This window comes from Phocoena sinus, chromosome 18, assembly GCF_008692025.1.
Source record: "Phocoena sinus isolate mPhoSin1 chromosome 18, mPhoSin1.pri, whole genome shotgun sequence".
Lineage (NCBI taxonomy): Eukaryota > Metazoa > Chordata > Mammalia > Artiodactyla > Phocoenidae > Phocoena > Phocoena sinus.
In genome coordinates, this window is record NC_045780.1 from 24,171,186 (window position 1) to 24,243,274 (window position 72,089).

General features: G+C 41.6%; 1 protein-coding gene and 1 non-coding gene across 2 annotated transcripts; one reads left to right on the forward strand and one right to left on the reverse strand.

Moving 5' to 3' along the window:
• Positions 1-15,481: 15,481 nt before the first annotated feature.
• LOC116743360 lies at positions 15,482-15,588 on the forward strand. The gene has a single exon (XR_004346748.1). It is a non-coding gene; the product is annotated as a U6 spliceosomal RNA (small nuclear RNA).
• A 10,069-nt stretch (positions 15,589-25,657) lies between these two features.
• On the reverse strand, positions 25,658-59,689 carry TNFSF11 (TNF superfamily member 11). Its single transcript, XM_032611541.1, has 5 exons — positions 59,453-59,689; positions 52,321-52,488; positions 31,764-31,809; positions 31,585-31,683; positions 25,658-26,140 (listed from the first exon to the last, which is right to left on the reverse strand). The coding sequence occupies exons 1-5, from the start codon at positions 59,687-59,689 to the stop codon at positions 25,719-25,721; spliced, it is 972 nt and encodes a 323-aa protein (XP_032467432.1). The 3' UTR covers positions 25,658-25,718.
• Positions 59,690-72,089: the final 12,400 nt, after the last annotated feature.

Consider the following 72,089-nt stretch of genomic DNA (forward strand, 5'->3'; position numbering starts at 1 on the left):
AGAACATCTCTGGGTTTCGGGTGGTAATCAGAGACAATAAAAACATTCACTGGATGAAATACTCTGAGGAAGAGCAAATATTCAGGGTTATTTTTGTATAAAGAAATGAAAAGATACCAAACCCTTGGTTAGTCAGAAACATTGAATCCCTGTTGTGTTCCAAGGCTCTGGATTTAGGATGGAAGAAAAATAAAAGAAGTAAAGAGCATGATGATTTCGGAACAGTTATGAAACAAAATCAAATACTCGGATTTTATATTTATACTTAATACTCCTATGTATGTTATATAGTATTATATATGTTACTCCTCTATATAATGCTCATATATGAACATTATAACATATATTAATATACATACTATATTACTATAATACATATAATTATATATGAAGTACTGTAAATAATATATAATTATAAATCATAATCATTGAGTATTAGATAGGGTGTGTTTGCTGGGGCAGAGGGGGTGGGGAATCATATCTGGGGTGGAGACTGGAGATGTAAGCACAGCTTGGATCATGAAGGACCTGTGAGTCATTAGACTTGACCTTAAAAGCAATAGAAACAATTAAGTTCAGCAGTGATGGAATCAGATATGTCTTTTAAAAGGACAGCTCTGATTGCGGTGTAGAGTCTGCACTAAAAAGAGGAAAGATTAAAAAAAATTAAAAATAAATAAATATAAAAGAATAAATAAAAAATAAAATAAATTTTTTTAAAAAGAGGAAAGACTCGAGGCAGGGAAGCTAGTTGCTGGTGCAGTCATCAGTGAGAGATACCTACACTAGAATCATGACAGTAAAGACACAAGGAAGGGAATGGGGTAAAGAGATTTTTTAACCTGCAATAGTTATATCTATTGGATGGTTGGATGGACGAAGAGAGAAAGAGGATTTTGAGCAGATCATGAAAATGCTTTTCAAAAACAATCATAGCAACCATGTGTAAAGCATGAGAAACATGTTTGCCAAATAGGCTTCTGGAGAGAGAGAAAACGTAGGCAAGTTTTCAGTAGGCCATTTGTCTTCCCTGTCACTGCCCACTCTGTTAGTGCTCTAGCAGCTGTCTGAGGGCCATTTTTTAGCTGTGGCAATCAGCTGGTGATTATTCTTCTAGTTTTTCCATGAAATCTGAAGTCTTCTGATAGATGTCAACCAAGCATTGAACAGGTCTTATGGCATTAAAAAATAAGAAAAAGCGCTTAGAGCTTCCAATTGGGGCTTTTTTTTTGGTCTAGTGCTTCCAGCTTTGAAAAAGCTGTGGCCATTGGAGAAAATATGAGTAGTTAAGAGTGAGGGAAAGAAACGTGTGATTGTGGTCTTTTATCTTTAAAAAAATAGCTGATATTGATGCCTGTTTAATTATAAAAGTAATATTTATGCAAAGTGGAAAGTCACAAGGAAGAAAATATAGTTATTCATACTATCACTATCCAGAAATAAATGTTTTGATACTTAGCTTTTCAGGTTTCTTCTATGCCTACATAAATTTGTTTTAAAAATGTGAGATCATAATGCATATCTTGGTTTGGGGTTCCTTTTGTACCCTGAGTTTTTAGGGTAGATTGAAACTATTATTACAAAGAGATCCCAAAATACAGTGGTTCCATCAAGATACAAGCTTTCTTGTTTTACATGGATAGCCGCAGAGGTGGACAGGGTTCCCAGGGGGGCTTAGGTAGCTCTGCACCTGTGGTTGCCCAGGGACCCAGGTCTGTGCCCACATCCTCGGAGCATTGCTCTGGTCCACATAACTGAAGCAGGTCCAACAGCACCACATAATGTTGCAACTAAAGGGAAAGAGATACAGTGGAGATGGAAGACAAGCAGCTTCCTCTTTTAAGGACGTGCCTAGGTAGTGGCTTAATTCTTTTCTGCCCACTTGCCATTTGCCAAAATTCAACCCCACGGCTATACTTACTTATATGAGGGAAGCTGGGAAAGGTTAGCGCCCCATTGCCCAGCCATGTGTCTTGCAAAACCCCAGCATGGAAGAGCTTGTTACTAAACGTAAGGAGAAAATGGATACTGGGAACAATCGCCAGCCTCAAACTTAGGTCCCCCAATCGCTCATCTGTGCCCTGCTAACCACATATAGAACATACTCCCTCCTTCACCAAGGGGACTGCCTCGAAAACCATCCAATTACTACATCCAACTCAGAGTTCAAGATTTCTGGGTGACATCAACTCTTCTCCATCAGGGCTGGAGGTACCCAGATCTGGGAAATTTTTTAACTAATGGGCATGATTTCTGCCACCTTCCCCATACTTAGTGTTCAACAGTGGAGTCAAACAGGATAGCTGCAATAAAAAAATTTTTTTTGGGAAAAGGGTGAATGGGAGAAAAAAATCGTTATGGTTCTTAAGAATGATGAAATCTTACTGGGCAGGAACTGTGACACATCTCCAAGGAAGAAAATTTCTTCATCTACAGACACTAGCCCTCTTCTCTGGGAGACAGTCCTTTTGTCCACTGACCTCTCAGAGACTCTGCTTGTCCATTAAATTCCGCGGCCACAACTAAAGTGAGCGTGGAGGAGCATGCCTTACTTGGGGATGCACAACTCTCCTGGGGGTTGCTCTAGGGGCCAGAAAATTACAGCTTTTGCAGGCCAGGTTTGTGGTTTCTTTGATCACATAATTCTTTCAGAGTTCTTAGCAGTTTTCTAGACTATTTGCCACTGGTCATTTCCATGAACATGTAAGGTTAGCCAGCAATCTCGTCTGCATCAATCTTAAGTTCATGAACACATTTGTTTACCGATCTCTAAACTTGGGCCAGTTTCTCTCCAGTTCAGTAACAACTCTGAGGCCATTTAAAATAACAGGCGTGGGTGAGACAACAATACGCTTAATTCTACATTTGCCATTGGATTGGCTCCTCTGGTCGCATTAACAGCAGGCCCTGGAGAAAGGCTCTGAGACACAGTTTATCTCTTTCTGTTTACGGTGCTGAAACTGTTCAAATTTCCAGCTCCATGAGGCCTAAATTACAAGACTGCTGGTCAATTCAGATGGCAGCCCCAAGCACAGGGGACATCCCTATCCGGGCTGTATTTCCTTCTATCTCGACTGGCAAACTGATAAAGCTTGCCAAACTTCATCGCTCTCTACTAAAAGCAGCAAGAAGCAGCCAATAGAAACCAACATTCCGGTTTTGTCTCACTGTTTACCCCAGAGCTTCAGGCCTAGTAAGCATGTAACCTGTCTTCAGAGTTATCATAGGAACCAGTTTTACCAATGTTTTGCCACGGTTTGACAAAGGTCATCAGCCTTTCAGCCTGCAATATCTGTTTCCTTGCTGCCCATCCCACAATTGTTGAAGGATCCATTTTAACACAATTGTTAAAAGATCACACAATTGTGAAAGTGATATAGTGTACATTTTTTTTACCCCTGCAGGATACTATTTCTGGTCCCAATTTATATTTTTTTTATGATTCCCACTAAGCTACTGTTACAAAAGACCCCCAAATACAGTATTGCAAAATAGATTGAATTTTCTCTCACAAAATAAGGAGTATGGGACATGAAAGTGTCTCTGTTTATAACATCATCCAGGGACCCAGGTCTCTTCTGTATTTTGTTCCATCACCTGCTAGACCCCGGCCCTAGACACATGGTCTCTATTTGCTCATGAGCACCACATCTGCACCCCAGCTCAGGGTGAGTAGAGAGCAAGCGATTCCTTTCTTTTGATGAGTGTGACTCTCAAGTTGCTCACATCATTTCTATTCACATCTCAATTGTGAGGCTGGCAGTGAGACAGGCCTGGGACCTGGGACCCTTTGCTGCAGTCCTGCAAAGCTGGCACCTGGACACACCTCTTCTTGAGCTACAAAACACAAAGAAACTATATGGGACTAAAATTAACTGTGTGCAGACAGTTGGGGAAGATTCTGGACCAAAAGATACAAAAGACTAAAGACAAAACAAAACTGCCACTTCTGAAGAGCCAGGAGCAAAAACAGGGTGTTGGGAGCAAAAGCAGGATACTGAGCATGACCCCTGCACTCAACACCACCTAAAGGGTGGGCAAAACACCCTCCAATTGGATCCCTGGACACACCCCTACCCTAACCGCATATAAGGAGCAAGCTTGCCCCCCTCAATGAGCCAGCAAGCCTCAGAACCTGTTGTTTGTTCTCATTCCCCCCTGCTGCAGCAGGGGCCCCAATAAAGCCTTGCCTGAATTTCTTGTCTGGCCTTTAGTCAATTTCTATTGATTGAGGAAGGCCAAGAACCATGGTTGGTATCAGTTGGAGACCCACTAGCCTGGGTAAAACTTAGTGTGGTAGGGGTCTGTTGCTAAATGCAAGATGGATACAAGGATGCAAACAGCTATTCCACACCCATGAATGATGAATCATTGAACATTGCTTCCCAATTTGGGCTGTAATACATAATGCTTTGCTGATCATCTTTTTTTTTTTTTAACATCTTTATTGGAGTATAATTGCTTTATGTTGTTGTGTTGATCATCTTTATTTAACAGTTTTTACATACATCTCTGGATGATTTACTTAAGAGAGGTATACTTATAATGGAAATGTTACCTATGAACACTGTAAAGAATTGACTAGTTTCCTACTAGAAAAAGTGTGGCCATTTGTAATTCCAGACTAAGTATGTAAATCTGCCTCCCTATATAATCTCCAGTACTTAATATATTTTTTTTAATTACTGACATGTTTTGGCAGCACGTATTTTGTAGAATATTTTCCATTTAAAAAAATATGTATTTATTTATTTGGCTGTGCCAGGTCTTTGTTGTGGCACGCAGGATCTTTAGTTGTGGCATGTGGGATCTAGTTCCCCAACCAGGGATCGAACCTGGGCCTCCTGCATTGGGAGCACAAAGTCCTAACCACTGGACCATGAGGGAAGTCTCCTTAACATTTTTATATTTAAAAAATTCCCCCAGAGGAGCACAATCAAGATAGCAGAATAGGGGCTTCCCTGGTGGCGCAGTGGTTGAGAGTCCACCTGCTGATGCAGGGGACACGGGTTCGTGCCCCGGTCCGGGAAGATCCCACATGCCACAGAGCAGCTGGGCCCGTAAGCCATGGCCGCTAAGCCTGCAGGTCCAGAGCCTGTGCTCCGCAACGGGAGAGGCCACAACAGTGAGAGGCCCGCATACTGGAAAAAAAAAAAAAAAGCAGAGTAGGAAGATCCTTGCATACCCTCTCCCACAGACACACCAAAACCACAATTACATATAGAACAACTCTCTGAGAACATGAGGACTAGCAGAACAGCTCTTCTACAACTAAGGATATAGAGGAAAAACCACATCAAGATGGGTAGGAGGGGCAGAGGTCCAGTCTAGTCTGGATGCTCACTCCAAGCAGTGGAGGATATTACAAACTCAGAGGTCCTCCCTAAGGAGCAAGGGGTTGGAGTCCCACATTAGCAACCCCACTCCAGGGGACCTGCTCAGGGAAGATAAGCTCCCATAACATTTTACTTAGAAAACCAGCAGGGCCAATGTCTGGAAGAGCCAGAGGGCTGTGGGAAACCAAGACTCCACTCTTGAAGGGGCTCATGCACAAAATCATTCACTCCAAGTGCCAGCACAGGGGCAGCAGTTTGAAAAATGCCTGGGCTATAGTGATGGAGATCCATTGGCTAACTTTAGAATGAGTGTGGAGGAGCAGGAATCTGTTGGAACTTTCTCCAGGAACTGAAGCACTAGCAGGCACCATTTTTAAAAATTCTACCTCGACCTAGTTGGTCTGCTGCTGGCAAGTGCAATTTCTGACGTTTGCCATCTACCTTGCCAGCACTGCTCACCCTGCACTGGCTTTCCCCTGCAGACCTGCCCCTGCTGATGCCCCTACATGGTGACTACCACTCACTACACCTGGCGGGAGGTCTCAACCAGTTATGGCACCTCCTTCAAAGTGTCTCCTATTCTGGGGGGCCTGCACTGGTTGTAGCTGGGCCCCGCAGCCAGCCACACCCAGGCTAGCCAAGCCCAACAGGGCACCTGCAGCAACTGTGGCCAAGCCAGCCTGCCAGCCTGGGAGCCAGCCCCACCTATCGGTGCACCCACTGATGCCCAACTGTGGCATCTCCACAACAGGAGGGTGTATGCAGCCCATGCAGGGAACACCCCTGGAGTCCTTGGCTCTGATGACCAGAGGGGATTGCTCTTCTGGAGCCCACAGGAAACCTTCTACATAAGGCCACTCCTTCAGGATTGGGAGACTGAGCTGATATATCTAATACATAGAAACAAACACACAGAGTTAGGCAAAATAAGAAGACAGAGGAATATGTTCCAAACAAAATAACCATGGGTGGGTGGGGGGGAACTAGATGAAGTGGAGATAAGCAATCTACCTGATAAAGAGTTCAAAGTCATGCTCATAAAGATGCTTATCAAACTCAGGAGAAGAATGAATGAACACAGTGAGAATTTCAAAAAAGGGAAGGAAAATATAAGAAAAGAATAAATCAGAGGTGAAAAATGCAGTAACTGAAATGAAAAATATGCTAGATAAAGTCAATAGCAGATTAGATGATGCAGAAAAACAGGTCAGCAATCTTGAAGTCAGGGTAGTGGAAATCACCCAATCAGAAGAGCAAAAAGAAAAAAAGAATTTTTAAAGAATGAGGATAGTTTAAGGGATCTCTGGGACAATATCAAGTATAGTAATATTTGCATTTTAGGGTCCCAGAAGGAGAAGAGAGAGAGAGAAAAGGACAGAAAGTCTACTTGAGGAAATCATGGCTGAAAAGTTCCCTAACTTAGCAAAGGAAACAGATATCCAAGTCCAAGAAGCACAGAGACCTAAACAAGATAAATTCAAAGAGGTTCACACCAACACACATTATAATTAAAATGTCAAAAGTTAAAGAGAAAGAGGAAAATCTTAAAGGCAGCAAGAGAAAAATAACTAGTTATGTACAAAGGAGCCCCGAAAGGCTGTCAGCTGATTTTTCTGCAGCAACTTTCAAGCCAGAAGGGAGTGGCATTATATATTTAAAATGCTGAAAGGAAAAATCTTACAACCAAAACTTTTCTTCCCAGCAAGGTTATCATTCAGAATTGAAGGAAAGATAAAGAGTTTCCCAGAAAAGCAAAAGCTAAAGGAGTTCATCACCACTGAACAGGCTGTACAAGAAATATTAAATGGACTTCTTAAAGTGGAAAGGAAAAGACTGTAACCAGAAATGAGAAAACATATGAAAGGAAAAAATCTCCCTTGTAAAATAAACCATATAGTAAAGGTAATGGATCAACCACTTACAAAGCTACTATAAAGGTTAAATAACAAAAATAGTAAAATCAATTTCAACTACAATAACTAGTCAAGGGATACTAGTTATAAATAGTATAAAATAAAAAGATGTAAAATATGACATCAAATACATAAAATGTGGAGAGGTGAGTAAAAATATAGTGCTTTTGAAGTGCACTCAAACTTAAGTGACCATCAACTTAAAATAAATGGTTATATACATATTGTTACACTTGAACCTCATGATAACCACAAACCAAAACCTATAATAGATACATGAAAAATAAAGAAAAGGGACTCCAAACATAACACTAAAGTCATCAAATCACAAAGGAAGAGAGCAAGAGAAGAAGAAAGAACAGAAAAGAACTACAAAAACAAGTAGAAAACAATGAACAAATTGGCAATAAGTACACACCGATCAATAATACTTTAAATGTAAATGGACTAAATGTTCCAATCAAAAGACATAGGGTGGCTGAATGTATTAAAAGAAGAAGAAAAAAACAAAAAAACAAAAAACCCAAGACCCATCTATATGCTCACTTCAGAGCTAAAGACAAGAAGAACAAAACTGAAGGTATCATGCTTCCTGAGTTCAAACTATACTACAAAGCTATAGTATTCAAAACAGTATGGTACTGACACAAAAACAGACACAGAGGTCAGTGGAAAAGAATAGAGAGCCCAGAAATGAATCCACACACATATGGTTAAATAATCTATACAAAGGAGGCAAGAATATACAATGGGGAAAAGACAGTCTCTTCAATAAATGCTGTTGGGAAAACTGGACAGCTACATACAAAAGAATGGATCTGGACCATTATCTTATACCATATGCAAAAATAAACTCAAAATGGATTAAAGACTTGAATGTAAAACTGAAACCATAAAACTCCTAGAAGAAAACATAGGCAGTACGCTCTCGGACATCTGTCTTAGTGATACTTTTTCAGATCTGTCTCTTCAGGCAAGGGCAAGAAAAGCAAAAATAAACAAACAGGATTAAATCAAACGTAAAAGTTTTGCACAGCAAAGGAAACCAGCAACAAAATAAAAAGACAACGTACTGAATGGGAGAAGATATTTATGAATCATATAACCAATAAGGGGTTAATATCCAAAATATATAAAGAACTCATACAACTTAATATCAAAACCACAATGAGATATCACCTTACACCTGTCAGAATGGCTATTATCAAAAAGACAACAAATAACGAGTGTTGGTGAGGATATGGAGAAAAGGGAACCCTCATGAACTGTTGGTGGGAATGTAAATTGGTGCAGCCACTAAGGGAAACAGGAGATTCCTCAAAAAATTAAAAATTGAACTACCATACAGTCCAGCAATTCCACTTCTGACTATCCCCCCCAATAAAAAACCAAAAACACTAATTCAAAAAGATATATGCACTCCTTTGTTCATTGCAGCATTATTTACAATAGCCAATATATGAAAGTAACAGGTGTGTTCATTAATAGATGAATGGATAAAGAAGATGCGGTATGTGGACTTTCCTGGTAGTCCAGTGGATAATACTTCACCTTCTAATGCAGGTGGTGTGGGTTCAATCCCTGGTCAGGGATCTAGGACCCCATATGCCTCATGGCCAAAAAACCAAAACATAAAACAGAAGAAATATTGTAATAAATTCAATAAAGACTTTAAAAATGGTCCACGTCAAAAAAATCTTAAAAAAAAAAGATGTGGTATATATATGTGCAATGGAATATTATTCAGCCATAAAAATCAATGAGATCTTGCCATTTGCAACAACATGGATGGACCTAAAGGGTATTACGCTAAATGAAATAACCAGAGAAAGAAAGGCAAATACCATATAATTTCATTTATATGTGGAATCTAAAAAACAAAACAAACAAACAAAACAAAACAGAAACAGCTTCATAAATACATAGAACAAATTCATGGTTGCCAGACAGGAGGGGAGTGGGGGATGGACGAAATAGGTGAAGAGGATTAAGAGGCACAAACTTCCATTTATAAAATAAATAAGTCATGGTGATGCAATACAAAGAATAGGGAACATAATAATATTATAACAAATTTAAATGGTGACAGATGGTAACTAGACTTATCGTGATCATCTCAAAATGTATATAAATGTTGAGTCATTTATTTTGTATACTTGAAATTAATATAATATTATACTTCAATTGAAGTCAATTATAATTCAGTTTTAAAAAAATAACCAAGCTGAAAAAAATCTCCCCCAATTTGATATATTCTTGCCTTTAGAAGTGGTTTTTCCTGCAAGAAATGAAATCATCAACCACAAATATTTACCGACCACCTATAACAATACATTTGCCAGAGAAACAAGGTAAATAGAATGATTTTTTAAAGGTCCCTTTGTATTTTAGCAGAATATTTAGGGAGGAGAGAAGAGTCAGGTTGGAGCACCTTAAACAAGTTTTAAACTATGTGTGTTTGCTTATAAAACTCATTTTCTAATTTAAAAAATACGATCTCATTGGGAGATACTGGGGGAAAAAACAGAAAAATGTAAAGAAAATGAGAGTCACCCCTAATCACACCACAATAGAAAAGCACCTTTTAACAGTTTATTGTATATTTACCTATTCTTTTTCTAACTACTTATATTTCCATTTATCTTTATATTATTTACAAATTTGTTCTCTTAATTTATATATAATTTCACATCTTTTTTTGTTCATTTAAAAACATATTTACACATTTTCCTACAATATTAGAACTCCTTCAAAAATCTAATTTTTAGTGGCTACATTTTATAATGACTATGTTATATGGCTATATTTAATTATATATTATATTGCTATTAGATTATGCTATGGCTACATAATAGAAGCCAGCATTTATTCAACATACTAAAATAGCAGCAATTGAATTTTTTCTCATGAGGAATTCCTTCTACTAGGATGTTGGGCCTTGTGGATGGATCATTTGATTCTGTTTTTTATTTCTTTTTTAAAAAATTTATTTTATTGACTTACAATGTTGTGTTAATTTCTGCTGTACAGCAAAGTGATTCAGTTACATACATATATACATTCTTTTTCATGTTCTTTTCCATTATGGTTTATCACAAGATACTGAATATAGTTCCCTGTGCTATACAGTAGGACCTTGTTGTTTACCCATTCTATATATAATAGTTTGCATCTGCTAGTCCCAAATTCCCAATCCAACCCTCCCCTGCTTCCCCCTTCCCCTTGGCAAACCACAAGTCTGTTCTATATGTCTGTGAATCTGTTTCTGTTTCATAGATAAGTTCATTTGTGTCATATTTTAGATTCCACATATAAGTGATATCACATGGTATTTGTCTTTCTCTTTCTGACTTACTTCACTTAGTATGATAATCTCTAGGTCCATCCATGTTGCTGCAAATGGCATTATTTCATTCTTTTTTATGGCCAAGTAGTATTCCATCTACACATCTTCTTTATCCATTCATCTGTCAGTGGACATTTAGGTAGTTTCCATGTCTTGACCATTGTGAACAGTGAGCAGCAGTTGAATTTAATCCTCTGAAATCAGTATAAGTTCAATAATATTATTATCCTCACAGGAGCAGATCTCATTACTGTACCTAACTCTTCACCTCTCCCTACAGACTAATGGTTCTCAACCAGGACCAGTTTTGCCCTCTAGGGAACATTTGTTGATGTCTGGAGACATTTTGATTGTCACAATTTTGAAGGGGCTTCTAGTGTGTAGAGGCCAGGGATGCTGCTGAACATTAAATGATTCATAGGACAGCCTCCCACAAGGAAGGATCATCTGATCCCAAAGGCCAAGAGTGCCAAGATTGAGAATTCCTGCCATGGAGTCATAACCTTCACTGTGTGATTTGTTTTACTACTTGACTTGAGGTTTTGTCTACGTGACTTGCTTTTGCCAGTAGAACAAGGTGACGTTGTCTTACGCCTCTTCGCGTTTTCTTCTTGTGGCTCTTCTAGCACCACGTGAAGAGCATGCTTGTCAATCCCACTAGGATCAGAGAGAAGGATGTAGGACACAAGCAGCAGGGCGTCCACAAGACACATTGACCTGCGGGGAGCTGAGGTGCCCAGCCCAGCCTCCATCAGGCCAACCCCAGCCAACCTGCACATGTGGAAGCTACGATAATTAATGATTGTTGTCTTAAGCCACTGAGCTTGGGGGCAGTTTTTAATTTAGCAGTAGCTAATTAATACATTAGGTGAAAAAACTAATTTGCTCTGGCTCACAAAGTTGGTAAGTCAAAGAGCTGTGTTTCAAACTCAGTCCTGGCCAACTGCAAAGTCCATTCGTAATGTTGAGACTATACTGTTTTTCTGATACCATCATTTATGTAATCATTCTTATGTTAGATAACTAAGTAATTTTCTGTATTTTGCAGTTGTAAAGAATATTTCTTTGGTTAACATCTTTTTACATATATGTGTCCCTCCCATTCTGGTTTCTCTAGGATAAAATTTCTCTGTCAAAGTATATGGATTTTTTAAGGAACTTGATGCATTTTGACTGCCTATTTTTAAGAAATTTGAATCATCCAAAGAATAATACTAATTTTAAAAATTCTAGTAATAAATTTGCAATACATACATGTGTGAAATCATTATCTTGTACACTTTAAGCTTACATGTTATGTCAACATCTCAATAAACCTGGAAATAATAAAATAAAATGACACCTCCTCAAATTCTAATAATTAATTAAGAATTTAACATGTCCCAGAGCCAACATTAATTTTAGATAAAATATACAATGCATAAGGAATGCACTCTTAGGCAATGTTTGTAAAATTTAAACTGTATGAGGAATGCTTCTATTACAGACAGCCATGGGGTTTTAGGCAAGATGCAATATATCTTTGCTCTTATATTATTATATATCATTGGCTGCATCTTATAGTCAGATATAAGTTGATTCTTATATCTGGAAATATTGCAACCCATTTCTATAGCAATTTATTTTGAGGGGTCATTTTTAACAATGAATCAGTTCCCCCCCAAAAAAGTGGCCCTGTCTAAACAAGGCACTCCCTGAAGGTGAAGTTAGCAACTGTGTGGCAGCAGAGGAGTTAAAGCTAGCTGAAGGGTGATGTTTTACAGCGGTCCTACGTCTAGTAAAATGCATGTCGAACTGTGACATGTGAATAATGTTACTTCTCCACTGTAAGCCTCGGTTAAAAAAAAAATAGATGGATGTAAATGGCTCCCTAAAGCCAGCATGTGACCCCAGTGCGGAAGGCAGGATTTATTAGTGTTTATTTTCACTTAGTATAACCACTTCAGCCCTAGAACATCAGTGTCCAAACCCTCCTCCTAATAGATGGTAGTCAGCAAAAACTAAGGCAAACAAAGACCATCCTTGGTCTCCCTAAAAGGAGGACGGACGAGGCTGAGCCTGTAGATCTGAGGCAGGGAACCTAATAAAACGACCCTTTGTGTTTTCACAGTCGTGAATTGACGTTGCCTTTAGAAGACCTCCAGGCAGAACCGACCCCACCTCCTCCGCCAAGCCCACCTGGCTTTGCTGAAGAGTCTAGCACCCAAGTGCGGCTGCTCAGAGCCCAAGACCATTGTGGTCTTCGCGGCCCTGCAACCTAGGGGTTTAAGGCTCTGCCAGCACTGGCTTAAAGTTCTTAGTAATTTTATCTTTTAATTACTTGCTTTACAACTGAAGTCTGATAGAACAATGGAGCATGAGCTGGGATCTTGGAGTGTCAGCTCGCTGTCAGTCCCACCTGCCACTGCCTCTCCCATCCCTGTTCCCATCCCCTCCCCACTCCCAACGGCTCTCCATCCTCCCCAGAGGCAACTGTACCCCCATCCTATGGCGACCAGGTCAGGGGGGTATTGGGAGGAGGAGAAGCTCACTCTCAGCCCTTGGCCTCTGCCCCCAGCAAACACAGGGAAGGGAGAGAGGAGATTAACTTCCCCATTGTCATTGTGTCCTGTCCCCTCGTGCACCTTCTTCTCACACACTCCACCGCATTGTTTACTAATTCAGTATTGTGCTCAGAGGGGTCTATGTCTGAATGCTGTCTCCCTCTGGCTGGTTGCTACCACTCTCCGCGCCTCTCCCAGCAGTGGGGGTGTGCCTGTTCACTCTTTCTTTCTCTCCTCCAATTCCATAGTCATGAAGATAATAGTCATCATTTACAGCCTTAGTATCTTCATCTTAGTAATGCGGAAACTTTACACTGAGAGGTCACATGGCTTATTCAGTGTCACAGAACTAGCAAATGGCAGAGCCTAGACTAGAGCTGGATCTTGTGACTAAATCCAAATTCCAGATCCAGCCTCCCCCCACTGTGGTCACTGGGGGCCTTGATTAGAGGACCTAATGAACGATGGTGAAGCCCAATTCCTGCCCGACCTCTCCGGTCTAAAGGTAATGGCTGCACTGAGCTCTCAGTGTTTAGACAGGATGTGGATAGAAGATGGAAGACAGTGTGTACCTGGCCCATTGTATTGTGTATAATACCATGTTGCCTAGTGGCCTATGGAATATAACTGCCTGGATTTGAAGTTGGGCTCTGCCACTTACTGTGTGCCCTTGGCCAAGTTGCTGACCTTTCTTGCCTCATTTCCAAATCTATACAGTGAGGATAATAATAGCAATTTTTTAAACATCTTTATTGGAGTATAATTGCTTTACAATGGTGTGTTAGTTTCTGCTTTATAACAAAGTGAATCAGTTATACATATATCCCCATATCCCCTCCCTCTTGAGTCTCCCTCCCACCCTCCCTATCCCACCCCTCTAAGTGGTCACAAAGCACCGAGCTGATCTCCCTGTGCTATGCGGCCGCTTCCCACTAGCTATCTATTTTACATTTGGTAGTGTGTATATGTCCATGCCTCTCTCTCACTTTGTCACAGCTTACCCTTCCCCCTCCCCGTATCCTCAAGTCCATTCTCTAGTAGGTCTGCGTCTTTATTCCCGTCTTGCCCCTAAGTTCTTCATGACCATTTTTGTTTGTTTATTTTTAGATTCCATATATATGTGTTAGCATACGGTATTTGTTTTTCTCTTTCTGACTTACTTCACTCTGTAAGACAGACTCTAGGTCCATCCACCCCACTACAAATAACTCAATTTCGTTTCTTTTTATGGCTGAGTAATATTCCATTGTATATATGTGCCACATCTTCTTTATCCATTCATCTGTTGGTGACAATTATTTTGTGGGGATGTTAGGCTTGATGGTACCTGGTAATCTCTCAATAAATGTTAATTATCATAATGTGATAATATATAATTCTTGTTACAATACAATCTTTCACTTTTTTTTTGGCAGCTTGGCATGGGGGTGGAATGAGGTGTGTGCCCATGTGTCCTTACCGTCTTTGAACATCAGTATTTTGGATGCTGAAATCTGACCCTGTAGCAATAACCTTCTGACTGTTCTCCCCACACTCTTACTTTCCCACCCCTCGTCCCCATAATCTCTATTTAGCTTCTAAAGTGACACCATGTAGGAGATTCAACCACCCTGAGGCAGCCGTGGGAGAAAGCACCTCTAGCCAACAGCATCAGCTGCCAGCCATGAGGGAAGACGGTCTCTAAATGATTCCAGCCAAATGGCTGCTTTATGCAGCCATTAAGTTTTGGGGTGGTTTGTTATGTAGCAATAATAGTTAGAACAATGACACAAATATTGAAGTTATCAAACATATCAAACACAGATTAATCAGTTTAAAAGTAGATGACAGGGGCTTCCCTGGTGGCGCAGTGGTTAAAAATCTGCCTGCCAATGCAGGGAACACGGGTTTGAGCCCTGGTCCGGGAAGATCCCACATGCTGCGGAGCAACTAAGCCCGTGCACCACAACTACTGAGCCTGTGCTCTAGAGCCCGCATTCTGCAACTACTGAGCCCACACGCTGCAGTTACTGAGGCCCACTCACCTTGAGCCCACACTCTGCAACAAGAGAAGCCACCACAATCAGAAGCCCATGCACCACAATGAAGAGTAGCCCCTGCTCACAGCAACTAGAGAAAGCCCACACGCAACAACGAAGACCCAACACAGCCAAAAATAAATAAAATAAAATAAATTTATATAAAAATAGAAATTCTAGAACTAAAGAATACAATAATTCAAATCTATACATTAAAAGGAATTAGCAGCAATAAGACACAGTAAAGGCTAGGATTAGTGAGCTGGAAAACAGATCAGTAGAAAATACCCAGACTGAAGCATGGAGATCAAAAATGATGGAAAGTGTGCTCGCTTTGGCAGCACATATACTAAAATTGGAATGATACAGAGAAGATTAGCATGGCCCCTCCGTAAGGATGACATGCAAATTCGTGAAGCGTTCCATATTTTTAAAAAAAAATGATGGGAAGTGTAGAAGAGAATGTGGGATGCACATGGAAAGAGTGAAAGGTCTAATATATGTGAAATTGGAGTCGTAGAAAGAGAGGAGAGAGAGAATACTGTGAAAAGGAGATTTGCAAAGGAAAGCCCAGAGAAACAAAGAAGAGGCTGATCATCTGACTTGTGCATTCAGGTTCAGTGAGATGTGAAAATAGGGGCATTCTCAAGACCTTGTGCAGTGACATCCAAGGTTTAGAAACAACAGAGAACTAAAGAGCAGGGAAAGTTTATGAGGTGAGACAAGAGGATGATGAAATCTGAGGTACCCAGAAGAGAAGACTGAGATAACTAAATTGTAGACCACTGAAGGCCATGTCTAATTCTTTTCTTTTTTTAATGGCACTTGGCACATGACTGGCACAGAAAAGACTCTCAGTATAACATTTGCTGAGTGAGGAGCATCTGTTCCACAGAGAGAAGGCTGTTGCTCGCGCTGTTTAGGCTGGCTATTGAAGAGCTGCCTGGGGCAGCTAGACATCCTCCAGATGCTACCTTCAGATCTTTTCATTACCTTCAGTCTTCATGTGTATTCTTGGCCAGGGATAAGACTTGAGGGGGGGATGAGGAGTACTAGGATTTAGGACAGCAGGTTGACCAGCTTCCTTCATTCCTGCTCCCTCCCTCCCTCCCTCCCTTCCTCCCTCCCTCCCTCCCTTCCTCCCTCCTTCCCTCCCTCCCTTCCTCCCTCCCTCCCTCCCTTCCTCCCTCCTTCCCTCCCTCCCTTCCTCCCTCCCTCCCTTCCTTCCTCCCTCCCTCCCTTCTTTCCTCCCTCCCTCCCTCCCTCCCTCCCTTCCTCCCTCCCTCCCTCCCTCCCTCCCTTCCTCCCTCCCTCCCTCCCTTCCTCCCTCCTTCCCTCCCTCCCTTCCTCCCTCCCTCCCTCCCTTCCTCCCTCCTTCCCTCCCTCCCTTCCTCCCTCCCTCCCTTCCTTCCTCCCTCCCTCCCTTCTTTCCTCCCTCCCTCCCTCCCTCCCTCCCTCCCTTCCTCCCTCCCTTCCTCCCTCCCTCCCTCCCTCCCTCCCTCCCTTCCTCCCTCCCTTCCTCCCTCCCTCCCTCCCTCCCTTCCTTCCTCACTTCCTCCCTCCCTCCCTCCCTTACTTCCTCCCTCCCTCCCTCCCTCCCTCCCTCCCTCCCTTCCTTCCTCCCTCCCTCCCTCCCTTACTTCCTCCCTCCCTCCCTCCCTTCCTTCCTCCCTCTCTCCCTCCCTCCCTCCCTCCCTTCCTTCCTCCCTCCCTCCCTCCCTCCCTTCCTCCCTCCCTCCCTTCTTTCCTCCCTCCCTTCCTTCCTCCCTCCCTCCCTCCCTCCCTCCCTCCCTTCCTTCCTCCCTCCCTCCCTCCCTCCCTCCCTCCCTTACTTCCTCCCTCCCTCCCTTACTTCCTCCCTCCCTCCCTCCCTCCCTCCCTCCCTCCCTCCCTCCCTTACTTCCTCCCTCCCTCCCTTCCTCCCTCCCTTACTTCCTCCCTCCCTCCCTCCCTTCCTTCCTCCCTTCCTTTCCTCATTAAATATTCCTTGGGCAGCCCCTAGTTTCTGGTCATTGGGCTGAGTACCATGCCCACAAAGATGAATAAAAAAAAAAAAAGTCCCTGCTCTAGTGAGGGGAACAAACAGTAAGTAAATAATTACAATTTAACCTTTGAGCACTAAACCAAAGCACCACAGGGGCCCAAAGAAAGGATCAACTGGCTGATGGTCATGAGAATAAAGAAAGTTTCATGCAAAAGATGATGTTGGAGCTGTACATTCAAGGATAAGGGACAGATATGAGAAAGAGAGGGGGAAAGCCCACCCAGAGCAGCGGGCACAGTCTCAGAGGTGTGAAGGGCATGTGTGGCCAATGAGGTAATAGGTGGTATTTTGGTTTTTTTGTTTTTTGGCCACACCACGCAGCTTGTGGGATCTTAGTTCCCCGACCAGGAATTGAACACGGGCCTTCAGCAGTGAGAGCACAGAGTCCTAACCACTGGACCGCCAGGGAATTCCCAACAGGTGGTATTTTGGTGTGACTGGAGCATAGCCTGTAGAGGCCAGGGGATAGAGATTTCAGGAGAAAAGCTTGCAAAAAGAGGTTGATGCCAGTAGATGTTTTGCACTTAGTCTGTTGGCATTGAGAAATGATGTACGGCTCCAGTGACTGTCATGACTGTGACTGTGTTTTAGAAAATCATCCTGTCAAGAGAGGACCGTGAAGGGGGATTGGGAGCCAGCAGAGGTGGGGGTCGGGTAGGAAGAGCAGACTGGGCTTTGGCCACATCAGCTGGCTGACACCAATTCGACTGCTGTTCAGTTGAAACGTGTTTCTCCATCATCTGAACGACCAATTTTTGCAGTCATTTGGGCCAGTCGTGCAGTTGATCCAAAGCAATTGTTCGGTCATCTCAGAACTCAGAATGACTACTGATCTCATGTTCTGAGCAGCCAAACAAGTTTGGAACAACAAGCCTCTAGCAAGCCAGGAAGGGCTCACGTTAAAAGAACAGCAAGCTTCCATATTACATCCTTCGTGTATTGGCTAGAGCAGGACATTTAAGGGGTATTTCAGATTTCAGAAAAAATGTGTGCGTGCTGGAAATCCAGCCCCAAAGCATTACTTTTAAGCCAAGTGAGCATGGAGGGAAAGGTTCAGGTGAAGGTCACACAGCTGTGAGTGGATTAGTGCTCAATGGGGTTTTGCTGCAGGGAAATCCTCCAGTTTGCCTTCTGTACACAAAAGTGGTATAAAAAATCCTTATCAATATGGCTTTCCAGAAGCTGTGCATACAGCTTCCTCTGCTCTCATCTGGCTTCTAGCTAGAAGCCTGTTTGTGGGAATTGCAAAACTTACTCCCTTCACTGCTGGGAGCCCCTCAAGGGTACTGGCTGAGACTGGGCTAGCCGTGCTTATTATTTTTTCCTCTGAACATTGTTGTATCCGGATTTGATGCCTGGAACTGCTGCGACCATTTTGCTAACACCAAGAGAGTGAAGCCAACACGTGAAGGAGAACAGATCAAAGGGAACAGTAAGAAGCAGACCTGGAGCCTTGACATATTATACCTGTAGCCTGAACGTCCGCTGGATTTCTTGTTATGCAAAAAAAAAATTTCCTAATTCCCCCATTGTTTGTTTAAGTCACTTTGAGGGTGACTCTCTTACTTACAGATAAAAGCATCCTGAGTTATACTTTCCAAATACACATGGACGCAACACGCATATGCACACCCCCCAAAATATCTCTTTTCTAACCAACCCTTGCTGTCTGAAATGCTTCTCCTTATGAGCCATTCTTTTTATTGGAGAATTTTCCTTCTACTGTAACACACATATCTCTCGGAGATCCTCTCTAAGACTTTTTATTTTTCTAAAAATTGGCTCAAATTTTGTTCTGTATTTTATTGAGTCCTTATTAAGTGCTAGACACTCTAGGCTGTGAGGATTTTAGATGGAGGTGGTCTTTAAATGCTCTATTTTTTTTTTTTTGGCCATGCCACGCACACCATGCGGGATCTTAGTTCCATGACCAGGGATTGAACCTGCAGTGGAAGCACAGAGTCTTAACCACTGGACTGCCAGGGAGGTCCCTAAAGAATCATTTTTTTAAGAAATGAAGAATTATCTCAGATGCCATCTCCATGGACTCCCCTCATTTTTACCACAAGGCTGATCAGCTCTCCCAGGCTGAGAGTGAGAAGTATAGAAGTGCTCGGTGGACGGGGAGAAGAAGATGGATTTGGTCCTGAGACTCTGATTCATTGCTACTTCAAGGACATTTTTACTTTGCCTGCAGGAAAGAGAAAGTGATCCATAGTAACTGTGATGAAAATGCACTCCCTTTCTGCCTTTCCTCCTTTCTCTTCTTTCCTTTAGAAAAAGGAAAGTTGGAAAGAGATGAGCTCAGCCTATGGGATGTGAAACCAGAGCTCAACAGGAGAAAAACCACTTGAAATGTCAAATCAAAATAGAGTTCATTTGAAGATCCAGGTCAACATAGAGACCAGCACATGAATTGATCCCATGGACCCCTAAAATCTTCCCCAGAAATGATTTCTGGTTGGGAGATGGTACCAAAGGGGGTGGGAATGAGCTGGACTTCAGGACAGCTCCTAGATGCCAATCAGGTCCAATTGAGTAACTGGTCAGACTGCCTTCAAGGATTATGACACGATTCAACCCATAGTATAATTTATTCCCTTTGACACGTTTGCACATTTGTTTTACTTGAACTCTCAAAAACGCAAGGCAGGTGAAGTGGCTATTATTATTCGTTGGCCAAAAGGTTGTTTCGGTTTGTTCTGTAAGATGGCACTTAGTTATTTTTAACTTAATTTGAAACAATTTTGTTAGATTGTATGTGACAGCTGTCATATCAGCATGCATTTTAAAAAAGACATCAAAATTGGTGAAATCTGTGTAGCCTTTTTAATATTGAAGATGAAAGAAAAAAAAAACATTTTCAGCATATTATGCTCTATTACTTCAAGAAAGGTAAAAACGCAACTGAAACGCACAAAAAGATTTGTGCAGTGTATGGAGAAAGTGCTGTGACTGATTGAATGTGTCAAAGTGGTTTGCTAAATTTTGTGCTGGAGATTTCTCGCTGGACGATGCTCCACGGTCGGGTAGACTAGTTGAAGTTGATAGAGGTCAAATTGAGACATTAATTGAGAACGGTCAATGTTATACCACGCAGGAGATAGCTGACATACTCAAAATATCCAAATCGAGCGTGGAAAATCATTTGCACCAGCTTGATTATGTCATTCGCTTTGATGTTTGGGTTCCACATAAGTTAAGTGAAGAAAACCTTCTTGACCATATTTCCTCATGCGATTCTCTACTTAAACGTGATGAAAACGTTCCGTTTTTAAAACAAATTGTGACACGCGATGAAAACTGGATACTGTACAATAATGTGGAATGGAAGAGATCATGGGGCAAGCGAAATGAGCCACCACCAATCACATCAAAGGCCAGTCTTCATCCAAAGAAGGTGATGTTGTGTATATGGTGGGATTGGAAGGGAGTCCTCAATATGAGCTCCTTCCAGAAAACCAAATAATTAATTCCAACAAGTACTGCTCTCAGTTAGACCTACTGAAAGCAGCACTTGATGAAAAGCATCCAGAATTAGTCAACAGAAAACGCATAACCTTCCACCAGGATAACGCAAGACCGCACGTTTCTTTGATGACCAGGCAAACACTGTTACAGCTTGGCTGGGAAGTCTTCATTCATCTGCTGTATTCACCAGACATTGCACCTTCGGATTTCCATTTGTTTCGGTCTTTACAAAATTCTCTTAGTGGAAAAAATGTCAATTCCCTGGAAGACTGTAAAAGGCATCTGGAACAGTTCTTTGCTCAAAAAGATAAAAAGTTTTGGGAAGATGGAATTATGAAGTTGCCTGAAAAATGGCAGAAGGTAGTGGGACAAAAGGGTGAATACGTTGTTCAATAAAGTTCTTGGTGAAAATGAAAAATGTGTCTTTTATTTTTACTAAAAAACCTAAGGCACTTTTTGGCCAACCCAAATATTTTAATCTTGTTAATGTAGAAGGTAAGCTACAGAAAGATTAAGTGTCTGATCCAAAATTTGAGACAGTTATTGCAGGGGCAAGACCAGCTCTCTGATCTCAAAACATGAAATTTGCTCTGCTTTCCACTCTGTTGTATCTCCTTGCCATGGAATTTGATGTAAGGCACTACACCTGAAAAAAAACGCATAAACGTGGCCCCATTGGTTCTATTCCCCCTCCCACCACCCACCCCATTCAGCAGGAAGTTGGGGCCAAAATTCAAGGGACTCTTAAGAGCTACACACACAAGTTGGGCTGTGGATGCTTACGACTGACAGAGGACACAGGTGAATTCATCAATCGTGTACTCAACAAGCCTGTATCAAGTTCTTTTCACCTGCCCCCCTCCCTTATCTGCTTGGCACATTTGGGAGTACAAGAGAAGCACAGAGAACAGCCTCCCTGGCACTGAAGCAGCTCACACCCCTCTTGGAAGGCATGACCACGACTTAGGAGACAATCAAAAGTGGTAGGATACAAGAGACAACTGAGTCTCAGATTTGGTTAAAACACAAAGAACAGTGCTAAATAACTCTTGGTTAAATGAATGAATTATTAGACTGGATACTCACGTTAGTTGACTTGGAGAGTATGTATATCAGTCAAGGTTAAAGGAGAGAAGCAGAATCACTAGAATAGACACACATACCACACACACACACAACCACAGAGAACAATAGGAATTCACAAGGAAAAGATGACTGATGGATTCATGGGGAATGTGGGGCTTACACAAGGTCTTGAAGGATGGTGAGAATCTGGTCAGGGGAGAAGTGGCAGGACATTTCAGGTAGAAGGAATGACAGCAGTCACATTGTCTGTGACTGCAGGAGTGCCAAAAAAAGCCTACTACATTTTCACATTCAAATCCCAGACACACAGACACACACACACACACACGCACTCCAGATGTCACTTATTATTTACGAGTCTATAAAATGGGATCATAACAGTCATTACATTGAATTGTAGTGAGGATTATAATATATCATGTATGAAAATAGCCTAGCATAGGGTTCAATATATAGGAGGCTCTCAAAACCTGAAAAGAAGCATGTCTTACTATTGCCCGATTCGCAATTTTTAACCATGGGACTAATGCTGGCATGGATTTGGTAAAAGAGAAGAAACAAATGCAGGTATTTCTTAATCATTGATCAAGGCAAAGAAAAGTGCATGAAAATGCATGAATAGACTTGATTTTTGACAACTGGATGTACTATAGTTCATAAGCCCTCTTCTGGGATAAGAAGGGAATTTTTTATTTTTTTTGAAAGACTGGTGACTGCAGTGTACATTTTACAGAGCCAAATTGGGTGGGCTGGAGGGGCTCATGGCTGGGGCACTTGAAATGTAAGAAGATAGAGATGAAAAGAGTATATTTACTGCTCTGTGTGCCAGGAAGGAATTCATGTTTGTCCCCTGGGGCATCCGTAGAGATTTGGGTCCTAAGGGGTGTCTTTCTCTAATGAAAGGGAGCTGCTGTGCTATTTACGGGGTTTCTGATGAACTTCAGGAGTCCTTTTACTGAGTGATATGCAAGTTTGGGCCAGATCTGAACTGTTCAAGACAGCCAAAAGGAGGCTTAATATTGCCACCAGCAGCTCCCTTCTCTGCCTTTACATATTCATCACTCTTCTCTCTTAAAAATAATATTTTAAAATATCTGTTCAAGATTTATTTAAGTGGACTAAATTGGTCTACCACTTCTGGGTCAGGACCTGTATTCTGGTAGACCCAGGACATTAAATGACTCATTCTTTCCAGGGGTACCAATAACCACAGAAATCTCCCTAAGCCCCCTATAGAAACAAGATTATGTCATATCATGGTTTTTTAAAAATAATTTAAAGGCTATGATATTAACAGTGCACAACAAATTTCAAAGGATTTTATTGTGCAGCACAGATAAGAAAGGTTTTCTGGGACTTCCCTGGTGGCACAGTGGTTAAGAATCTACCTGACAATGCAGGGGACAAGGGTTCGATCCCTGGTCCAGGAAGATCTCACATGTCACGGAGCAACTAAGCCCATGTGCCACAACTATTGAAGCCCGTGTGCCTAGAGCCCGTGCTCAGGCACAAGAGGATCCACCGCAATGAGAAGCCCGTGCGCTGCAATGAAGAGTAGCCCCCATTCGCTGCAACTAGAGAAACCCTGTGCTCAGCAACGAAGTGCCACCATATATTGTCTTACTAGATTCCAGGTTTTTTTCCATCCCTAGGCCTTGTGTTTTAGCTCATTTTCGAGAGACTGCAAGTTAGTTGCCTCTGAGTTAAAACGTGGGAATGGATATTCAGCCCACCTCCTATCCAGTTTTGATTTCATTTCTAGACCTTCTGTGATCCCCATTATTGGGTTCAATGGCCTCCTTTCTGTTCCTACAGCATTCTGTAGATGCCCAAGACTTGGAGATTACCACACTCTTACTAGGCTGGCTCCCCACTGAAATGAAGTTTCCTGCAGGGCAAGAGGAGTGCCATAGTATCCCCAGTGCCTGGTACAGTGCCTAGCACATAGTTGATGCTCAATAAAGAATGTGCAGCAAACAAGCAAATGAATGAATGAATGTTATTCACCTTTGGAAATGATAGAGTCATATTCTAGAAGCCAGGGTAGCTAATAAGGCTCTCTATGTAACAAGATTTTGTGTCAGTGGAGAGTAGAGAAATTCTCCAGTGGCCCCTCAAAGTTAATTTTTCCTTAAACAAAGAATATTTGGGACCAACAATTGGGATATGTAACAGACATTTTGTACGAATCCACCTCAGATTTACTGATAGTTTGAAAACAACAGGTGTATTTTGGTCAATGATCAAGTCCCACCCCCAAAAAGAATTGACAATGTTTTTCTTTGTAACCTCTGCCATTTTTCTCCTTTTATCCTGTTCCAACCATCAAGGAACATTTATCCACAAATGGCAAGTGCCTTGAATTATAGCTTCCTGTGTCTTCCCAAGCTGTTCATTTCCTTCTGTCTCATGTGGAGTAATCAACATGGGCTAGATGGCTCCCTCACATAAATTTCCATGAGGACAAGCATCCAGCCACTATTAATGCTTCTTCACTAGTAAGAGATACAACGTTCAGGGTTTCCTCCAGGTCAGATGATTGTTCTGCTGGGCCTTATGAACTTGCGCAAAGCACTATTTTTTCTCACGATATAAGCATAACAAACTTTTCTTTTTTGAGCGGTGGAGCCTCTGTGTTCTATCAGCTACATTCTTGCATACAAATCCCTTGTAAGTTATTTTTCAAATTCCAAGGTTCAGCAATTTAATTGAATCGGTTCCTAATTTTTAATTAAATCTGCATTTCTCCCGGTAACCTTTGGAAAGATAGAAGCCACATTACCATATTGGAGAGAAAGGATCACAGAGCACGACAGACATAAAAGAGAAGCACAAAATCACAAGGCAGACTTTCCTATAAATTTATTTTCATACCAAAAAAAAAAAAAAAAATTCTAAGGCGATGTTTTTATTGTATAGTATAAAATAACTTCCACTAAATTAAAAATGGAATTTTTTTTTTTTGCTATAAGCCACTGATAACTTTTCCATGAAAAAAATTTACAATTTGCAGCACCTGTAGAAAAAACCACCTGTTCAATAATTATATAAATACTGTTGACAGATCCCAGTAGCCCATTATGTATCCTTTTTGGCAATGTCAGCTTCCTAAAGTCAATTAGCTTCTAAATTTGAAAGGCACCTGGTGGCCAACATTCAAGGCATCCATTTAAATTTTTTTGGAAACAGACTTGAGAAGTCTGAAAAAATCTATTAAGTTAAAAAGAATGAAGAAGTATCATACAGTTGATATTAGCAAACAACATTTTTCCCCTTAGCTGCAGGTTTTCCCCAGGGGATTTACAAAGTGCACCAGTTAAATACGTCTGTACATTTGAAACATTAAATATGTCAACAGCAAGACACTTTTAAATATTTTGAATCAAATACTATAGCACAAATATAATTTACAATACTTTGCACAGAAAACATTACATCTGAAATATAACTTTAGATATTATATAAAAATACATATATTTTTTTCTCCTCATTAGAAAAAAGTATTTATTTGCAGGTTCCAGCATGGTGTAACAATTCAAAAGAATCTCACCCTTCAGATGGTCATCAGTTTGCAATTAGATGACCCCCTTTCCACTTCAGCCGCATCGTGGCATCTAACCATGGATTAGAGACAGAGAATTAACCCCTCCCATAGCCCAAAGGCAGTTTTTCATAAAGGCACCCATAATTGCTCCAATCTGCTTTAATTCTAGGAATTCATCACAAAATTTAAAAACCACTGTGTAAGAAAACCCTTAGATTGTAACACACCTTGAGTCCAACATCTCCCATTGGCTGTAAATACATTCGCTCCCTACAGAGTCAAAGGCATGGGTCTTCTTGTACCCTGTGGGTCATAGCTCTTAGTAGTCTCACACACCTACATATATCTTTCTTGGCTTGTTTTTAAAGTTTTCTATACATCCTAGGGAATACGTGAAAACGCTTCATAAAATGGGGCTCAATCTATATCTCGAACTTTAAAAGCCCCAAAGTACGTTGCATCTTGATCTGGATCCAGTAGTGAAGGGTTGGATACCTCAATGCTTATTTCCTCACCAGACCGTAGCTTAAAAAATCCCCCAACGTTTATGGAGTAAAAATGGAATTCAGAGTTCCCCGACCAGTATTTGGTGCTTCCTCCTTTCATGAGGGTATGAGAACTCGGGATTTTGATGCTGGTCTTGGTGACATACACCATCAGCTGAAGGTAATTCGCAGTGAGGTTTCCCGAAGTTTCATGATGTCGAAAGCAAATGTTGGCATACAGGTAATAAAAGCCATCTTGGTTAACTATTAGTTTTCCGTTGCTGAAAGTCATGTTGGAGATCTTGGCCCAACCTCGGTCATGGTACCAGCAGGACAGACTCACTTTATGGGAACCTGAGGAAAAGAGAGGCACGTGATTTAAAACCCACCCCTTCAAGGAGAAGGACATCCTCACAATTCTATGAGGTTGGAGAAAGACCTACTGGAACAGTCATTGTTCCAATGGGAGAATAATTTCTCAGAATTTATTTTCTAAAAGGGGAGTACCAGTACATTAAGAAGTACTTGCGCTCTCTTGCTAGGCACCCGAGAGGGGTCAAATACAAGATCTCACTTTTCCTGCCCTCAAGGAGCCTATAGTACACAAGGGATAAGTATGATATACGTTCAGACAGGAAGCAAGGCTCGGGCCCTGATAAGAAAGGTGTGGATATTGCAATGGGAATTCAAAGGAAAGAGATTACTTCCTCCCAGAGGGCTCAAGAACGATTTTGCTGTGCTACTGAACCTAATGACTTAAAGGAGGAATTCAGCCAACAGAAGCATAAAGGTCATTCAAGGTTGAAGGAAGAGAATCAGCCAGAGACAGTTGAAACAAGAAAGCAAGAAACAAGTATAGGAAGAGAATATCCACACTCCACGTGACTCCACTTTCTCTTTTAATTCATGGAGAGAGGTATATAGAAGGAGCTGAAAATCTGGGTCACAGCAACTTGGACCAAAAAGTCAAACTCTTAAACTCTATATTCTCATCACCATTGATTTTCCCCTCCTCCAATAGCCCAAATGCCTCCCAAGGTCACACGACTGAAAAGCTGCCCCCAGAGAAGTTCACAAGGAACATATCCTTGGCATTGTACTCCCCAGCTTCACAACTTCATGCAATCCTTTGTGCCCAAAGGATGGTAAAATCTCTTCTAATTATTAGACCAGAACTCTCCTTTAGCTCCTTCTCACGCCTGAAATGTGACAACCGATCTTCATGTCACTGTTTCTGGAGCAGCAGAAGTTTCTAGAAAATCTTCTAAGTCAGCAAAGTGTCCAACGCTTTGAATATTTCAGGTCTTTAGTGTACTTTACTAGGTCTTAAAAAATTGGGACTACCTCCATGATAAACTTCAATAATCAAATATTTATATATATACGGATACCTATTAGCCAACTGGAAAAGATGTCAGCTAGTGGGAAAAAAAGCTGTTATACTGTGGAAAGTCCAGAGTTTTCCTCCAGAGGATTTTGTAAACACTTATGCTAAGTTAAGCTTGTCATCTGCTAGGATTTCAACAAGGCAAAACAGAGCTGGGGAGTCTCAGAATGGGGTGGGGAGTAGTTTCTGCAGCCAGGGAGAAGTTCTTTGCCGCCTGTCACCCAAGAGAAATTCCCCACAGAATTTAGACTTCAACTGGATTCCACGGATCCATCAGAGCTGACAACACTTTGGCTAGAGTGGGTCCTTGGGAGATCTTTGTAGAACCAGAAACCCACACTGGCTAACTTTCAAGACTGGCCTGAATCCTGGGAAAACTTGAACACCTGCATCTTACTCTGGAGAGCCACAAAAAGGATAATGTCCTATTGTCCCTGGAGGGCTACTGGGCAGCTGGGATATGGTCTGGGGACCTCAATACCAGGCTGTTCCAGAACCAACTAGATGGTAGGGTAAGTGGAAGAAAAAAAGTGCAGCGGGGTCCAAGCTATGGTGGGGCAACCCCCCATCCTTAGACATGCCTGCAAAGGCAAAGAAGCCAATGGTTTCAATCCCTGTGCTCAGGGACAGGACAGATTTCCTGAACTGCACATCGTATCCACAAGAGGGCGCCCCAGCGAGCCTGAGAAGCCATCACAGGCACTGCTGCCTCCAGAACCCAGCACAGCGCCCTGCCCTTTTGCATCTGAGGTCCTACCTCAGATCATCCTAAATTAAAGCATCCCAGATGTAAATATCATTCCATGGTCCCAAGTGAGTCAAAATGAGACTGTAAGACTCTATGCATCACACCCTCATGAACACTAGCAAAGTAACTTCTCCAGGCTGGTAAACAGCCACCTAGTCCATTGACAGAGCTAAAAAAAACTCAAGGTGTTTCCTATCTCAAACCATCCCATGGTTACCTCCTTCTTCCCCTACTCTTGTATTCAATCCTTTAGGCAATCAATTATCGGTCTTATAGTTTATCTCCTATGACGGCCCTTAACAGATAGCAGCAGAATGACTAAGGTGACGTCTACCCTCTCGACAGGCTGGATCAGCTAGCGTTAGACCAAGGGCTCAGAGATACAGTCCAGGAAAGGCAGGGAAGGATGAAAGAGAGAGGAGAACACAGAAACCCTGACCGCATAGCACTCCTGTTGTTAGCTCAAGTCAAGTGGAAGGAGTGTCCTTATATCCTTCTAAACATGCCTATATTTATCCATTCGCTGATCAATTTCATCATTTAGTAAATATCTGAATGGTGCTTTCTACGGGCATTCACTCTATCCACAGTTAAGAAATGCATCAAGCAGTATACCCTCAAGGCACTCTGTAGTGGAGAAAAGAAGAAATGGGCACACCAAATGAAAAATATAACATTTTCATTTCTGCAGGTCACACAGCCCATGGCTGAAGTTCAGTTAAAGCACCTGCCAAGTGGAAGCTGCAGAAATTAGTGGCGACCACGTGAACTCAGCCCAGTGACAGAGGGCAGGGAGGGCTTGGGTCAAATGTGGACGGGCTGAGAAAAGGGAGAGGATTGCGATCGAGGGAAACTGTTCTAGCAAAGAACGGAATGCACACAGCACGCAGAGGAAAAGGGAGAAGAACCGTCAGTGTGAACTGGAGAGCTCATGAAGAGCGATAGTGGGAGAAAAGATGAGAACAGCCCCCCATCAGGTTGGAGGACCTCGCACAGCAAGCCTGGGCTTCCATCACTAGACGACCTTCAGCCTCCCCAGCCGCCCCAGCCCCTAGGGTCACTGCTATTAGACATTAGAGAAGAAGTCTCTCCAGATATTTAGCCTGAGCTGCCCTTAAGAAAGCCATGAATCCTGACCTCACAAAATACTCCCCAATGCATTTTATTCGAGAAGCTTTGAAATACAGTCAGTATAAGGCAGATTCTGATTTCTTTCTTATGTGTAAATAAGTACAAATAAGTATGGAACAGAGGCCCCGAATGAACGTGCAAAATTAAAGCCATCTTCCTCTGAAGTATCCAAACTGGGAGATAAATGGACTCAAGGAGTCATTGGCCAAGCCAGAGGAGCAAATTCTATCTTCTTAAACAGAAGCATACACTAACTCATTTCACTCTGTCTCAAGCTCAATAACCATCATAAAATAACCAGGAGTTTTGCCTTCTTTTTGGCAATGATTTGATGCAAGGTGCCTGGAGGGAGAGCTATGTAACTAAAACATGCTTGCTATTGATTGCCAAATAGACTTTGGCACACAGTCTAATGCAATATTTATCATATGCCATTTAAAATGAACTGAAAAGATAAATGCAGACTACAGCACACACAGCTGACAGATCAGTATTAATTTGATTGGCTTTGCTAACATGCAAAATAGTTTTCCACTCAGAAAATTAGTGTAGTTCCACGATAAGGCACACACATACACACACACGCACAGAAAGAGAGAGAGAGAGAGAGAGAGAGAGAGAGGAGAATTTGTTTATGAAGCAAATATCTGGGACAGTATAGATAGTTTAGGAAAATCTAAAAATCAAAGAGTTGGTTTCTCCTTTCTATGTCTGTAGTCAGGAAAAATTCCTTTGTGGCCCATACTATATTAGTGGCTTCAAAACTGCTTATTAAAACTTGGATTTTTTTTAACTCTAAGAAGAACTTGCCTTGAATCATTTTTGTAAAACAAGAAATAGAATATATAAAATTATTTAATTAAACTTTAAATAATGACAAATTACATTCACTAAGTTCTTACTATATGCCCACTTCCATATAAGCATTTTAGTATATAACCTCATTAAATCTTTATAGCTGTCCCATGACGTACAAACTGTTACCATCCCCATGAAGAAGCTGACACACAAAGGATTCCAATAATTTGCACAAGGACACCCAGCCAGGTAGTACGGTGGGACCTCAAACCCAGGCCATCAGACTTGAGACGCCCTGCTATTAAAACCACATTAATCTACTTCTTTCATGAAAAGAGGAACACAAGCGCTCTGAATTTACTCCCCTCTGACAAAGGCAACAGGCCACAAGATACTTATGTAATAACCTGTAGTATAAAAAGCATGGACTTGGGAATCAGCTAGAGTGGAATTCAACTTCTACTCCTGCCATGTTGTAACCTCGATCAGATAACTTACCACTAGGTGGACCTTGGTTTCCCTGTTTGCAAAATCTGAATGATAATCTCTACCTTGCAGGGTTGTAGTAAGGTTTAGAGATAATGGATACAGAGCAAAACGCCTGATACAAAGTGTGTGTATAAATGGTATAATAACAGTAATATTCCATTGTCACTCCATCCTAATGTTCTTTGTGACCTTTCTGATGCTCACCTAACCCGATGTGAAGTAACCAGTGGGGATTATATGATGGAAATCACTGGTACATTAGGTAGATGTAGACATAGAGCTCTGGGTTTCCTCATTTCCAAAAGATGATGAGGTCTCCAGTCTATTGAGCTAAATTCTTAGCCAGAAGAAAACGATAAGTCCCTGGAGAACGAGTACGTCTCATTTTCTAGAGGGCTGTTGCCTCTTAAATATCACTCTGTTCAGCTCCTGTCTGGAACTCTGCAGGAGATGGCTGAGTACATGACTACCTGGAGGAATTCATGCACCTCACAGGCCAGCAATGGGGATGTGTCAACTTTTGCTCGGAAAAATAGAGATGAGTATAACACGGGATTATCCTTCCCAGTTATGCAACCTCAACTAGCAGTCTTTTAAAATAAACTCACTCTGGTGATCTGAAAATGAATACAGTGATGATGTCCATTCTGGCACGATCGAGAATCACTGTTTCCATGATGTGGAAATAGATGATCTTTCTTCTGGTCTAGAAGTTAAGGGCTCTCAAAATTTTGCTAACAGGCTAAGAATAGGTCTGAGTATTCAGATGGGCTGATAAATGACTTTTTTTTTAACATCTTTATTGGAGTATAATTGCTTTACAATGTTGTGTTAGTTTCTGCTGTATAACAAAGTGAATCAGCTATATGTACACATATATCCCCATATCCCCTCCCTCTTGCGTCTCCCTCCCCTCCTCCCTGTCCCACCCCTCTAGGTGGTCACAAAGCACAGAGCTGATCTCCCTGTGCTATGTGGCTGCTTCCCGCTAGCTATCTATTTTACCTTTGGTAGTGTATATATGTCCATGCCACTCTCTCACTTCGTCCCAGCTTACCCTTCCCCCTCCCTGTGTCCTCAAGTCCATTCTCTATGTCTGCATGTTTATTCCTGTCCTGCTCCTAGGTTCATCAGAACTATTTTTTTTTTAAATTCCACATATATAGTGTTAGCATAGGGTATTTGTTTTTCTCTTTCTGACTTACTCTTGAAATATTTTTCAGGCTGGATATAAATGGAACTTACCTGATGGGATGTCAATGGCATTAATCGTGAGATGGGCAAAGGGCTGAGTCTCAGGCTCGTTCCTTTTGGCCAGATCTAACCATGAACCTTCCACCATGGCTGGAGATGAGAGAAGCCATGTTAGCTCAAAGAGGAGTCACCCTAGAGGTTTTCAAATATTTATACAGATCCGTGCTTACCTTTTTCTGCTCTGATGTGTTGTGATTTAACAATATGTTGCATTTCCTGCAATAAAAAGAAAAAAGAATCTTATTTATACACTCTTTTGATAAAGCAGTTAAGAATTCAGGACTGTCAGACATACAATAAATTAATCCTCTTTCCTTCAAAATATGCCGGAAGTACATAGGCAGTAAAATTTCTTGATGTCCTAAGTAGCTATCAAGGGAAGTTCACCCCAAAGAGTTATGTCGATGTGCTTAAAAAGTAGACTACACACATACCATCCAATAAAATACTTCGGACAATAAGAGGAAATAAAAGACAATGTAAATTATAAAACACGGAATCACTGAACACAGTTAAACATTTGTAGCAGGTACACAAATGGAGATGAAGTTAACTAGGAAAATAACAATTGCCACAGAATATATGACCCTCTTAAATTTTTAGAGAGTCTCTTTTCATGTCTGTTTCATTAGTGAATTCCTGTTATAATGTTGAAGCTCAGCCCATGAGAAAGAGAAAGATGCTTGGCTTCCAGTGGTTAATCTTTCATTTTAAAAGGTCACAGTGTATTTAAAGTACTACATGGAAGTCTAAGAGCTTCTTAGATTACCAATCATTGGCTTAAAATATCGCCACAAATAGAGGTTTAGAAGTGCAAGCCAGTAAAAGAAAGAACTCAAGTACATAAAGAACGTAGGGAATTGCATATCTCAATTTGAGCCCTGACAATGAAGGGTCCAATAAGTAACTGCAGACCCACCTGAATCAAGACCTTAGCTACCATTAAATAGTAAAGTGATGTGGATGGAACTTCAGGCTTTGACTTCAGTTCAAACCCCTCCTCAGTCACCTACAAATACTGAGGATATTAACAGCACCTTTATGATCGGTGGTTGTGAAGACTCAATGAGACGATGCATGTAGGCACTCAGCAGATGTATGGTAACTCCATACATCTAAATACTCCTAGAAACACTCTGGAGAGATTCCTAATTTCTCTGTTATTGGGGTGACCATCCACGCTAACTACCCCATCCCCTCATGATGTTTGAAAGACAGGCCAGATAGCTTAAGTTCTTGGAATGTCTGGAGAGAAGGGCTTTGAGATAGCTGATAGGTAGATAGAGAGAGGCTATAACAAAACGTAACTGTTAACAGTTGGAAGGGTTCTAGTGGTAAAATTACATTGATTCTTCTCTCTGCCTTCAAGACCCCCAAGAGAGAAGAGAATCAATTCTATTTTTTTTTTTTTTTTTCCCTTTTGCGGTACGCGGGCCTCTCACTGTTGTGGCCTCTCCCGTTGCGGAGCACAGGCTCCGGATGCACAGGCTCAGCGGCCATGGCTCACGGGCGCAGCCGCTCCGCCGCACGTGGGATCCTCCCGGACCGGGGCACGTGTCCCCTGCATCGGCAGGCGGACTCTCAACCACTGCGCCACCAGGGAAGCCCCGCTAACCACTGCACCACCAGGGAAGCCCCTCAATTCTATTTTTAAAGACCCTTGGAGGATAGCACAGCTGTCTTCAGTTACCTATTCTAACATCCTAAAGAAGTCACAGCATGACTGACTTTTAGAAGGAAACTTACAGCCTCATCCAAGGCTACTTCCTGCCCTTGCCTTTGACCCAGGGCACTGCCCTGCACAGCCCTGGGAGCATCTCTGCAGGAAATTCCAGGCAAATGATGTCTGGCTCTTTTGGGTTGTACAATGCAGTGGCCCTTACCAGGCTTTGTTCCTCTCCCCACTCCATCCAAGATTTATTTCTCTCCCCTACTGACTGCCAATCTCCCAAGTCTTTTCTCATGATCTTTGGATTCCCAATGGTACCCTGATTTCTGGAATTTCCTAGTTTAGTCTTCCCTGCATTCACAACAGGGATTTATATATGCACAATGTACCTATTATACATTGTGTATACATTTATATATACACAGTGTATCTTTTACCTTTATAAGTACATAATACATTACATATATAATATATATATAGTGTATCTTTATTCATTGTATATATCTTTTTACATTTATAATGGAGATATAGACACACACAATGTTTACTAAACATTGTATATAGCTTTATACATTTATGATACAATATATCTTTAGACATTGTATATCTCTTTATATACTTATATATGTGTATATAATGTAACTTTATCTGATTACTATCTCTTAAAAGATTGGAACAAATAGGAACCTGGGGCTTCCCTGGTGGTGCAGTGGTTGAGAGTCTGCCTGCCAATGCAGGGGACATGGGTTCGTGCCCCGGTCTGGGAAGATCCCACATGCCGCGGAGCGGCTGGGCCCATGGGCCATGGCCGCTGAGCCTGCGCGTCCGGAGCCTGTGCTCCGCGGCGGGAGAGGCCACAACAGTGAGAGGCCCGCGTACCGCAGAAAAAACAAAAACAGGTACCTGGATGACAGTATTTCAGAGATTTAAAGCTACCCCTCATTTTCCCTCTAGCCCCGACCTGCCTCATCCTCAGAAGGAAGAGGGGAGAGGGAAGAAGGAAGCAAAGCAAAGTATGACATATGCCTACAAATGCCTGCTTGGTGCTTTTCTATTGAGAAAAGCACACTTATTATCGAGAAAAACAAGGTAAGATCCATTTTGCTAGCTCAGTGGTTCTCAACCTTGAACATGCAGCACAGTCTCCCAGAGGGCTTGTTGAAACACAGTTTCTGATCTGCTTGGTCTGGGGCGGGACCTGAGAATTTGCATTTCTAACAGACGAGCTGGTGTTGCTGACCTGGGGCCTCCATTTGAGAAGAGCAATCCCTCTCACATCCCAAAAGATTTCAGAGATGAGCAAATCTGAGATTTTCTTGAAGCTTGAGACCAGGCCAAAGGAGCAGCAGACAAAAGTCACTGATTAAGTGGGCAGGGAAAGTTTGTTCTCTCCTACCTGGGAATGAACTTCTCCTGCCCACTTAATCAGCAGGTGCTAGGTCAGAGCCGTCACGGAAACTTTTCAAGAAAATTCAATAACCAGTGCCATTCAGAAACACTTTCAATGTCTGCTTAAAAAAAAAAAAAAAAGTGTGTCATGACCCAAGATGAATTAAAACTTGAGCTAAAGGCCCATGAGGTAATGCTGCTTTCATGTTATATATTGTTGGGTATCCAAGAATTGCAATTCCTCTCATGAAACCCTACAGGGAAGTTTCCACATAAAAAACAAAGTAGTTATGTGTCTATAGCCTCAGGCTACAAAAAAATGTAGTCTCAGTATCTGTTCTTATATCCCTACCCCACCCCAATCTTTTGAACTCAAGATCATTGTTATTTATATGCACAGATATCAACCAGGAACGTAACATTCTTCTAAGACTACAGTTTTAGGGTACCCTGGCCCAACTCCAGCCAGTCTAACTCAATTAGTCTGATGTTGACTTGGTAGCTTTTTACAAGAACCTCCCCAGGTGATTCTAATATGCAGCAGGCGTTGAGAAACATTATTACTAATTGAGCATTTCCGTGAATGGTTGCTCGGCGACAGCTCTATTTAGTCCTAGATTTATTATATCCTCACGATTTATATATATTCCAAGTGTTGAAAATTAAATCATGCCTTACAGGTGCAGCCAGCAAAAAGCCAACTATCTCCCCTTGTGTTATCCCGTTTGATTCACATTAGAATCAGAGGCTGGGTAACTACGACTAAGCTCACTTTTCAGACTGGAAAATGGAGGCCAAGGGAGAATAAGGATGCCCCTAACAACTCTGGGGCTTGAGCCTACACCTTCCCAGTCCTCTTCTAGAGCTATCGGCCCACCCCCCTTCACAAGATGTGGTCAACGAGTCTACTCCTAGAAGCTGGCAGGAAAGTATCAGTGGCCTGTGATGGGGTTCAGGACATGCTACCCCCAAATATGGTGCTTTGGCAAGTGGAATATTTTAAGCTAAAGGATCTTGGGAAATGGCAGAGGCAGGAAGGACTACCTGGCTTTGTCCTTCTCCCCTGAAGCAGGTCACAGACCCTCACGGGAGAAGTGCCTTACCACTGGGAAGAAAGGAGCATCTTCATCTCTTAAGACGGGAGGACGCCTAGAGGAATCTGAAGGAAGAGGCCTTGCTCTGTTTGCCCCAGTTTACCATCCTTAGCTCAGACCCTGTCCTGTCCTGTCCTGTCTCATTTTTCTACACCTTTCCACCCTTCACCAAACTGGGTATAAAAACCACTCAGCTTAACTATTCCTATGGGTCTTCATTTCCTAATGACGCATTTCCTGCATCACATAAAACTTACATTAAATAAATTGGTATGCTTTTCTTTTATAATTTATCTCTTGTCAGTCTAATTTACAGGGCCCCGACTGGTGAACCTAAGTGGGGAGAGGGAAGAAATTTTTCTTCCTTCTCTATACCTGTCAGGAAATTCTTAGAGGGTGGTCCCCTCCCTGAAGTAGAAACTCTGAAAGGAGACCCACCTTGACCAGGGATCTGACAAAAAGGAACGTCAACATCAGGAAATATGGTCTCAGAATTCTTGGCGAGGGGGCTTCAGAAAACAGCAGGCTCAGAACCTGCCAAGACTTGTTCAGAGCTTGGCTGGTGAAGCCTCCGAAGTAAGCCATGAGGGCCCTGGACATGGGGGCCTCACGTCTCCAAATGTGACTCCATCAAGGCCACTCCACAGAGCAGGGCCACTCTGTTTGGTCATTTTTGTCAAAGATCAGATACTTTGCTACATACATACCAAGCACAGTTTTCTCTTGAATGGCCCCCTAATATTTTTAATTTTCAAAATTATAAGAAAGTCTTCTAAAGGAGTACCCAAACTTCACCCCAACAGACAATTCCATTTATTTCCTAAGCTTTGCATTTACGTTTATTTTCATCCACAGTAGTCCTCTTCTTTTGTCCCATTAATTAGAGTGTTTTAAAATTTGCAGAGTTCTTTAGTTCCAAATTGAATCATTCAGACGTTGCTTCTGGTTTCTTTGAATGTAGAAAGTTCTGATTCATCTATTAATAATTTGGGGAAGACACTACAAAGAACATCCTAACTCCTTTCCTCTGAACAAATTATTCAGATGAAAGAGATCTTTTAAAAAATGTTAGATGTGTTTTATCTTATTTTATATCCGGCTGTAAATTAGAAAAAAAAAAAGTTAACTCTCTGGATGCACGTTCAGTGCACTCATATGTTGTCTACACTCTCAGAATGCCCACAGCTTTGCATAAAGAAGTATAGGCAGTTCTGATACACCTCCCAGCAAAGAGCCTCCAACAGAAGCCAGAAACAGTTTCCAGGGTGAGAAAGCTGGGCAGACAGCCCTCTGTGAGATCTTCTCTTGGCTGAAAGTACTAAAGAGAACCCAATGCCCTGCTCCCCAGGAAGATCAGCGATCGACCTTCTCAGAATAAAGCATGTTTAGCATCTGTCACATGCAAGGACAAAGAAAACTAGCCCCTGGTTCCCAAAACCTACTCGTGACCATTAGGATCACCTGTAAGTTACTAAGAAAAATCCCATGAATGAAGGAACTTATTTATGGTCACACTGTAACAAGTAGGCTTTTCAGCGAATTTATGCATTTCTTAAATAAGCATAATTTGCGCCTAAATTATGAGAGCTTCACTCAACCCTTCAAAACAGGACAAAAAGGAAAACCGACCTGGTAGACAGCCAAAGAAATCGCTGCCAGTTCAAGGATAGAAGAAATCCTCTGACATACTGCTACCTAGTGGACACTGTCTAACATTGCCAAGCCTGGGCTCCCACAGCCAGACCTCGCAGATTTGAAACTGCCGTTTCGCCCCCAACTCCAAAGTCTAAAAGCAAGAGAGATGCGGAAGTTTCACAACATTTGAAAATCTGCTCCTTGTGGTATCTTCCTATTTAGACTGCACTGACTTTTCGTCTTTGCTGTCCGAGTACATCTGAACAGACAAGAAAACAACCGGTATGATTTTTCTTTCCTTTTTTTTTTTTAATTTCGACTTTTTATTTCACTCATAGAAAAAATGTTGGGATTTCACAATCTCTCCTCCAAGAAAGAAAGTACACAAAAGATCAATATGATTGTGTAACTGTGGTCTCTAGGACTGCTTCTCTTTAACTTCTCCTGAATTCAACATCCCAGAAGTACAATTCCCAGGAGTGTGACGGGGAGACTGCTGGGACAGGCTCCCTTGGACATCTTTAAAAAATATTTTTGGGGCTTCCCTGGTGGCGCAGTGGTTGAGAATCTGCCTGCTAATGCAGGGGACACGGGTTCGAGCCGTGGTCTGGGAAGATCCCACATGCCACGGAGCAACTAGGCCCGTGAGCCACAACTACTGAGCCTGCGCGTCTGGAGCCTGTGCTCCGCAACGAGAGGCCACGACAGTGAGAGGTCCGCGCACCGCGATGAAGAGTGGCCCCCACTTGCCACAACTAGAGAAAGCCCTCGCACAGAAACGAAGACCCAACACAGCCAAAAATAAAAATAAATAAATTAAAAGAAGGCTCAACATTTAAATATATATATATATATTCTGGGAACTTTTTTCAAAAGAGGGAGGAGGGAGACATCCCAGAACTGGCTCAGTCTTGATATATCAAAGCCACTTAGGAGAGATTGTACTCCGTAAGAATAAATATAAACACCTATCAGTACTTTCAACTTCTTTTGAGTAATTATGGGAATTTTGCTCCAGGTTAATTTAAACATTTACAGCAGGGCTTCCCTGGTGGCACAGTGGTTGAGTCTGCCTGCCGATGCAGGGGACGCAGGTTCGTGCCCCGGTCCGGGAAGATCCCACATGCTGCGGAGCGGCTGGGCCCGTGAGCCATGGCCGCTGAGCCTGCGCGTCCGGAGCCTGTGCTCCGCAACGGCAGAGGCCACAACAATGAGAGGCCCACGTACCGCCAAAAAAATAAAAAATAAACATTTACAGCAAACGCTTAAGCCAGCCTTTGCAAACTCAGCTGGATAACTGCCCCAAACAAGACTTTGACAGCATAGCAATTCAAGCGCGAATGTTATTAAATTGGCCTCAGTTTGTTTGACTGAAGTGTTTTTTTTTTTTTTTTGGTCTTACAAAATCATATGTATAAATAGATTTAAATTTGCACTGAGGACACTCCCAGCTGTAAAGATTCCCTGCAAAAAGGTCAAGTTCCTGGAGTCTGGCCTTATCAGACTGAAAATCCCACGTGTTCATTGTGATGTGAATTGTGTGATCCATGTGGGACCTGTCAATCAGCACAGGAGAAACAATTTGTCTAGCCAGATGCTTCCAGAAACCACTGGCACCAGCTCCTACCTGGGGTCTCAGGTGGCTGGCTCCCCCTGCAATCCCAGTAGCAGCTGCAGGGACATCTGGCTGGTTGAACAAGGATTTAACACCCCGTTTGCCAGATATAATACAGGGTTCATACACTGTTAACATATGTAATGCATTCATTTTAACATCTGAAAGATACCCTTCCTGTAATTCTTCTCCAACCTAGTTACAAGAATAGTGTTTTCATCAGCTGAGTTAGCACATAAATGCCACATATGGGTTGCTTCTGAAAATGAATAGGCAGTTTCCTAATCTTGCAAAGAAATCCTGCAGACTTCCACCTTGTAAATAGCTCAGAAATCCATCCTCTCCTCTTCAGCCAGAGGACCACTGCCTTCCTTCAAGCTTTCATCATTTCTCATTAGGATTCCAATAATAACCTCCTACCTCCTCTCCTGATCTCCTGATACCCTCCAACTGGTCCACTGCTGCTAGAAAAGTCCGCGTGCGAGGAAGCCCCTTCTCTTCTTTTTTGAAAGGTTTTTAAAATTCTTATTGAAATATAGTTGATTTACAATGTCATGTTAGTTTCAGGCACACAGCGAAGTGATTCAATTATATAGATAGATGATAGATACTTTTCCATTATAGGTTATTACAAGATATTGAATATAGTTCCCTCTGCTATATGGTAAGGCCTTGTTGGTTATCTATTTTATATATAGTAGTATGTATATTTTAATCCCAAACTCCTAATTTATCCCTCCCCCTACTTCCCCTTTGGTAACCATAAGTTTGTTTTCCACGTCTGTGAGTCTGTTTCTGTTTTGTAAATAAGTTCATTTGTAGTATGACAATACTACAAATACTACTTAGCATGACAATCTCCAGGTCCATCCATGTTCTGCAAATGGCATTATTTCGTTCTTTTTTTATGGCTGAGTAATATTCCACTGTGTATACATACCAAATCTCCTTTATCCATTCCTCTGTCAGCGAAGTCCCTTCTCTTCTGAAAACCCTCCAGGGGCTGCCTGCAGAGTTCAGGAACAAGTCTACGTTCCTTACCTGGGCTTATAAGGCCCTGCACGACCAGGCTGGTTACCATTCCAGACTCTCCAGCTATTCCTCCCCTGCACCCCCAAACTCCATCACCCCTGAGGACACTCTGGACACTCAAGCCACACAGAACTACTTAGAGTTATTTCTGTCTGCAGGTCTCCTGCCCTCCCATCCATGCAGACTTGGCATACAACTGCTCCCCTGGAGAAATGTCTTACAGTCTTATCAATAGCTCATCTTTAATTGTAAAGATTTTTTTTTCCCTTGGCATTCTTGGCTCACAAGGCACCGAAACAATAGCCACCAGGTGTTGTGGAGCAACTAAAGAGACAGCATTAGAATTGATGCCTTAGCTTCGCTTGCCTGCTCTCCGAAAGCTCACGTGGAACTTCCAATCCACGGGACCTGCGGGAACACTTTGTACGCACCTGGATGGAGCTGGAGGCCCCCCCAGCTTGTCATGAAGAGTCAATGGTGACAGTTCGAAAACACCTCAAAGCAAAGAACTTTAAGAGCAGGAGACATTAAAGGTTCTGTCACCTAAATACATGTTATTCAACTAGAGTGGAGCCTGTGCTTCTCAGCCCAGATCCCCTGGAGCAGAGCCCTACAGGGCACCGGGCACCAGCAGGGAGAGGGCAGGAGCATTGGGAAGGGGGAAGGGCAGCTCCCGGCCAATCCCCACAGGGGAGGGGGAGGGGAGGGGAGGGGGAGATAGGAGGGGCCCAGGGTCCAGCAAGTGTCGGGGCAGGGGAGACAGTAGATAAGGCATAAGCCTCCCTAATCCTGAAGGTGAGAGACTTGAATTTGTAACTTTACCCTCTCGTCCCTAAAATTCTTTATTTCTTACTATGAACTACTGATTTAAAAAATTCTCTCAAAGTCTTCTCCACAGGATTCTATCTCCCCCGCCCTCATGCACCCCACTCTGAACCCCCTCATCTCTTTGTCTCCTCACTGAATCAGCCACCAACCCACGACCATCTCTGGAAATTCTCAAGAAAGAGCTTTACCAAGAAAAATGTGGACTGGCCTCCTCCTTCCACCCCACATACAGCCAGCGAGGGCTCATTTCTCCCAGAAGTCTGCTGATTGGAAAAGACACGTCTTTGCACACACGTAATGTACTCTACCCACCGAAGGGCTAAAGAATAAGGTGCCCTTGTTTTCCTAAAGCAGAGTAATGCTTTCCCGCAGGGCGATGGCTATGCTGGGAATAGAAAATTAGTTTTATTGTTTAAACCTTCACGGTTTAAATGAGGAAGTTTCTGCTCTAGGTAGAGGTCCCTTCGGGTTTTCATAAAGTAGCCCTATGACAGCAATATTAGTCTTCATAAAGAGTCCGATTTTACAGTGTCTTGAGCTAGGGTACTCATTTATAAAGTTTCATCTAAGGGCTTGGCAGGGTAACTGCAGTGGGGAATCTTGGGCTAACTGTGCTATTTACCACGTCTCTGCTCTCTTTTGCCACTTGAAACATAATTACGCCACCTCACATTGGCAGAGCTTCTGACATTCACAAAGCCCTATCTCCTCCGTAGAAGGCTTACTCTCACATCGACTCTTCCCCAGTATTTCTGACTCCTACAAATGGAACTAAAGGGGAACAGTGGTACCAGGCCAGCCACTGTGGACCAGTGAGGCCAGGGAGGGAAGGGGCAGGATGGCCGTGAAGGTCCTCCAGACTCAAAGTCCCTATATGGTGTTCATGCCCCAAAGAGGGAAGACGCTCCCTCTTGAAGAAGCAGGAAAAACACCACACTTGGGAGCGACCTCCACCCCTTGATGAGGAATCTTCCAGGCACTGGTAATGTGGCTATAGCTTCTGACAATATTAAACAACCAGCCAACTGATGACACCAAGAGCAGGGGTGAGCACAGATCACTCACGTATTCATTAAACGTGTTCTTTAAACATTAACTGAGCGCCTACTCACTGTACCTGTCATTGGCTAGAGAAACCAAACATCACATAGTCTCTGTCCTTGGAAAGCTCACATCTGGGTGAGTCAGACCCACATCCAGCTCCTGGGGTCAATGCTATGATGGGGTGAATACAAGAAGCCCTAGGTGTGCACAAAAGGGGCCCCTAACCCCAAAGGTGGGCAGGCGGGCATCATTGGGGGACTCTTTGGGAAGTAATGCCTGAGCTAAATTTTGAAAGACAATTAGAAAACTGTACACAAAGAAGAGCCTGGAATGGCACATAAAGAACATGTGCAAAGACCCATAATTCATCCATCCATTTCATCCATCCATCCATCCATCCATCCATCCCACAAAGCTCACTGATGGCTGCTAGGGCCAGATGCTCTGAAGGATGATAAGATGCTGCGTGTCCTGGACGGATATCCTCTCCGCCTTCACTGTGTTATTGGCTGTAGCAGGGGGGCGGGGTGGGGTGGGGAAGGGAACAGCCAGGTTAGGGAACTTCTAGCACCTTCCTGAGGTGGGTCCACTGAGCACAAGCTGAGGTGGGGTGAGGAGATGGAACCACAAGGTAATGAGCCTGGAGAGGCTGGCGTTGGAAGGAGAGTTCCAGAACACTAAAGGCTTTGTGTTATGTGTTCGGCAGCTCAGACTTTATCCTGATGACTGTAGGGGGTCCACCAAAGGATTTCCTTAAGTAGGAAAGTAAGATTTGAATTTGAGAAGTCACTCAGCTGTGGAGAGGATGGACTGGAGGTAATGTGAGTAGGATGGGGTAGGACCTACTCAGTAGGACCACTTGCAGTGGTCCAGATGCAAAATGACAATGGTGATGGTGACACCTGTGTTCAGGTGACAACAGCAGTGACACAGAGTAAAGTATGTGAAGGTTTAGTAAGGAGGTAGAATTCCCAGGACGGGGGTGAGGTGAAAAGCCAATGAGTAAGTGTCTAAGACCATCTTCTGGCTTCTGATTCGGGGTGATGGAGATAATATCATAGTAATTCACCACAAAAGGGTAGATCAGATGAGAAGCAGGTACAGGCACCGAGGAGAAGAGATTCTGAGTTCACCTCAACTTTCTGATGAAGACAAGCCTTACAGTTTATAATTATCAAGATTATTTTTACTGCTGCCACTGCTGCTGTTCCCACCTAGTGTTCTCAAAGGGCAATGACTAAGGACTGGGGTAGCACCCTCGTGATGAGGAAGCTACGAGAGAATGGACCTCTCCAGACCCTGAATCTCAGAAAGTTCAAGCAAACATTTATTGTCAGGTCATCTCAGATACAGACTGTTCTCTGCAACTTCCAAGACCCGTCTTCTCCGCACAACACAGGCTGAATCCTACCTCTTAAATATAGTCATTCATTCATCAGTGGCTCCCCTGTCCTCCAGTGGCCCTCAACTCTTCTTAGGATGCTTAGAACACCTCTTTGGTCAGTATCCACCCTGAAGCCTTCTTGTAAAGATGGGCCAGCCCTCAGCCCTTCTAAAAAAGGATTTCCCACGTCACAAAGTCTACTCCTAAACAACCAAATCAGAATCTTCGTAACAGATCTGGGAAGCTTTTTCTTTCTTTTGTAAATAAGGTCCCCAAGTGATTCTTAAGATCAAGCAGGTTTGGAAAACGCTGCTCTAGGGCACGCCATTCTCTCCAGTTCCACAGGCTGTACTTCTCCTAGGACGAGCCACTCCTGGTGGAGCAATCCAACCGTCCTTTACCAAGTCCCCTCCAACTGAGCACCCTCAGTCTTACTGACTTCTGAGCTCAGATCTTAGCTCAAATCTTAGCTCAAGATCCCCATACCACATAACGAGATGCTCCTCTTTCAGGAACGTCCTTCTTCTTCTCTGTTTCTTTAAAAATGTCAAGCCAGAATATCTTTCCTTCCACCCTGGAGTACTTCTAGCACGAAGATAAGCCCACCTCTGACAACATCACTCCCTGGTTATTTCCCTCGTGCAGACCCTCCTGCCTTTTGCCCTGGGTCTCCCCTGAGATTGAGCGCATCATGGCCAATGGCCCGTTGTTGGGCAAAAGGCAGTAGATGGCCTTGGTTTTGCAGGAAAATTCTGTGGGTCATACTTTGGCTTTCCCATAAAGGCAGCTTTTATAAATGCTAGATATGATTGGGGTTGATTGAATTGCAGTTCCCAAAACTGTTATGGCAGAGATGAAATCCCATTGGAAAACCACTACATGACTAACATCTTGATTTGGGAACATCAGTGCCCCCAAACCCCAAGTTGCCTTGTGGGTTTACAAGAAACTTTCTTGGGACACATACTCTTATATACAAAGGCAAAGAGATAATGAACGGGGTTTAATTTTTCCCCTTGTTTCTGCTGTGTGTGTATTAACTAAAAAGCAAATGAGAAATAATGGCTATGTGACAACTCCAGTGATTACAATTTCATAAACAGTTAAGATCTACTCAACTTTTAATTGATTTCTTATGTACTTTAGTTTTAAAAATGGGAATAGCCTTCCTGTAATAATTGACATTGGAATTCTAAGGAATCAGCTTTACAGATGAAAAAAACAACCACTCAATGTGATGAACTTTCTGGTTTTAAATTAATGTTCTTGAATCCACAAAACCTACTAAAAACTGGACAAGTGAGAATCAAGGTCTATTCACAGATCACAGATGCATATGACTAAATGAGCCTTTGAAAGTTCATCAGAAAGATGCATGCTATTAAATCTACCTTCAAATTTCTCTCTCTTCTGGAATCTAAATAATCTTAAAGTACTTTAACTTTTAGAAAATCCACTTTCCTGCCTTAATAGGGTTTAATGAGTACTGGAGACCACTTATTGTCCCTCTAGAATCCATCCTCTCCTCTCTCCAGTTAGTTATAGGCAACCCCTTTCCTCAAGCTTTGGTGCAAATGGTTGCCCCGCTAGAGACTACAATGTGTAGCCTACTTTGACATGACATCCATGTGTCATTTTATGAATAAGTTCCAGCCAATAAGATGCTACTAGAAATGACTGACGTCTCAACTTCCAGGTACCGCCTTGACTTTTTCTTTCTCCCTTTCCTCTGTCTGGAGATGACAATATATGGAGAAAACAATTTGGATCCAGAGATGGAAGGTACCTGTTGAGGATGGAGGTGCCTTCCTGCCAGCCCTGAACTGCCACCTCCGGGTTATTGCACACGAGAGAAAAAACTTCTATCTTATTTTGTCCAATGAGTGATGAGTCTCTTTGTTAGGGCAGCATAGACTATATGAAATAACAGTGAGTATATGACTGAGGATCGAAGGGCTGTGAGTCTTTGGGTACGTCATTCTCAGTACCAGGAGATAGTTTCATTTATATTGGGAATCCTGCAGGAGATAAGGCCAACTATGCACTGATTCCCAGGGAATAAAACAAGAGTTCCAGGTAAGAATTAATGGTTCAGTGATTATGGCTCTGGTCTTACTCCCCATTTTCCAGTAAATCTTTGGAGGCTCAGAGACTTACTGACTCCAGGAAATGGTTAGTCAAGAATATGCTAACAACATAGCTTACTGGTAGTCATCATCACCATTGGCTTTTCATATTCTGGGATGAAATAAGAGAGTTTTACAAAAACATATAAGAAGCCAGAGCTGTGTTTTTGGTTCACATTGTAAACCTGCCTCTATATAGTTTATAAGCTATGAAGAGGCAAATAGACCTGGGCAAAACATGATTAAAGCAAGAAGTCCAGATGAACAGAAATTTCAACAAAAATTAACCTGTAGTATGATTATATGGAGGCATTATTGCTTCAGGCTATAATATTAATAATTATCAATTATAACATTGGTGAGACATCCAGTAGATGTGAACCAGGCTTATAACATTCTGAGTGGCTTTGTGAGTTGGTCAATGACTCATGTTTATTTAAAAATATGAGTTTACAGAGTTCAAGAAGTCATCAGTCATTTACTTGTTCTTTTCCTTCAATCTTGGGTCTAAATTAGCTGTGATGTATTCAAATGTGAGCAAAGTGGCTGCAGTTCTCGTCCTGATGGAACTGCAGGTTCGTTCCAAGATCTCTAGGCATTTCTAATTGTGAAGCTTCTTCAGAGAAAAATTTTTAATGCTCCCAAACGCGCATATTTATTTATCTAAGTATTAAATAAAAACGTTCCTGTATATTAGCTACCTTATAAAATATTCACAAAAATATTTTGAAGCCAATATTAAAATATACAGATACATGTAAATCACCTTGCTTCCTTCCAGCATCCTAGGGAGGTCACCCTGAAGGCACTGAACACCCCCCCTTGGAGAGCAAGGTGATTGGTGTGATTGTATATTGATCTCTCTCCTCCCCATCACCCTTTCAGATACATTTCAAAGTAAGTTTCAGGAAGTCTTTCACAAACAGGTACCCAATGTGAAATCAACAAGCAGGCATCCTAACATCCCAGGGCTCAGGATGTATAAATATGTATAAACAGATGGCTTTCCACTGAGACTGGTCGGGAGGTCTGAAGACCAAGTGCTACTCAGGCCTGAGCCCCCTGCACTGCTCCTCAGGCTGGCAGAGGCCAGAGAGGCGGCCAAAGCTGGAGCAAGAATTGCTTTATAAATCGGACACCGTATTTGTACTAGTGTTTTCTTTATTGTCACAGACTGTTATGAGAGACTTTGTAAATTGTGGTTGGTAGGGCTGGATCACTAAGAGGCTTTCAGAGTTCTGTGCTGAAGGGAAAAAAAGCCAAGAAAACCCAGCCACAAACAAAAAAGGCGGAAAGAACAGCATTACTTGTCTGACCAAAGACGGGCTGGGTAAACACCACTTTTTGCACACATAGAATGTGATACTGTGCTTATGTCTAGCATTTGTTACCATGGGATGCAGAGATCTCTCAGTAATGATTGCAGCCACAAAAGTGATTGTGTTTTATGGGTTCACCCAATATCTATATTAGAACTGAAGCTAAGATACAAACCTACTTATGAATGCCTGATACATCCATCCTATTTTTAGCATCAGCAAGAGAAATGAGAAATTTGATTATTCTGACAAGACGTGTAGACTGTCACCTTAACCAATAATCCTCATCAAAGGATAACACATTTGGCAAATCATTATTTGGCCAAGGTAAGAGAAGGGTAAGTCCTTGGTTAAAGGACAAGTTATAGCGAAGTGCCTAGCACAGTGTGTGCACTGAATAAAACTGCTTGAGTCTAATGATAAGATGAATAACGTGTGTCTCCTTCCTAAAGAGTCTCTCGTCTGGGGGAAGAAACGGCATCTTGTACCTCCAAACACACAATGGTATATTATGACAACTTCTTATTCCTTAAAAAGAATTACCTGTGTGTAATATTGTTACCCATGAGTAACAATCGTATAGCACAACAAAAGCAAATATTAAATTAATGAAATAAAGTTCTGCTCATCCTGTAAGTCACACTAGTCTGTTAGTATAATTAAAGCCGTGTGTCTTCGGAATTCCCTGGTGGTCCAGTGATTAAGACTTTGCCTTCCAGTGCAGACGGTGCGGGTTCGATTCCTGGTCGGGGAGCTAAGATCCCACATGCCTCACGGCCAAAAAAACCAAAACATAAAACAGAACAACATTGTAACAAACTCAGTAAAGACTTGAAAAATGGTCCACATCAAAAAATCTTAAAAAAAAAAACCAACTGTGTATCTTTAATAAGAGGAGTTGACTATTCTTGTCTGCCCACAAATCTTTCTCCTTCTGGCTTCCCGGGCACTGAATCTCTCATAATTAGTGTTACTCATGTGGAATGAGGCACACTGTCCCCAACAAGCTCCTAAAATAGTGAACATTCTTTCATTAGTGTTCATCAACATCTTTAAGTACAAATTGGCTTATCGTACTCTCTAGACAGTCAGTTAGAAAGCTCAAAGGAAATGGGACAATGAACAAGTAAGTTCTGATGGGGGAGCTAGCGGTGGAAAGTTCACCGAGGGAGCAGAAGTGTAGGACTGCCAGGGAGCAGCTACTGGCCACGTCTCTCCATCTGGCATTTGTTTTCACTTAGGACGTGAGATAAGGCTATCACTTTAAAAAAAACAGCAAACAAACTGTCCTAGTCCCATTTTTGAATAACCCAAATTACACTCACTTATTCAAAATAATTTTCTATTATATTAAATTATACACACACATACATTCACACACATAAAATGAGGTCTACTCCAAGGTGTATGTTCTCGTTCATGGAGTACAGCTTTGCATAGTTCCGTCTTTACATTACCCAGTCCTATTTTAAATGCCTCTATAGAGTTTTCTAGCTTTGTACGTTCCTTGTTAAGCTAATTTTTCAGGCTTTTTAAAAATTATGAATGAAATCTTTCATTCATGTTTTCTAATTATTGTTTGAAATGGGGCAGCTAGTGATTATTACCTATTAACTATTTTTTTAAATAAATAGATTTATTTATTTTTGGCTGCGTTGTGTCTTTGTTGCTGTGCGCGGGCTTCCTCTAGTTGAGGCGAGCTGGGGCTATTCTTCGTTGCTGTGCATGGGCGTCTCATTGCAGTGGCTTCTCTTGTTGCGGAGCATGGGCTCTAGGCACGTGGGCTTCAGTAGTTGTGGCTTGCGGGCTCAGTAGTTGTGGAGCACAGGCTTAGTTGCTCCGCGGCATGAGGGATCTTCCCGGACCCGTGTCCCCTACACTGGCAGGCGGATTCTTAACCACTGTGCCACTAGGGAAGTCCCTACCTATTAAATTTTACAAACTGATTTACTTTGCTCGTAGCTTTTCAGTTCTTTTGAATTTTCCCAAGTATACAATCATATCACATGCAGATTCTACCTTCTATATATTTTATTTCATTCTCATATGTAATTACATTTACTGGCACATTCTGAACAATGTGAAATAACATGGGGACAGTGGGCATCTTTGGTGTATTCCCGATATTAAGAGAAATGCTCCTGTTTTTCATCATTAGCTTTTAGTTTGAGCTATTTAGGATAACATCAAGAATCCATCTCGTTCTGTCTTCTAATGGATTTTAAACATCAGAAATAAGTGCGAAATTTTGTCAATCCCTTCTCAGTGTCTATGAGATGATAACATTTTTCTCCTTTGACCTGTGAAGATGAACCATCTTTGCATTCTCATAGGTAAATGTTAATGGTATCTGTTCTTCTTAATATTACTTATTTTCCAAATTATCTTGGCTAATCTTGCATACTTATTCTTCCGGAGGAAACCCGAAGTATAATTTTTAAGAACCAGAACACCACTGAAATTAAAAGTTTATCTCTTTTTCATTGTAAGGATATACAATATGGGTTGATTTAAACAGAAAATTAGGAGACAATCATTTACCTAACAAGAATTACCTTAATTAGAGGTTCAGCTTTGAACTAACAGATTACCTCTGGTACATGTCAATGTTTATAGATAGACCACTCAGTATTTAGGAGGTGGGATAAAAAACTGACTACTGAAAATGAAACATAAAACAAAAACAATAAAAAATGAATTAGAATTTGTCTTTCTCTGTCTGACTTAACTTCACTAAGTATAATATTCTTTAGGTCCATCCATGTTGCTGCAAATGGCAATATTTCATTCTTTTTTTAAATATATCATTTACATGTGAAATCTAAAAAACAATACAGAAGAATGTATATGCAAAAACAGAAACAGACTCACAGACAGAAAACAAACTTGTGGTTACCAGAGGGAGAGGGGGAGGGAAGGAGGGACAAATTAGGAGTATGGGATTAACAGATACAAACTACTATACATAAAATAGAATAAGCAACAAGGATTTACTGTACAGCCCAGGGAATTATATCCAACATTTTGTAATAACCTATAATGGAATATAATCTGAAAAAAAACTGAATCACTTTGCTGTATACCTGAAACTAACATAATATTGTAAATCAACCATACTTCAATAAGAAAACAATGGCAAATTGAGTATTAGATTTCACAATATATAGCTCAGTAGATCCTCTTTTTCCCAACGTAGATCAGGATTTTTGACGATAATTTTAAATTGAGGGTCTTGCAAATGTTATGTCCTTCTCTCCTCCACTAATACACTATCCTTCAACATATAGCTTAAAATGCCTTAAGAATAGGCTGTTTAATTACTTACTGTATTAATTAAATTAATTAATTATACATCTTAAATAGACCTAGAAGTTTCCTAAGGATAGTATATAATCAACATGTTTACTGCTGCTGGTGATAAAAATGTCACAGTGGTTTTCTGCAACTTGCTTCAGTGTCCTATTGTTTTGTCCTATTGCATGTTCAGAAAAATGATCAAACCTGCTCTATCTAAACTTTTAAAGTATGTCTTTGATTAAATCATCAACAATGACAATGAATTAGTAATAATGGTGATAAAAGTAATATATAAACATTTAATGAGTGCATACTATATTTCCAGTACTGTGCTTAGGTCCTCTACATCTTTTATTTCAAATCAGCCACAGTCCTGCTACGGAGGGATTGTAAGCTCCACTTTTTAAAGATAAGGAAGCCAAAGCGAAGAAATGTTAAGTATTTTCCAAGATCACATTTATTTAATCATAAGTCTATCTGACTTCACATGCCACAATTTTTCCCACAAAATATATATGAATTAAGATGATGTGAGCAGAGGTAAATACAGTATAGTAGCCATTCAAATGTCCAATTTCTTTCCATAGTAAAAAATCAGAAGTTACTCATTTTTCTCTTATTTTTAGTAGTTTAATTTTTTGCAAAAGCAGAAAAAGAAAATGTTATAGAACTTTAAAAAATGAATTAGACTAGTGGAATTGCTGTTGCTATAGCTCAAAAGTTACAAAGTAAGATAAAAAGATCAAATTTAAACGCACATTTTAAAATATGCATCTACTGCGTAAAGCTAAGCACCTACACACTATAACGAAAATGTAATATTTTTAAGCAATAGCTCTTATAGATATTAGAACAATATGTACTTCCTTGATTCTATGATGTATTCTTTTTATATTTCAGAATCTCTGAAACTGATGCAACGAGAATCTATAATGATCATGTTTAATTCTCCAGTTAAATTTTTTTTCTTTCTTTGTGATGCATGAAATAAAGTAAGCTGAAAATTCGTGGTATCTTAGATTTGTTGAAATATAGCAAATATCAGTTTTAAGGGTTATACAAAACAGCTTTATCGCCCTACTTCTATGTCCAATACATATCCTGTTTTTAAAAAATGCTATTACTATTTGTGAAACTTTAAAAAAAGAAACTATTTCAATTTTAGTTTAGATTTAAGGCATTTGCGAACTTTAGTATTTACTCTAAGATGATCAGAGATAGCCCAGGGAGTTGCAAACTAGATGTTGGGATGTATGAGCGGATGCAAGAATCCATGCAGATGTGCACGCAAGTATGCAATGTATACAGATGTGCATGCACTGGAGTCACGGGATTCTACCCGGTTCTTGGGGAGAAGTAAAATAATTGCGAGGCTGCAGAATTCTCAAGTGACTTTATCCGGGAAAGTAAAACAGGCAGTTATTACAGGGTTTCTCAATTGGGGCTGTCGGTGTAGAGAAGTCCTCCGTCTTCTCTGTCCCCATCTCCTCCCTTCTCACCCAGCTCTCCCGGAGAATGAAAAATGGACAGAGAATTTCCATCTCACCCACCACATCAATTCCTGCTCTACGCGCTTTACCCCCTCACTTCGGATGACAACAGTGGACCAGCTATAGTTATTCTCAACAGAGACCTGGATCCATAGATGTGGAATAGAGGTTCCTACCATTGCAAAACCAGATATAAAGGAAGTAGCCCAGCAGAGAATCCTGTGAGCTAAAGGAATGTCTTCTAAGGCTGGGAATTCAAACTAGCAAACTGACCCAATGACTACCACAAACCATGTTTGTCCTCTTTCCAAGTGTGAATGTAAATCCCTCCTCCAAAATAAGAGAAGAAAGAAAGGAAGGAAGAAAAAGAAGAAAGAAAAGAAAGAAAGAAAGAAAGAAAGAAGAAAGAAAGAAAGAGAAAGAAAGAAAGAAAGAAAGGAAGGAAGGAAGGAAGGAAGAAAGAAAGAAAAACAAAGAAAGGGAGAGAGAGGGAGGGAGGGAGGAAGGAAGGAAGGAAGAAAGAAAAAGAAAGAAGGAAAGAAAGAAAGGAAGAAAAGGAAGGAAGGAAGGAAGGAAGAAAGAAAGAGAGAGAAAGGAAGGAAAGAAAAGAATATTTGCATGAATGTTGCTGGTCACCAAAACTAACCACTACCAACTTCAAAAGAATTCTGCTAATCCCGCAAAAAATTCTCTTTTACAAATTATTAAAATAAAAAAGAACAAAGTCAACAGCACTTAGCCAGTTTTAATTTTCAATATTAGGAGAGTCAGTGAGGGCCCTTGACTTATCTCAATGTGGACTCACCTTTTGCACAGCTGCTTGAAAGGCCTGTTTAATTCTCTTACACGAATCAGGTACTAATTTTGAGTCTTGACTCTCCAGAGTTGTGTCTTGCAAATCCGTGTTTTCATGGAGTTTGAAAATTCTATTAATGCAGTGAGTGTCATCTTCTGATATTCTATTAGGATCCATCTGAGGGGGGAAAAATGTGAGGACGTCAGAGTGGTTATCACTGATCATTCTGTTATTTAATGAAGTATGACTTAAGGACAAAAGAATTCATTCTTGCAAGAGTCATTATGTCCCCAACAACTAATAGTTAATACAATTACCATCGAGTTGGTGAAAAAATTGACTTCTAATTCATTTTTATGAGTAGCTGACTACCATCCACAACACACCTGTATACATGTGATTCATGGGGAAATTATCAAAATCGTCTGACATTGTAAAAGTGCTCACTGAGGGGAGGGGAATCAAAGAAATTACATGTGTTCAGTACAGAGAGAGACAGCCTTTTATCTTTAAGTCCCCACCCCATGCAGCACGCTATGTGGGATTATGAAGCCCACTTGGATGTTCAAAGCATGAAACTTATATAAATCAGGTGAAATTAACATCATGTTCAGTTGCCATGTTTGCCTGGCCTTTTCCCTTAATCAATGTGTGGTTTTTTGGGGGGGGTTTTTGTGGTACGCGGGCCTCTCACTGCTGTGGCCTCTCCCGTTGCGGAGCACAGGCTCCGGACGCGCAGGCTCAGCGGCCATGGGTCACGGGCCCAGCCGCTCCGCGGCATGTGGGATCTTCCCGGACCGGGGCACGAACCCGTGTCCCCTGCATCGGCAGGCGGACTCTCAACCACTGCGCCACCAGGGAAGCCCCAATGTGTGTTTTAATCAGCTGAAGAAGGGAGGGAGAAATCCATTTCCTAGCCCCAAAGAAAATCTAAAGCCAGAAGCATAATTTCCCTTTTCGTTGAACCTCTCATCAGTTTTCTTAACCTGGCGTGGTACGTCTGTCAGAGGGGGCCTGAGAATGTGTGTGGTGGTATTTGGTGTGAGCTGGGATGAGGAGGGCTCATGGTGTGAGCAAGCTCTATGGATACATGCTGAGGGGATGCTAAAATTCTTGTAGTGTACTAGATAGTCTCACCCCAAATATCCCCATTACGTTATTAGCTGGTCCCCTGGTTAAAACAGGTGCCAACATAAGCATTTCTTCAAGTATTACTCTTTTCTTAAAATTGTCTGCCAGCTCCTCCTGGGGCTCCTACAAGCCTTTGTAGTGGTTTCAACTGCCAAGTACATAGTAGAGGTAATTAGCTACCTGATTGTTTTAATTGGTTTAATTTTTAAGTGGTTTAATTTATTGTCCTCTTCTTTCAAAAAGTTCAAGGTACTTCATGTGCATTTGCTTATGACTAGGTACAGGCTAGATGAAAAAAAGGGAAAATTATGTAAGTTTCCAATAACCAAAGCCCAGTCAATTCATATCAAGTCTCTCATTCCCTGGTTTAATCATCTTTTTGAAAGTCATCAGAAGATGTGCAGGTTTATTAACCAGCTGTCAGAAGGAAGCTAAGAAAGTACCCTATCCATACCTGAGATTCTCAAAATGAAATAACAGCCTTTCAACAAACGTACACCCGCTAATACAAATTTTATCATTCCACTTTTGCACGGTGTGACTCGGGAAGCAAAACTATTTGCAATCCAAGTTTACTTTTTATTTCTTTAAAATAATTAGTATGAATCAGAATACCTGAGATTTTATATAAGGCAAGTGTTCAATTCCATACTTTTTTGAAAAAGCTCACTTATACCGATATGTTTCACAAAAAACCAGAGAAGCCTGGACAACTGATATGAAGAGTCGTTGGGTTCAGACCCCAAGAAAGAAGAATGCTGCAGAGGCCTCAGCTGGCTCACCACCAGAAAGCCGCTGAGCTAAAGGAACAGTGTGATATTAGTGGGGAAATGCCTGGGTACCCTAACATTGGTTAAGCTCCAGTCCCGCTGACAAGCTAAGTGCCATCAACAGAAGTAGCAGTACCGGCGACCCTTGCTATGGAAACTATAGTCCAATCACTTGCAGCGTTACAGGCTCACCCAGAATTTGTGAGAAATGCAGATGCTCAGGCACCACCCCAGACAGTGCCTGTGAATCTGCATTCTAACTAGATCCCAGGTGATTCTGATGCACGTTAAAGTTTGAGAAGTAATGCTTTCAAATACCAAAGACACAAATATCGATTGTCTGCTATTAAACTGTCTCCAAATTTCTTTGGACACCAATTTTAAAATTTTTTCACAAGTAATACCGATTAGTATTAATACAAAATTACTGAAATGGTCAATGATGGCTAAGGGTTTAATGCAAAGAAATATAATGCAAAGATTTTTGTCTCTTCTCTCTTAAAAATATGTCCATGCCCAGGTCCCACCCTTGGCCAATTTAATCAATATCCCTAAGGGGAGAGGTCAACTGAGTCTCTCTCCCCAAGTATTTCTAATGTGCAGGTAAGAACCACTGTTTCAGAAAGACATTAGAGCTAAAACATATATAAAATGTCACCAATTGTTTTCCCAAATGAAAGTATGGCATAATTAATTTTGATATACTCACTTATTTTGTTTATTTAAGGGTCATATGTTAGAGTTTCATTTTTATTATTTTTTAAAATTTATTTTATTGAAGTATAGTTGATTTACAATGTTGTATTAGTTTCTAGGGTACAGAAAAGTGATTCAGTTATACATATATATAACAGTTTGCATCTGCTAATCCCAAACTCCCACTCCATCCCTCCCCAACCCTGCCCGCCCTCCTGGCAACCACAAGTCTGTTCTCTATGTCTGAGTCTATTTCTGTTTCGTAAATAAGTTCATCTGTGTCATATTTTAGATTCCACATATAAGTGATATCATATGGTATTTGTCTTTCTCTGACTCACTTCACTTAGTATGATAATCTCTAGGTCCATCCATTTTGCTGCAAATAGCATTATTTCATTCTTTTTATGGCTGAGTAATATTCCACTGTGTATATGTACCACATCTTCTTTATCTATTCATCTGTCAATGGACATTTAGGTTGTTTCCATGTCTTGGCTAATGTGAATAGTGCTGCTATGAACATAAGGTTGCATGTGTCTTAGAAATTTATTTTTAACCTGCAAGCGAATGCCTTTCTTATTCCAGTGCCCTTGCAGCTCTCCTTTCCTGAAGATGGAGACCAGGAGAAAGGGTGGTGTAGAGGTGCAGGGGTGTAGGGCCAGCAACACACACAGGCAAATGATGGCCTCTGCTCCTGTGGTCTCAGCACTGCAGGAGCTGCAGGGCAGGGCGTCGGACTGATGCTGGACCCTCCACATTACTCACCGAGCGGCTGGACAAATGTAACCTCTCCCCTAACAACCCATCCCCTGACACAGCAGTCTGGATAGAAAATTTATATGATGGAAAAATTGCACTTTTTAGTCTATTTTAGCCACTAACGAGATCATTTACACATTAAAAATTAGAAAAAGGTATATTTCTAGTGCTGCAAATCATTTGAAAAGCTTTTTCAGTAAATTCAACATGCAAAGCCCTAGGCTGGATGCTGTAAAGAAGGTAGTGAGCAAAACGGGCAGTCCTGACCTTCAAGGAACTTACACTCGACAGGGGAACGAAGAAACTCATCCAAAATTCACAGTAAAAAAAAAAAAAAAAATCACAGTAAACAGTAAATGAATTCATTGTACCTAGAAATGACTGAAAATATTAAGTGGATCTTGAATATCTGATTTAAACTGGACTTCAAAAATACAGTGATCAGATGATGTAGTTCATGTGAAAGGAACTCAATCTTTAAAAAAAAAAAAAAAACTTCCTTGAAACTTAATCATCTGTAGGGTTAAATGAGGCAGGATGCTAGACATTTGTGCTACTTTGTTTTCTGTTTTTTTCAAGCAGGCAGCCTACACACCTCCACATCAGATTTCCGGTTCTCCTGTTTGGGTAACAGCCCAGGGAGGTTGGTGTACATATTGGGGGTTTGGCGGAAGGGGTTAAAAGGGGACAGAGATTGAGTTTCCTGAAAAGCTTATCTTGTAGCTAAGCTCTAAACTTTGAATATGGTTATATGGATGCTTAAAAAAAAAGGGCACATAAATTTTAAAAGCAACTTTTTGTAAGGGTTTTTTTTTTCTTTGTAAACCAAAGTATGAATACTATGTGGTAAATATATAGCACAAGCCACATGCTTTTTTCTTTGGCAAGGTTGGTAGGGGAAAAGCTAATCTACACTGGATCTAGTACTTTTTTTTTTTTTTCTTAATCTAGGCACAAGCCATCTACAAACATTCAGGAGGCTGATTCACATTTAGCTATTCAAACATGAGTGGAGCGGGGGAAAGTTTTTTGTCACTATAATTTTTACATTATTTGGGGGCATTTTTCTAAATGCATTTAAAACTAAATTGAATTGTTTTTTCTTGAGGATTTGCATGGCTCCCCCCTCCCATCTTTAAACAAAAACAATAAAACCGGCTCCTCTTCTTTTCTTTTTTTTTTTAACTGTTAACTGCAAACATATTACCTGATATTAGATGATTTCATTCTAGTTCAAACACATTCAGAAGCCCCAAGTAGTTGACCCACAAATTTAGTGGAAATCAAAAAACTATCTCTTATTTGGTACCAAGTTCTAAACCAAGGAAGCTGATATAAGTGAAAATGTTAAATCAGTGTCAGGTCAAACTGAATCTACTCTCTCAACTAGAACTTTGAAAGAAGGCTTCCAGCATATGTAAAAGTGGAAAGAATTGTAGACTTGTAGAACCTCCAGGTACCCATCACCGAGCTTCAGCAATTACCAGTGCATGGCCAATCTTGTTTCATCTATAAGCAATCACTTCCCTGTTCCCCAGGCTCCCCACCTATTATTTTGCAACGAATTCCAAATATCTTATTTCATTTGTAACTACTTCTGAATGTATCTCTAAATGATTAGGACCCCTTTCAGTATTAACTGTAGATACCGTACTCAGCAAAACGTAACCACATCTAGTGGAGTATCCTCCTATGAAAACATTCCTCCTAATATTACTTCTTAACTGAAGGAGATGACCTTTTAAAAATGTAATACACAGTTGGATTCAGAGTAATGGTTAATATATATTTGCATAAGTCTTGGAGAAGCCCAATCTTCATGGCATTTAGGAAAACTGTACCCAGAAATTCGATGACATTAAATTCTCCATCTGAAAATTTTCTATCCATGTGACATCAAGATTGCTAGATGATCATCAGAAAGCTAGAATCCTCAGCCCACCAGGCCATTAATATTGAGAATCCCTACAAAGAAGCTGAACACTTTCTTCAACAGCCCAACAGGTCATTCTTTCCTAGACGGTCACGCCGATTTCCATGGTTCCTGCCCACCTAAGCTGTCCCTGGTCCCTAGAACTCATTCATTCCCTACTGCTCTTTCAGTGCTGAATACTCACTTCACTACCACTGCTATGAAAATGCCATAACCCCAGATTGTTAGAAAAGATAAAAGAGAACTACTGAATCTTCTGTCCCTTTTCTGAATGCTTCTCTCTTATTGGACTAAGAATTTAAAGTCTTTTGTTATAGACCCCTTCATTACCTGGCATCGCAATGCACACAGTACGTGCACATTGTATGTTGAATAAACGATTCTTAATTCATATTCCATACCATTTAAGAGTGGCATGTGCAGTGCAGGCACTCAATATACAGACATTAAATGGTGGGGCGGGGCAGGGGGAGGAGGGGGACAGGACCACATGCTGGATGAGAAAACGGATAAATCACTCATTCTTGGCCGCAGGATACTCCAATGAAAGAAAAATGTTTCATCACTTTCATCCAGATTTGTGTAATCTATATTGCAAGTAAACCACCTGAAAGTTGTATTTTTAGAAAAACTTCCTCTCAATAGGAAAAGATTATTTTTATTAACATACAAATACAAATTTTCTAAAGCACTGCACATAGTATGTCTACCTTTTAGTAGATAAACTAGTTCTATAAAATGCAAATTAGTGGATACTGAATATTTAACAAAAAGCCTATGATGACAAGTAACGGAGTTCAAGACCCTGGCACACGTCCAAATCCCATACAGCCCAGGCAATGCCTTGTTCTGATGCGTTCAATTTGGTTTAGTAATCACCTTTGAATCTGAAAACCAATGAAGTCCAAACCCAAGTCTCTTTTCCCATAAAAAAAAAAAAATGCACAGTCAGCCCCCCACTTCCTTTGAGAAAGAGTTCACAGCACCAGACAAGAATACTTGAATGAATCCAACCAACTGCACTGCAATTTCCAAGAAAACACAAGAGCATAAACCACCAGAAAGCATAACAAATTTACCCCTTCCTTTCTACTATCTCTCTGCCGTTCCTAACCGGCTTCCTCACCTTTGAAAAGCTGGTTACTTGCTAGATTGTCGCTAGGCTGTGCCGGGGGAGAGAACACCTCCACACACACTTTGCTTCCTTCCTCCGCCCACTTAGTGGGAAGGCACGAGGGCCCTTCTTTCTTCTCTCACTCCGCGCGAGCGGAGCCCGGGTCCTAAGACCAGGCTTCTCTGGCCGCGCAATGTCTTTCGGTCCATCTGGCGACTTGGGAATCGCCCCCCGGGGCTCCAGCGGCTGCCGGCAGCGCACGCACTGCGCGGTGCAATACAACCAACCCCAGGACCCCAAATCCTCCGGGGGTGGGTGGGAAGGGAAAGGGTCGATTCCCAACGGTAGGCGCTCAATTGTTTTTCCTGAGTGGACCTAAGTTCATTCTTTGCTTCAAGTGGGAGGTGGAAGCAGAGAAAAGTGTGCAGTCGTTTCCCGAAGAGGTGAGCGGCCAATGCGGTCTCGCCGGGGGAAATTCAAACGCACCAGGCCTGGCGAGCTCAGCTTCGGCGCGCAGGGGGCCGGGTGCGTGCGCGAGGACCAGAGGCCAGCGCTCCGGGTCCCGCGCCTGGCTGTCCCCCAGCCGGACGCTCCCTTTTTAGGGTCACTTTCCCCTCTCCAGATATGCAAGCTCTGGGGAGTCAAGCCGGGGAACTAGACTCCGTCGCCTGCAAAGTGCTGGAGGATGAAGGCGGGTGCGCCCCGCCCGCGCGCCCCTGGGAGGCGAGCACTCACCTGCGCTCGGAAGTAAAGGAACAGGGCGACGCTGCACGCGACCTGGCCCAGCCCCAGCCCCAGCAGGGCCACGAACGTGGAGCGGGAGGCGGCGGCGGAATGGTGCGGGGCGGGCTGCGCGGGCGGCGGCGGCGGCGGGGCGTGCAGGGCGCCCTCGTGCGGGGCGCCGGAGCCGCCGCTGCCCATCTCCTCGGAGGCGCGCAGGTACTTGGTGTAGTCTCGGCTGGCGCGGCGCATGGCGCTCGGCCCGCCTCGCTCCGGCGCTCGCCTCCCTCCGGGACTGTTCTGCCGGCGGCCAAGTGCAAAGGCAGCGCAGAGCCGGCGCGCGGCCAGGCGGGCCTCGACGTAGGGGCGCTCAGAGCCGGGCGCTGCTCCTGGGGCGCGCGGGCGAGCGAGGAGGGTGCCGGCCGCCCCAACTCTTATAAACCGCTTCGGGAGGGCTGGCCCCGGGAGCCAATCAGCCCCGGCCGAGCCTGCCTCTTCCACTCCCACCCCTGGCTCCCCTTCCTTCCTTTCGCCCTCCCTCCCTTGCTCTCTCCCTGAAAGACCTCCTCCCTCCCCATCGGGGCCCTCGGAGGAGGAGGCTGTGGGTGGTTCTAGCGGTTCCAGAGGCCACTTGCCCATCCTCAGCGGCCTTTCTGGAGGTCCAAGAGATGGGCTGGGGGAGATGCAAATGAATGCCTTGGTCAAGGACAAAGGTGACATCGCAGACATTCCTGGGGCAGTTGGCATCCCCGAGCCTCAGTTTCCCCTATAGGATTTAGAAATTGGACTTGGTGATGTCTGAAGGCCCTTTCCTATTTGCCTCTCCTCCTCCCACCACCCCCCTCACATTTTTTTTTTTTTTTTTTAGCAAGGAACACCCTCAGAGATCCTGAGGGTGCAGCCTCTAGCATGTTTCCAAATTATAGGTTCCGAAATATGTATTTTGGCAGGCCTTAGGAAACCAGAACCCACTTCCAAACCCCTGTTTCTGCACCCTCAGAGTGGCTTTAATGAGGCAGATTTTGAATGCAGCAGCAGAGAGCTGATAGGCACCAACTGTGACTTAAAAAAGAAATTTGGTACAGAGAGAGGGGTAGGACCCAGTAACTTTACGTATAGGACCATATATATGAAGAGAGTTGAGTCACATGCCATTCCTACTGCTTGATAGTTACTCTCCTTCAGTGTCCTAAAAATAAGAGAGGTACACACCCAGAGGCGGGCCACCCAGGAGCACTCATCCAGCTGTCAGTCAGGAAAGAAAGATGTTACTCAAAGCTGAGGTGTAATTAAATGTTGGTTTCCTTGCTAAGGACAACTTTTTTAAAAGTCTGTCTTCAGAATTGTGCCCCTTGGTAAGAAAATGAGAATATGAACATTGCTCACAGATTCTGATACAAACTTCAGCAGGAAAGAACAGAGGTACTGGCCAATTGAAACACCTATAAAAACTTAGGATGTTTTCACTTTTTGTTACTACGTTTGAATTTTGTGTCCTCTTTCTGCATAGTTCTCGAAAGGGCATTTCCTAGGGAAGATTTTTTCACAAATGGCACATCCTCTGAGTTACGAAAAACTCGTGTTCGCAATTAAACACTTAGCACGTGTTGAGGAAGGGCAACTAGGATGGGTAAAACTAAACACCCAAATGAAATGATTTGTTCAAATTCAAAGATGCTTTTAGCATTCATTTGTGTATGCATCTCAAGTCTGATGAGGAAAGAGGGAAAAAAACAATTTTCAAACTCCAATCGAGAAACAACAAATGTTGATCTTCTATTCCATGCAGTCTGGGCCTCTTCTTACTTTTTGTTGGTTAACTTAGGGAAGTAACGGTTGTTTTCCCTCTCTCTTCCTTCTCCTTTTTCTTCTTTGGGAAACAATTCTATATTTCATCCTTTTTATAAATCTCTACTAGAATCAAAGATTTTAAAAAATGTGTTATAACAACTAAACCCACAGTGACTTTACTGTCTAGCCCTTTCCATTCTTTTTCAATGTTTTATACATGTCTTTTATTCCTTGGCATCTTGATCCTCAGATTAGAAGAAGTTCCCCTCAAATCAATGAATCTGTTCAGTTGTGTTTGACCTAGTCGCTCCATGGATAGGACTGTATATTACATTCCTACAGAGTTCTTCATGCGACATTCCTCCTGCAAGGCAGTTATTTTCCTTTCCTATCCTAAAGGTGTCATCCCTCTGTGTTCCCGCATCCACAGGCTGGATTGGAAGCTCCACTGTCAGTCCACTTGTTGCTTCTTCAAAGGTAATGAAACTTTCTGGCCTATTAATTAATTAATTTGTCAACATTTCACTCCCTAATTAACTCGACATTCGCTTAATAAAAGGGGTGGTCCCGTGGTCGGCTTCGCTTGGAAAATCCTGCGTTAAACAAAATTAGTTGTTTTTTGTTGAATGCGGATCATGTCAGTGACATGAATGTACAAATGTATTTTGTAAATCTCCAGAAAAGGGGTTTGGTATTCTCTGTTTTTCAAAAAGTTTTCATCTTTTTTTTTTTTTTTTTTTTTTTTTTTGAGGGGATGGGAGGTTCACATATCAAGGGTTTAAGAAACAAAATTTGGTAAAAACCAGATGAGAAACATCTGTAGAACACGAATGGACAGTGCAGTACAAATGGCCTGAATGTCAGTAAAATAATCAGTAGCCCGGGGAACCTACAAGGACTGAACGAACAGGAAGAGAAGAGACCAGAACAGGACCATAGAGGATACTGAAGACTGTCAGATTGGAAAAAAGCACTCAGATCCATTTTATTTAATTTTAATTTTTTAAATTTTTATCTTATATTGGAGTATCGTTGATCAACCATGTTGTGTTAGTTTCAGGTGCACAGCAAAGTGATTCTGCTATACATATCCGTGTATCTATTCTTTTTCAAATTCTTTTTCCATTTAGGTTATCACAGAGTACTGAGCAGCGTTCCCTGTGCTATACAGTACAGATCCTTTCTAGAGCATCATGCCGGCCATCCAAAGCATTTCCACAGACCTGCAGTTTTCTGTCCTCGCCAGGGCTTCATGGAGCCCCTCTTAAACACCACTGGCCCAGCAGGTGACTCTCAAGCTCCTTACCATGTTTCAGATCAACTTCTGGTTCCTATTGCTTCATTGCCTCACTTTTTCCCCCTGCAGCCTTACACTTTATGCCCCAGCAACACAGGACTGCTTGCACCCTCCCATTTCTTGCCTTTATACCTTTGGTCATTCAGTGTCTTCTACCAGGATTGATCACCCTGACTTTTTCACCTGATTATTGCCTTATCTTCAAACATTCAGTTAAGGTCCCTTGTCCTTAGGAAGCTTTTCCTGATAGCCCACCACTGCCAGGCTGTCTGTCACGCCCCACTATTTCTATCTGATTCTTTATTACATGATGTGCATAGGTTCACCATAGTTCTGAAACTTCTTTTTATGATCTTTACTTTGCTTCTCTGTCTCACCTGCTAGGACTGTAAGCTCCCTGAGGGAAGTCACGACCTTTGTATTCCTACTGCCTTAACACAGTGCTTCATGAAGCTCTGTGAAATGAGTGAGTAAAAAGAAAAAGAAAATAAACGTTTCTGACATTCCAATAACAGAGGGCTGAACTGGGGAGAACACTAAGTGTTAAATAGAAAACTACCCCAAATAACATCACTCTCTAATTATACTGATAACCTAATCTGACTAGGAAAACATACAGCAAACTTAAGGGCATAACATGCCCAGACAATAAGGAGAAATAGATATGTATTTTTGAAGACTAATATTGTAGAATTTTATTATCAAGCTTACAGAACTTAAGAAAGTTTGAACCTGAGTGACTTTCAGATTTTATGTAATTATCTATACACTAGCAGCTCTGAAACTTTTTAGTCTCAGAATCTGTTTACTCTCTTACAATGGAAACCTCCAAAAGCTTTTTTTTTAATGTGAGTTGTAGCTGTCAATATTTACCACATTAAAAATTCAAACAGAGAAACGTTTGCTCATTTGCGGTAACAACATTAACATTATTTATGAAACATAGATGATTTTAAAAATAAAAGTGAATAGGATTGCATTGTTTATGTTTGCAAATCTCTTTAATAGAAGACAGCTGTATTCTTCTGTCTGCTTCTGTACCCACTCTGATGTGATACATTATTTTTCTCAAAGTGTATGAAGAAAATACAGCCTCACACCAACATATAGTTAGAAAAAGGAAGAATATTTTAATTGCCTTTTCTGATAATTGTGGTGTTTTCCTTTTCTACTACACCAGAACTCAACAAGTGGTCACTTCTTAGCCATTATTTGCACTATGGAATCTAAAACCATCCGTGGAGTTTCCCTCCTCTGTTACAATAATATCCATTGATCTATATTTTTATTTGAATGGTTCTCTTACCCAGGGATGATTTGTAACACTGGTCATTTGGAAAATATTCATTCACTGAGTTCCACAGATTTTCTAAGTGTTGACATATTTCATTATACAATATCAAAAACCTACATTCACTAATATCACCACTGATTTTATCAGGAAAGTCTTTAGTATTGGGAAGCTGTTAAGTTCACAGAGGCAAATAGGAGTTTTTCAAAGTTCTAATTTGTCCTTGAAAGCTTGAATTGTATTGGCAACAAATACTGCCGATTGCTTTTCTTGAACTGACAGAGTCACTTTGTTCATTTTTCAAATGAACAAATACCCAAGTCTGAAAAGCATAAATGTTTGTCATTAATTCATCTTGCAACTTGAACAATGACTTGAATGCCTTTTCTCATGACAATCCTTCTTAGTTATGTAGCAGAAGTGCTTCAATGCATACATCCCATTTTGTCCCATGTAATATAAAAAAATGTAGATTCAAGTATTAAGACTTAATAAAAATAATAGTTTTTACTCCATCAAAGATATTTTTTTAAAAAAAACTCTGAAGTGTGTAGCAGTGAAGAATACATGACTACTAACACAGTTTTCATGTCAACTGTACTGATTTATGCTATGGCTCCAGCATTTTATACATTATGCAAATGCCTACAAAGTAGAAAAGCAAGTTATGATCTTAGTATTACTATAAAGGTAGCTCAGATCTTGAGGATCCCCTGAATGGGTCTCAGGGACCTCAGAGGTCTGAGGACCACACTTTGAGAACCACTGATCTGTTGGATGGAGGCATATGTTGGCACACTCTACATAGTCCAGCCTAGTTCTGTTAGATGTGGCAAACACTTGGTCAAAAGGTCTTGGAGACAGTTTTAAATAGGTTAAGAGATAAAACAGATAGAACTTGATGACTGGACATGAGAGGTGGCTCGCAGGAGTATTGGCTTGGATGATGGTGCTGTGAATCTAGATAAAGAATACACAAAGTTTTAGTGATGCTACAGAGGATGAAGTCATTGTGAATCTTATAGAGAGAGAACACAAGAGAGAAATCAGGTGTAGGTAGATTGGGGGCAAAGAACAATGAGTTTTATTTTGGACATGCTCTTCCTACCCTGGGTGTCCCTGCCTCTTCTGATCTCAGGTCCAAGCTGTTTTTGTTCACTGAGGACCCATTGAAATCTCCCATCTGGGTCTGAGCTCCCTAAAAGTCTAACCCACCATTTCCATTACCTTTTATAAGCAACCTGTTCTCATCACATTCCCTTGTGCTAACAAATTAGCTAATCAACTATAACAACTTAACATTGACCTGTGTCAACAGACAGTTGAATTAAGGCTTTATGTTTGCAGTCATCATGAAATATACTGCCTTATCCCTAAAGGAGTCTCTATTCCCTGAGACTCCAGGGAATCCTGAATGGGAGGTGGAGGTGAAAAAAATCTTGATCATGTTTGAAGGAAGTCCACAGCTGTATGTCTCTTCTGTGCGCAATGCTGGAACTATCTAAAGTAATTTTAACCTCCAGCTTTCTAGGAAGCAACTGTGTTTGATAGGTTTTTTTTTTAATTGAAGTATAGTTGATGTATAATGTGTTAATTTCTTCTGTACATCAAAGTGACTGAGTTTTATATATATATATTCTTTTTTCATATTCTTTTCCATTATGGTTTGTCACAAAATATTGAATATAGTTCCCTGTGCTATGCAGTAGGACCTTGTTGTTTGTGTTTGATAGGTTTTTAATTAATTAACATTATCTCAGAGTTATTCTTAAAATGAAATCATCTGAAGTATTAGACCTTTTAAATAAACTTTTGGGAAATACAGAAATTAATCAGAGAGATTGTAGTTGTTTCTAAAAACATAATCAAATGGGATTAATGATATTAAAGAGCCTTACTGTATTTATCTCCTAAATGTTTTCTGAATCTTTTTCCTCTTCAATTTTGCTCAGGAAATAATTATTATTTCTTCTTCTTTCCCCTGCTTTGAAATTCCTGTTTTCATTATATTGGGTCTCTCCGATGTGTCTCTCATGATCCCTATAGTTTAACTTGTAATTTCCATCTATTTTATTTTTGCTTTTCATCACGAATATATTCTTTTATTTGATATTCTAGATCTTTATTTCCTTTTTCAGCAGTTTCAATTCCATTCTTCAGGTCATCTGTTGGATTTTTTTTTTTTTTTTTGCGGTACGCGGGCCTCTCACTGTTGTGGCCTCTCCCGCTGCGGAGCACAGGCTCCGGACGCGCAGGCTCAGCGGCCATGGCTCACGGGCCCAGCCGCTCTGCGGCATGTGGGATCTTCCCGGACCAGGGCACGAACCCGTGTCCCCTGCATCGGAAGGCAGACTCTCAACCACTGAGCCACCAGGGAAGCCCCATCTGTTGGATTTTTAAATGCAGAATTAAATTTTATTTTAAGAAATCTTTTTTTTTCCTCTCCGATTGATCTTTTGCAATACTTTCTTGTGTCTCCTTAAGAATTCTCCTTACCATCATTTTTAAATTCACCTCTACTCCTTTACTAAACCTCCTCTGACAGGCAGCTGTCTTGTTTACTTGGGCTAGGCTCCTCTTTCAAGCTTCTGTGATCCTTTCAGTGACATTTGACCTTTTGACCTGTGTATATCAGGTTACTGGAGGTGTCTTCTGCAATGGTGGACACACAGGAAGTGACCGGTAAGGAAGGTGTTTCCTTACCTTACCAGGCGGCTGGCTTAAGGAGGGCCAGTGGTATTCTCCCAGGGCTGGGAATTTCAAGTATTTCCCAATGTCTCTCAGGATGCATGCGGATCACCTGTCCAGAGCCTCTCAGGAAGCTATGGGATTGTTTTTTCAGATTTTCCAGAGTCTGTTAATGCTTAGGTCTACTCGTTGCTATCAGTAATTTTGTCCAGAAATTAGCCTGTGCTTTTCTATTCCTCTACTGAATCCTCAGGACGTGAAGCCTCAGGTAAACCTCCCATCCCCACATACTACATACTTTATTTTTTGAGATGGGAGTGAGAGGGTGACAAAGGTATTTGATGCCAGCTTCCCAAAATGCTTGTTCCCTCCTCTTTGCCTCTAAATCAGCCTTGCGTCATTTCTTGCCTATAGTACTAAAACAGCTTCCCTCTTGTCGTTTTTGCCACCAACCTCCTCCTACTTAAACCTGTTTCTAGAAGAATCTATTTATCATGTGCAGCTGGCTGTATCATTTTCCCATTTGAAACTGGTCAGTGGCCTGTGATTACTTAAGATAAAATCCGAGCTACAAACCCCTTCTTAATTTTTTCCCATCTGTATCTTTAGCCTCATCTTCCATCACTCTCTCCTTGTACTTAAAGTTCTAGCTTTAGAACATAAAGAATAATTTATAATTTCCCTATACTCTGTGCTATTTACTTCAAACCCCTACGTCTCTGTTCATGTTGACGATTATTCATGCAACAAACATTTACTGAACACCAGCCACGAGTCTGGCACCGTGGTGAGCATAGGAGGTGTGATGCTGAGTGAGATACATAGTTGTCACCACAGAGCTTACACTCTAAGATGAATGTTGCACTTACATTGAAAAAACAAAACCCTAATAAATGCAAAAAGAAGACAATGTGCACTATTTCCTGCCCCTGCAATGGGACTTTAAAACCATTCAGTAAACTCTGCTTTTATTTATTTATTAGGTAGAAGATCTCAGGCCATTGCTGGCACCATAACCATAACCAACTAGACAAAGCCAGATAAACTTTATAAAAAGTATCTTTAAAAAAGATATCAACAAGCCGCAGAGATGAAAATGATGCAGGGAAACTTAAAGGGACTGAATTCTATATGAAAAATCTTTCGTAGGGGAGAAAATATCGCTAGCCACTTTCCTCCCCGAGAACATTTTCCAAGCAAACACATGCAAGTGTAGGGTCAAGTTTGCTACAGGCAGAGAGATTCTACCGGAAAAGACATGACACATTAAAATCTGGAGGAACTCCAAATGCCTAGGTAGTTTTCTCCAGCTACTTGTTTTCTCCTTCACAGGACTTTTTCTGAGTACTGGGCAGCTTACAAGCCTGGGGGACTAGATTGAGACGGTAGAGAGGGACCTCCCAAAAGTCTAACAGTGTATGTGAGAGAATATTACTGGAGAGAAAGGTTTACAATAAGCACCAAGCAAATATAGCCTTCAAGATATTTGAAACAAGAGTTGTGCTGGGGCTTCCCTGGTGGTGCAGTGGTTGAGAGTCCGCCTGCCGGTGCAGGGGACACGGGTTCGTGCCCCGGTCCGGGAAGATTCCACATGCCGCGGAGCGGCTGGGCCCGTGAGCCGTGGCCGCTGAACCTGCGCGTCCGGAGCCTGTGCTCCGCAACGGGAGAGGCCACAACAGTGAGAGGCCCACGTACCGCAAAAAAAAAAAAAAAAAAAGAGTTGTGCTGAAACTAATTAAAGCTACAGCCTAGCTCAATTTCTGATTGGATTGAAGTCTTCCTCGCCTTAGCTGCAAAATAATATCTACGTCAGTTCTTTAGTACACGGTGTCTGGTGTGCAGATTTTAAAATTACATGACATGATAGGAAGTGAAATGTGTGGTTCATAATCATGAGGAAAGAATGCATCCAATAGAGGCAGATCAGCAGATGACCCAAATATTGGAAATAGTAGGAAAGGATTTAAAAATAACTATTATAGGGCTTCCCTGGTGGCGCAGTGGTTGAGAGTCCGCCTGCCGATGCAGGGCACACGTGTTCGTGCCGCGGTCTGGGAAGATCCCACATGCCGTGGAGCGGCTGGGCCCGTGGTCCATGGCTGCTTGAGCCTGCGCGTCCGGAGCCTGTGCTCCGCAATGGGAGAGGCCACAGCAGTGAGAGGCCCGCCTACGTAAAAAAAAAAAAAAAAAACTATTATAAGTAGAATAAGGAACATAGAGGAAAAGATAAGGAAAATAAATGAAAAGATAGACTATTTCAGCAGAGAAATGGAATGGTTTAAAAATAATCAAATGGATATTCTAGAAAATAAAATAAAATAAAAATAAGACACCTGAAATAAAGAATTCATTAGATTTTTGTAATAGCAGACTGAATACAAAATGGAATCAATGAATTCAAAGGCAGTTCAACAGAAAGGTTCCAAACTGAGGCACACAGAGGAAAATAATTAGAAAATAACAGAATATATCATTAGAAATATGTGGAACATTATCAAATGATCTAACATATGTGTAATTAGAGCTCCAGAAAGAAAGGAAAGAATAGGGAAGGAGCAACGTATAATGAGATTATTGTGAGAATTTTCCAAATTGATTAAAAACATCAGCCCATGGATTCAAAAAACCAGGAACCCCCGAACAGGCATATACGAAGAAATTCACACCTAGACACACCATAATCACACTGCTAACATCTATATTCTTAGAAACAGTAACTCATATTCTTTCTTTTCCTTTTAGTTGGAAATCTCAGGCAAGTCTCATAATTTTTTTTGTTCACGCTTAAATAATAAAATGTCTTCTGGACACTTTTAGTCATGAGAATACCCTTGGTTTAGTCATTAAAAGGAGGAATTCAGGTTAATAATAACAACGTTGATTCATTTAAAGTTAAATTCTCTTTCCTCCCACACTTTAGAAAAATGAGTCTGGAAAGTTTACGGCAGGGGTGCAGCTGTGGGTTGGGTGGAGTGAAGAGCAGCCAAGGAAGGGGCACAGTTATAGCCTGGATTGGTGCTCTTTGCGCTTGGTGGGTGAATGGTCAGAGCTAATCTTTTCCTGGGGCGTTTTCATGTTCCCATGAAGACTTTCCCACCAAAAACATCTGACTGAAGTGCCCTGTCCTCTGACTAATTATTTATAATTCCCGCCTCGGTTTCTGTAACCTGTCTCTGGCTAGAAGCCCTTTTGGTTGGAGTCGCATTAAATATTATCCTCAGATCGTCTCCCCCTTGGTTGCCCACATCATGTCCCTGGGTACACAGTTCTGCCCTGTTGTCCGTGAAAGCATATTTTGCTCCCAGTGCAGCTTCATCTTAGCCCTGCCACCAGACCAGCTTTAGACATACCACTTCCCTTTGGTCTTCTTAGACATAGGCCAAATCCTGGTCTCTTTGTCATCTCAGACTTCAGAACAAATATCAAGCATCCTAACTGGTTCTTTCAAAGCCCTTCTTGTAGTTTCTCTAAACAGTCTCCTTAATTTATTTATTTTAATTTTTAATTGAAGTATAATTGACATATAACCTGATATTAGTTTCAGGTGTACAACACGGTGATTCAATATTTGTAGATATTGCAAAATGATCACCACAATAAGTCTAGTTGAAATCTATCGCCAAACGTAGTTACAAAAAGTTTTTCTTGTGATGAGAACTTTTAAGATCTACTGTCTTAGCAAGTTTTAAATGTGTAATACAGTATTGTCAACTATAGTCACCATACTGTATATTTCACTACCATGACTTATTTTCTTTTATATATTTATTTATTTATTTATTTATTTTTGGCTGCGTTCGGTCTTCGTTGCTGCCCATGGGCTTTCCCTAGTTGTGGCGAGCAGGGGCTACTCTTCATTGTGGTGCACAGGCTTCTCATTGCGGTGGCTTCTCTTGTTGCAGAGCACGGGCTCTAGGCGCACGGGCTTCAGTAGTTGTGGCCTGTGGGCTCAGTAGTTGTGGCTCATGGGCTCTAGAGCTCAGGCTCAGTAGTTGTGGCACATGGGCTTAGTTGCTCCATTGCATGTGGGATCTTCCTGGATCAGGGATCGAACCCATGTCCCCTGCATTGGCGGTGGATTCTTAACCACTGTGCCACCAGGGAAGTCCCCCCATGACTTATTAATTTTGTAACTGGAAGATTGTACCTGTTGATTACTTCAACTTCAGTCATTTACATCCTTAACCTGGTTTCCAGATTCCTTTTCTGCAAGTAACTTTTTTTAAAATATGGGAATTTTTGCCACCTAGCATCTTATTCCCACCTTATCATTCTGTTACACAAGGAAATAACCACTTATCATATAGTGTAATTAGTAAAATGTGTTCTGGGAGAACATAAGTAGTTCTTCACCTAGATCTGGGAGTTCAGAAAACACTTTTTGGAGGAAGCCATATTTAAAATGAGACTTTTGGGATGAGTAATTGTTATCCCAAACTATTGGGAAAACACACATGTAGAGGCCTAGAAGCAAAGTAAGATGTATTCAAAGAACTTAAGAAGTTCAGTATAGCTTGATCAGAGTGTGAGAAAGAGTTAGGCAAAGGTGATACAACGACTGAGCCCGCGTGCCGCAGCTACTGAGCCCACGCACCACAACTACTGAGCCCGTGTGCCACAACTACTAAAGCCTGCATGCCTAGAGCCCCTGCTCCGCAACAAGAGAAGCCACCACAATGAGAAACCCACGCCCTCAATGAAGAGTAGCCCCCGCTCACCACAACTAGAGAATGCCCGTGCGCAGCAATGAAGACCCAACACAGACAAAAATAAATTTAAAATATTTTAAAAGGTAATGTTAAAGAAAAACGTAAGTTGCATATGTATATGATATAATACCATAAAACAAAGAGACTAGAAAATAAGCAACATTGAATCATCAAGCCTTTGTCAGTCATGATAAAAATTTGAATTTTCATTCCAAGAGCAATGGAGAATAATTGAAAGATTTTTATTTTCCCCTCAAGGAAATATTTAGAATAATATTTAGAATATGCTTTGAACTACAGTGTGGAGAATGAGTTTGAGGGAGGGTAGTAGAAAAGATGGGTAGGGCAAGCCTGGTGGCTGGGAGCTGGTTACCAGACCATTGCCAACTACAGGCAAGAAATGACCACAGTGGTGGCAAAAGTGGTAGAGAGAAGTGATGGGTTCCAGAGCCGTTTGGGAAGTGGAATGTCTTGAGTTTGGTGACCGGCTGTGGATGGAGAGGAAGAAGATCAAATCAAAGATACCCACAGGTTTCTGTCTTCTGCAAGTGAGTCTTGCCATCCACTGCAGGAACCCTGGCAGAAGGCCGGATTGGATGCACTCCACCTTACACTTAAAGGTCTGAGGTGCACCTGTGACGTTTCCTGCCCATTCTGTTTATTTGGTTGACTCTTCAACCTTTAAGTCTCAGAGCAGGTGATAACTCCTCCTAGGCTTTTCCCCCTAATTTAAACACTAGATTTTTTCTAAGAGCCCTTCCGCTCTTGTCCCTTACTCACCCTTATCCTATCACTTTCTTCATTACAGTGACTTTCTCCATATGAGTGACTTCCCCATAGATTATAGGAACCTTGAGGACACGGAGTCTGTATTAT

Bases quoted from the DNA above. Each gene is read 5' to 3' on its own strand.
- TNFSF11 (XM_032611541.1), bottom strand. From the start codon at position 59,689: ATGCGCCGCGCCAGCCGAGACTACACCAAGTACCTGCGCGCCTCCGAG. The intron at 52,489-59,452 runs GTGAGTGCTCGC...TTCCCCCCTCAG, and splicing joins TCCTTTACTTCCGAGCGCAG to ATGGATCCTAATAGAATATC. The intron at 31,684-31,763 runs GTAAGCACGGAT...TCTCATCTCCAG, and splicing joins ACACATCAGAGCAGAAAAAG to CCATGGTGGAAGGTTCATGG.